The 72,089-nt window shown below is 34.1% G+C and overlaps 1 protein-coding gene across 1 annotated transcript; it reads left to right on the forward strand.

The window, feature by feature from the left end:
• Positions 1 to 4,039: 4,039 nt before the first annotated feature.
• Positions 4,040 to 36,642, forward strand: LOC131146079 (T-complex protein 1 subunit gamma). Its single transcript, XM_058095372.1, has 13 exons — positions 4,040 to 4,321; positions 6,643 to 6,704; positions 21,024 to 21,099; positions 25,863 to 25,930; positions 26,924 to 26,993; positions 27,719 to 27,787; positions 27,867 to 27,938; positions 32,816 to 32,889; positions 34,450 to 35,112; positions 35,197 to 35,322; positions 35,506 to 35,610; positions 35,996 to 36,070; positions 36,183 to 36,642. The coding sequence occupies exons 1-13, from the start codon at positions 4,297 to 4,299 to the stop codon at positions 36,372 to 36,374; spliced, it is 1,677 nt and encodes a 558-aa protein (XP_057951355.1). The 5' UTR covers positions 4,040 to 4,296; the 3' UTR covers positions 36,375 to 36,642.
• The last annotated feature ends 35,447 nt before the right edge of the window (positions 36,643 to 72,089 follow it).

Raw genomic sequence — 72,089 nt, forward strand, 5'->3', positions numbered from 1 at the left:
AACACCATCATACATTTTTATTTGGACACAACCAATTCCCATCACCTTAATTTTTGAGCTATTTCCTGTTGTCACATAAATATCCTCACATATATCATAAGAAAACCCTGACCTATGTGAGCATATATAATAAGTTGCACCACTATCAAGAATCCATTTTTCATGAATATTACAACCCTTATTGATAATGTACACTTCATCATCACTAATGTTAATGATCTTTTCTATTTGATTTGCTTCACCTTCATGTTTGTTCTCTGGATTCATTTTATTCCAGCATTCTTTCTTGGCATGCCCTTTTTACTATAATTCCAACAAACAAGTCTACTATTCCAATTTTTTGAATGACTCCTTGATGATGTCCTATGTTCACTCAACTGTCCTCTAGTAACAAGAGTTTTATTTCCATTGAATCCAAAACTTTCAATGGTTGGACACCTTCGAAGTTCATTGGCCAACAATGCAGTCATCAGATCATCCAATTTGAGATTTTCCTTGGAGTAACTAAAGTTTATGACAAGATCATCATATTATTCGACAATAAATGAAGCAAAGTCACCGCCTTATCTTTATCTTGCAACTTCACACCAATACTCTCCAATTGACCTAAAAATAATATAAGAAGCATTAAAGTGATATGAGACTTTTTGACACTTACACTCATCTTCAAGGAATAAAGCTTCGTTGAAGACATTTTTAGCTTGATACAAGCTTTCCAATTTTGCCGCAACAACATTATTCCTAGTTTTTATATTGAACAATATGTCATTTAATAAAAATGAACAAATTGTAGAAACCGCTCTCATGTTAGTTTCTTCCTAATCATTAGCTGATATCTTTTCTATCGTATCTTCCTTCTTGAGTAAGGCTTTGCCTAAATTGTACCAGCACATCATGGTCAACTTCTATAGCTCAAAGTTCTTTTTAATATCAAATTTCTCCACCTTGAACTAATTGCCCACAACTTTATCCATCATTTTCCTTCAATCAATTTTGTCAAACTCCTAACCAATGAAAACCGTAGCTTTGGTACCACTTTTTGGGGCCACAAGGACCACTCACACTGTATTTGGTAAAAATATAATCAAATTATAAGAAATAAAATAACACAAAAAATTTACATGGTTTGACCTAGGCTTACATCCATAGACAATCTAAAGTTTACTATCAAGAGATAAAAAAAATATAACAAGATATTATTACTCCTATCACTAGTATTGTGAAAACCTACCACCCTCTTTTCCTAACCTAAGAAAAGAAATTTGTGTGTAAAAGGAAGAACCCAAGGTGAAGTTATTTTTCAATTTATTCTCTCTTGAACTTACACTCCACAAGTTCTTACTCAACATGTCAATGAGACCTACTCCTTCAATCCTACATGTATATAATGTCCAAATACCTAATAAATAACTTTAAGCATGTTAGGACATTAAGTCATATGCATCATATAAGGAGTCTTGAATGAAGAAAATATTGAGTTGCAAAGTCAAATGCCTTACAAAGATGACTCCACTTATCAAGGGATCATTTGGAACCAGTTATATAAAAATGATTTTCAGAAAAAAAGCAAAATTTTATAAGCGCTAATAACAAGTACTGAATTGCAAAAGTATTGAAAGTTATAAGTAGTGTTTGGTTGTATTTAAAATAAGTGGTATTTAGATACTTACTCTTATTATAGGGTAGTAGTATGATTATTTTAAAATATATTTTAAATTTAAAATATTAATATTTTTTAATTTGCAATTTTATTAATAATAATTGTAATTATTTATAATTAAAATTTAAATATTACTATTAAAAATAATATAAAATTATTATTTTAATTAATAATAACCTTGTTATTAATGCATATTTATAAAACATTACTATCATATTAAATTATAATAAAAATAATATTATTAATTAAATTAAAATTTTAATTTATTTAATGTTAATTTAAATTAATAAATAGTTATTGTTCAATCCAGAATTGAATTATAATAACTTATATGTATTTTTAAATATATTTTAAATAAAAATGTTAATATTATTATAATTAAAATTTAAAATTATAATCATATTATTTTCATAATTTAAATTTTCTATTAACTAAAATAATATAATGTTATTTACTAATCAACAATAATCTTGTTATTATAACAAATGATTATCACATTAATTTATGTTAAAAATAGTATTAATAATTAATTTAAAATTTTTAGTTTATTTAATGTTAATTCAAATTTATAGATGGTTCTTTTTATTTATTCTAGAATTTAATTATATTTTATTAATAATTAATGAACAATAATGCACAATAAAATAATATATGATTAATTTCTAATTAATATTAAAATATTTTATGAAGTAAAAATTGTATAATATTATATATTTATAAACAATAATCTTTACTCATAATTTATATTTATAACATATGATTATCATATTAATTTATGTTAAAATAAGGATTTAAAATCTTAACTAAAAAACAATAAAAATTTGATTCCTCTCATCACAAATCTAATCAAATTGAAAAGGGACCATTTGATGACCGTCAAAAATTATGAAAACGAAAACCATAAATGAATACTAAAAACCAAAAACTAAAACTAAAGATCAGAAATTAGTAACTTGTTTGATCAATATTTGTTAAAAAAAAAATTAAAAATTTAATTAAGAATGCTCATTATCATCTTAAAATTAAATAATATTTTTAGAAAATGTGATTTAAATATTAAATGTGCAAAATAATACGAATTAAAAATATATTATAATAACAATAAAATTATTATAATTATTTTACTTAATTGTTATATTTTTAAAATTCACACAACAATTTTGTTGTGCATGACAATTGAAAAAATAGTAAAATATTTTATAATTCACTTTTGTTGTCTTTTTAAAATTATGGATATTTTTATTTTAAATTTATTTAAATTCATGTGATCATTTTCATTTTATTTTAATTGAAAATTATATATATAATGAATAATTTTATTAAAAAAAATTCTAGATATTAAACTTTCCTAATAACCAATTACCAAAACAATTGAAAGCCATAAAAATTGATTTTTCAATTTTTTTTTGTTGCACAAAAAATAGATAATAGAAACAGAAAATTTATAACATAAACAACGTGTTTTTATAATTCATTTTTTCAGTGTGCAAAAAATAAAAATAAAAAATAGAAACAATGATTTTAAATATGTCCTAACTGATATGCCATAAATATATCAATTTATAAAAGGAAGTCAAAACCCAGCAATCACTACCTAAGTGAAATCCTCTGGTAAGAACAATTAGTTCTAATCCAATAATGAAGGGAGAGATCCGTGCTGACGCCTTAAACGCTTAGAATGATCTACGCCGGCGCTTTAAACCTTTAGAGTGATCCACGCCCCCGCGTCATAATGACGGATCACCGTAAGGGTTAAATCTCGCCACTATAAAGAAGAGTAATGCAAACAAGTCAAGGTAACTAACTTTTAACTCAATTTTACTGTTGCATTCGATCTTTTGGAAGCATTTCCTTACTTAGGTATCAGAGTGACCTCCCGGGCCCTTAAAGCCTGCTTTATTTTCATCCTTTTCAAGTTATTGGAAATCGGAGAGTAACATCGCAGGTCATCAACATTTTATTCCGCGACACTAACTTACAAATGAAACACACAAATAGATATAACAATTAAATTTTATAAAAATTATGTTTTAAAAATGAGTTATGATTTGATTCCATATTATAAGTTATACTATTCCAAACGCATTAATTTCTTTTTCAAATGCATAGTCTCTTATTTACAAATGAATATTATTATTTTTTTACATTCCAAACATAATTCTATTTCTATTCAATTAAATTCAAAAATATTTATTGTGTCTTTTTAGTATTATTTTATAGTGAGCTTTTATGCGCAAAAAATTAACGTGAATCTAAGGAAGAATTTTTTATTACCACGAATTTAAAAATAAAATAATGCATAAATTCAAGGATTGAGCTGGGTCCGTGCAATGCATGTGCCCTCCATGTTAGTATTCAAGAACATTCCAAAATCCAAATGTTAGAAATTAACTTGAAAGTTGCAGAACTCTACCGAAGCGACTTCTCAGTTCTCACTAACAACCCGTGCCCTGCACGTGACCTTGGTGCTTGGTGCGGCGTGCTAGGGTTCGCAGAACATTTCGCGTTGGAAACCAATAGGGAAGTGGTGCGGCCTTCGGCATTTCCCTCCCGTAAAGCGCTTTGAAAAAACCTCCTTTACAAACCAAATCCTAGCAGTTTCGTTTATATAATTAGGGTTTATAACATCTCCAAACATGCACGCACCAGTACTCGTTCTCAGTAAGCATCCATCTCCCTCCCTTATTTCCTTTGTATTTTCGTACTTCTCGTATGCGTAACATTGTGTATCATTTTTATTTTTTATTTTTATGAAATCAAGATTTTACATTTTGATAATGACGAAAATTTCGAGGCTTCAAGAATATGGAAATTTCAGGGGAAATTTTTGTGTCCATGTTGCCGTAAAAAATGATGAAAATTATTGTAAAAAACTATTAATGGACATAACAGTGCGAGATTTATAACTAAAACATTGTGAATAAATACGTCAATGACATGAATGTGGTGTATTAATACAAATATCACACTGACATTTTCCATTAATATAAAGGAGATTCATTAATCAGTAAAATATTAGTTTAATGAAAATACCGCTAATGTAGACTTAAATGGTCGAATATAATGTTTCTATTTCATAATTTTCACTATTTTGAATCTTAATTTCAATTTAGGAGAAAATTTTCCCCAAAGGCTAACTTTTTTTTCCGAAAAACTCTGTTTTCAACAAATTTGGGATGATTTGTGGAAATTTCAGTCAATGATTGGCCGAAATATGCTTATGGCTATTTTATTTATTTCAATCCTTAATGGATTTGATGCGTATTGACTAAATGCAGTGCTTGGATTTTTACTTCTCTTTGGGTTTTGGGGACATGAAAAATTTTGATGTTAGTAGAATGGGTCTTAGGATAATTTGTTTTACAGTCCTGCATTGTCATGCCATGTACTGTTGTTGGCATCACAAGATTTGATGGTTCACATTATAGGAGCAAGATTATCATTTTTTTTTTGGTGCGGTTCAAGGTCAAATTAGTGTTTTGATTCATAGAGAAAGTGTTAAAAATGAAGCTTTTTGATTCACGGAGAAAGTGTTAAAAATGAAGCTATTTGGCTATGTATGCTGTGATTAGAGCTTGAGGCATTAGTTTAGGTGTAAGGGTCTCAAGTTTACCATCGCTAGCAGGTGCCTTGCTTGTGGTTCTGTTTGGGAGAACTTCATGACTCTTGCTAGACTATGTCGATATCATTGAAATTTTTGAAAAAGAAAGAAGTTAGAGAATATGAAGAGTGGAAAGGATTTGTTTTGTGGGTTGATAGTATTCTTGTAGAGGCTTGGAAGTTGAAGGTGGTTGTATGTCATAGGCTGAAAATTTAGAGGTTCCAATGGCTAAGAACGCTAATGAATGGAAAATAGCAAGAAATCACTGTGATCTATGTTTACCAAAGAACAAAGAAAATGCCTGCATATGATGTAGTGTTTGTTTGTTTTGTTTTGTCATGTTTTTTGAAGCTGGTGTACGCATCTTCTACTAAATTATCAAATGCATGAGTGATATTATGAGAACTTGGGTGAGTGGAATTGATTAAAGATTGGGACATTTAACAGGGAGTTTTATTCAATTCGAGAGTATTAAATATATTAACAGCCTAGTACATTAGAGGACATGTATTATATGAAGTTTCCACTTGTGTGAAATCCATTGGAGACGACACAAGTGAAATTCTGAAGAAAATAGGCTCAGACAGAGGTTGGGAATAAATTACACTCACTCCTATACCTGCAAATTAATGCATTGATAATGAATAAATGAATTTATTTAGGAAGAGCTTAGGTGCAATCAAGAAAATCTGAAACTTCTAGTTAGAACATAATATCAGGAGAATGGTTCCAACTTTACAGCATTGGCCATTCCTTTTCAACTGCTGGCTTGAGCACTTGGAACTCTTGCACCTCAGGCCTTTATTGAATCCTACGGATTCTGGATGAGGCACATATATTCAGTTGGTGTGATGTAGTAGCTTAGATTTGAGCATTGAGTTGTATTCATGGAATTGTAATTACACAGCTGCTTTAAATTTTTTTTTTTACTTATGATTAGAAGAAATATACGTGTGGGATTTGTTAAGGAAACTAGGAGTACTATTGGGAATGCTGAAGATTGGTGACGAGTGATATGTCATGTTATAGTGGTTTTCGTAGGAGATTTTTGAAGCCAATAATTGATGTTTGTTGGTTTGTGGTTATATGATGCTATTTCTTCGTGATTGTTTGCAAAAAGCAATCCTAATTGCAGTGGAATTTTACAAGCTTGAATGAATTTGAGGGTTGTTTAATACTTAATTGGCTGTACACATGTTTTGAGTTGGACTACCAAATATTAAATTTTTTATATCCTGTGAACTTGTCACACATAAAAGAATAAAATGCATAAGTAGGTTTAATTGTTCAATTGTTTGGATTTCTATGTGACAAGTTATTTTTTTCTTATATTGATTAATATATATGATTTTACTGATTTTAAGTGATTTGGAATTGGCAGAGGATTCCTTGACTCGTGAATCTGGTAATAAGGTGCACCATGCCAATATCCAAGCTTCAAAGGTGAGCTTTGACACATACGTATGTGCGTGCACATGTGTGGTACAGTACTTGTTTTTGGACTCCTGTCACAGGCTGATTAAGAAAAGTAGTATATGTGTGTGTGTGTGTGTGTGTATATGACAATATTTTATGGGCCCTTCAATGATCATAGTTAAAAAAGCAATTTTGCCAACATCATGCGTACACACGTGCACACATTTTTCTTTACAAGTGTAAAAGCAGCTTACTGTCATTCTTCTTGAGAACTTGCTTAAATGTTGTATGCATTCCTTGGTTATTCAAGAATCAAATTCGATTTGCTTTACAAAAAGAAGATATCATAGTATGTAACTCGCTTAAGGCAAGGTTAATTCTTATTATAAGTAGTATCTTGTTGGAGAGGAAGAGGAACATATCATATAACTTATCATAGAATAGTATCATCTATACTATTATAAAGTGGATTCCGCTATTTGGTGTCATCTTTCAAAAATGTCAAATTTATCCCTATAACTATCAATGATTATTCCTAAATACTTCTTTAACTACCCACAACTCTCCTAAAATACCCTTATAATTATGTCAAATTTATTCCTATAACTACTCATAATTATTTCGAAAGACCCCTATAACTATTTACAATTATCCCAAAATATCCTTATACTCTTTAATTTTTTATAATTATTTAAAAATTTTAAAAAATAGAAAGTCGTAGAGCCCGCACTATGGGTATAATATAAAGTAAATAAGATTTGAGTTTCTTGGCTAAAAGTTAATGGATGTTTGACTTAAGAAATGTATTTAGTCCAATGTTTCAAGATGAGGCATGCCTAAAATGCCCTAGGTGAGGTTTAAAATACCAAACTCTTTGAAGGCAAACACGCAATATAATAAAGCATGCACATTTGTGTAGAAGGTGTGCTGTTTGCACTTTCTGATGGAAGCTTATGCATTTTAAATCAAATTTGGTTTTAAATAGGCTAGTAATAAGGTGGCGTTCAGTGTGTGTTGTTGGATGTTAAGTATCGTGCAATGATTTGTGGTACCACACACTGTGCGCCGTGCATTCCCTAGGCGAGCCGTCAACAATTTTATATGCAACATGATTTCTTTTGTGACGAAGATGGTAATGATACCCATCACTCCTCCAATGAAGATGCCTTGTTATCGAGTTACATGGAGTAGCTCCTTTGGAAAATTTTGTCTTTGCCAAGTCGACTCATGTCTTTCAGTGAGAAAAGGAATATGAAGAAAATAATAAGTATGTTTTGCTCCTCCGGCGAAACTTTTTTGCCGTTGAGTTGAATTTTGCCTATGTTTCCTGAGCAAAAACTTTGCTTTGCTCTCGTGATTGAATAAGTAAACGGTTGGTGAAACTTCATCACCATCAAAGTTGCTTTGCGATTCTGATCCTCTGGCAAAACCTTACTTTTGCCGTAGAGTTGAACAAGTTATTTTTTGTCTCGAAGAATGGGGGAGATCGATTGTTTGTTCAGAAAGAAGCTGTTCTTGTTCGTGGACAATGGTCAGTTTCTCAAAATTTCAAAGAAGAATGGAAGCCAGACCTTTCATATTTTCTTAACAAGTGAGGAAATGAATTGGCTTTCTAAATAGTTTAATAATTTCCTATTTAAAAAAATAGAGGATCCTTGGATCAAGACCTTTTTGGAGCACCAAATCACTTCCTTAGTTTCGGTTGAGACCCAACAACTTCAGTAGGTTCTTATCCTTGGAAAGGATCCTAAACGGAGGTGTGATACAAGTGGTTTGCATACCGGAAGGGAGATATGTAGGGGGGATGGATAAGGTCCTTCAATATAATCAAGCTTTTTAAAGAAAACAAGTGAAAGGTAAGGTTCAACTCCAAGGAGGGGCTGATTATGTGCTCTTTGGAATTTGGACTATGGTTCAACAAAAGTTGAGCAAAGAAGGGTATACTGATAAGACTTTTCGTGAGAACAAGCCGTTTGAAAGAAGTTTGGGGGTTGGGGAGTTACAAATTAGAGAGAAGAGGGGACGTTTGGTGAAGACCAGTAGAGAAAGAGGAACTAGTGACGGTAATTAAGAAAGGAAATGCTCTGCACGAGGAAAGTTTGACTGCCCCTTTAATGGGGGTTCGAGGAGAGATTTCAGAGACAATATCCAAGATGTCCCCCACGGAATTGTAGGGAAAAGAGGTATCAGGGAACATTTTTGACTGCCCCTTTAATGGGGGTTTGAGGAGAGATTTCAGAGACAATATCCAAGATTTCCGCTACAAAATTGTAGGGAAAAGAGGTATCAGGGAACAACTAGAGCTTTTTGGGGTGAGGGGTGGGGGTGGAGTTTCCAATTGGGCCTAAAGGGAGAGAGCAAACAATTGGGCTGTAGGGAATAAACTTTGCTGGGCCTAATTTTGTGTGGTCTAAAACAGAGTTTTCTAAGCCTAATTATGGGTGAGTTACTTACAACCAAGTTTTGAAGACTGGGCTGGAGAATATAGGCTCAAAGGAGGCCCATCGGAATTGCAAATGGCTTGGGAACTATTAGAAAATAGGAGGAATTTGGACTTATTTCCAGTTCAGTGGGCAGGTGCCCTCCTCTTCTAGAGAGCCTTTATTTATTTATTTATTTTTAGGGATAGGAAGAAAGAGTACACGAGGACATCTATGGTGCAATTGGAGGAATTACATTCAGGTGAAGATGAAGTAGGGGAACAGTGAGGATGGGGGAAGTTCAGAGAAGCAATAAATGTTGACTCCAAAGAATGAAAGGCAGGGGCAGCAATGGAAGAACAGTGAACTCCTTAGATCTTGAATAGATTGGATTAGTCTGTTATTGCACAAGAATAGAGATGTATACTGGATTTTTTGGACAAGAGAAAGGTAAAGAAATTGAGGAATGTGAGAGCTAAGATGAAGCTAATTTTATATTTGCAAAAGATGGTGAAGAATTCTTGTTGTCATTTGAGTTCGAGGATGAAGATTTGTTAATTGAAAAGTTGAGGAGGGACTAAGAATGGAGGGGCAGGTTAGAAGGAAAGATCAGTATGGTGAAGGGCAGTATAGCAGCAAGTGCAAGTTCAAATATTTCTGTATCTATAGAAAATCATATTGGTCTTGGTACAAGTAATCAAAGTGCAGATGAAGCCAGGATTTCAAATGGAATTTTGCTTCCTATAACACATATAGAGTCCCAATCTTTCGAAAGATCTAATCCCATATTTTTTTTTGTGGCTAATTCCAAAGAGAAGACAAGTGATTTGGCAAAAAATTCCTAAGGACTAAATTGGGGAGTGATGCTATTTCTGAAGCTATTCCATTTAATTATGTATTTTCTTATATCAACTTTGAGTTATTGAATGGCAAGAAGGTATTAAAGTATGATGGAAACCTGCAAATTGTTGACCTTTTAGGGTATGAGAGAGAAAACCAGGAGGCCCAAGAACTTCTTGATGATTTGGGTCTTAGCTTGACAGCTTCTTTGGGAGATTTAGTTAGGTTTAAGAAAGAGGATTTAGGTGAGAGTGAAAAAGCCAACATAAATTGAGTAGGGAATTAGATAGATTAGCCTCTTTGGTGAAATATGAGAAAGAGGGTCGGTTTCTAGGAGTTGGCAGTGTTTCCAATGAAGCTTTTGTCTTGGAATATTAGAAGTCTTAGGGGGTTAGACAAAAAGAGTGGTTAAGGATTGGTGAATGATGTCAACCTTGATATTTTGTTTCTTCAAGAAGCAAAATAAGGTGATATTGATTCCTAGGTCTTTAGGATGATTTGGGATAATAGATTCACTAAGTGGGTTTTTTTTTTCCCATCTTCAATAGCATTGAGTGGTCAATTAGTGACATGGTATGAGGCTAGCTATGTGCAAAGATTGTATATTGCCCTACTTGAGCTTAGGGGTTTAGGAGATTGGTGGCTTACCTCTGTTTGTAGCTACTCAATACTCCTAGTGGGAAAATTTTATCAGAGCTGGCTAGTTTGTTTAGGCTTTGCAACTTGTGTTGGGTGGTGGGGGTGACTATAATGTGAGGACCTCTGGGGAGAAGTTTGGGGGTTCTAGGGTGACTAGTGTTGTGAGACTTTTCGACTCTTTCATTTGGGATTATGGTCTTAGGAATATTCCCTTGAACAATGGGTGCTTTACATGGGTGGCTTTTGAGACATACAAGCCTTGACTTGCTTTGATAGATATTTGTATACTGATGAGTTGGAGGATTTGTTTCCTGATATTGTTCAATTGGTTCTAGTTAGTCCCATTTCTAACCATTCCAATTCTTTTGGATTTCAACCCAATTCTATGGGGTTCGACTTCTTTCAGATTTGAAAACATGTGGCTTTTGTATCCTTCTTTTTGTGATTCTATAGGAGTTCTGTGGAAGGAGTACCACATTCAGGGATAGGAGGGTTTTAAGTTGATGAGAAAGCTAAAATTTATTAAAGAAAATCTGAAAGGTTGGAATAAAGAAGTGTTTGGGGATATTAGGTGGAAGAAAAATGATATTTTGCTAGAGATTTAGTGATTTGGATACACTGGAGGAGACTTGTTTATTAGGGGAGGAAGATAGAGTTAGAAAGGTTCACTTTAGCAACGAAATGGAGGTGCTTTTAATGAGGGAAGATAGGAGTGGGGGTCATAAGTCTTGAGGTAGTTGGGTTGGAGAGGGGGGATTGCACTCTAGGCTCTTTTATAGTGTCACTAGTGGGACAAGAAGGAAGTGCCTCATAAAGGAGTTGGAGGCTGATTCAGGTGAGGTGGTGAGAGACCATAAACAAATAGTGGAGCAGGCTACCAGTTCTTATAAAGGGTTGTATCGAGATGAGTGTGAGAACATGTTCTGGTGGAGGGGTTGGATTGGAAACCCATTGGGGAAGAAGTGGCTAGTGATTGGAGAGTGCATTTGGTGTGGGGGAAATTAGGAGGACAGTGTTCAATATGGATAGAGATAAAGACCAGGTCCAAATGGATTCACAACGGCTTTGTTTCATGACAACTAGGAAGTCATATGAGAGGATGCCTTGAATTTTTTTTGAGGAATTTCATAGGAATGGAGAGGTGTGCAAGAGCATGAATTCTACTTTCATTGCTCTGATTCCTAAAAAGGGATAGATTGAGAAGGGTGAAGAATTTTAGGCATGTTAGCTTGGTGACTATTATGTATAAGTTATTAACAAAGGTTCTATCTAAAAGGATTAGGGAGGTTCTGGTGGACAACAGTGTCTTTGGCCGAATTTGCTTTCGTTAAAGATAGGCAGATCTTAGATGCTGTTTTGGTAGCCAATGAGATGGTTGGCAATGTGAAGAGTAGAGATAAAAAACGGAATGGTCTTTAAGCTGGATTTTGGAAAAGCTTATGATATGGTAAATAGGGGTTTCTTGATGAAAAGGATTTTGGGAGTCTTTGATGTAAGCAAATAGGAAGGTGCCTCAATTTTGCCAATTTTTTGTGGTTTTTAATGGTCAGCCCAGAGATTGGTTTAGCATTTTGAGTGGGTTGAGACATGGGGATCCGTTGTCCCTTTTTTGTTCTCCTTCATTGTGGTTGTCTTCAGTAGGTTGGTGGCCCATGCTTGGGATTTGAGGGTTATTAGTGGTCTTTTTGTAGGTAGAGAGGATGTGGAGGCGTCTCATCTTCATGTTGCGGATAAACAACAACAACAACAAAACTAGGCCTTAATCCCACTAGGTGGGGTCGGCTATATGAATCATTTTCCGCCAATTTATGCGATCATGGACCATTTCTTCTGATAGATTTAAGGATATTAAATCCTTACTCACTATCTTCTTCCAAGTTATTTTAGGTCTACCCTACCCCTTCTATTGTCCCCCATAGTAACTAACTCACTCTTCCTCGCCGGAGCACTATGTGGCCTACTCTGCAAGTGTCCATACCATCTGAGTCGTCCCTCCCCTATCCCATCGATGATACCATTTTTTTTCCCCCTTGTGAATGATGATGCGAATTTTTGTTAGATTGTTATGTTCCTTAAAAAGATATTTTTTAAGAAAATTTTGGGCCTAAAAATCAATTTGTTTACAAGTGGTGTAGTTGGAATCAATTCGTGCTGTAGTGATTTAGCAATTTTTAGATTTTAGGAGGTTTTAGTTCCCTTTCTTGGCCATTACTATCTCTCTTTTCCTTTAGATTTTAGGAGGTATTTGGGTTCCTGTCATCCTGTGATTGAGAGAGTGGGCAATAGGAATGGAGAGGTGTGCAAGAGCATGAATTCTACTTTCATTGCTCTGATTCCTAAAAAAGGATAGATTGAGAAGGGTGAAGAATTTTAGGCATGTTAGCTTGGTGACTATTATGTATAAGTTATTAACAAAGGTTCTATCTAAAAGGATTAGGGAGGTTTTGGTGGACAACCGTGTCTTTGGACGAATTTGCTTTCGTTAAAGATAGGCGGATCTTAGATGCTGTTTTGGTTGCCAATGAGATGGTTGGCAATGTGAAGAGTAGAGATAAAAAACGGAATGGTCTTTAAGCTGGATTTTGGAAAAGCTTATGATATGGTAAATAGGGGTTTCTTGATGAAAAGGATTTTGGGAGTCTTTGATGTAAGCGAATAGGAAGGTGCCTCAATTTTGCCAATTTTTTGTGGTTGTTAATGGTCAGCCCAGGGATTGGTTTAGCATTTTGAGTGGGTTGAGACATGGGGATCCGTTGTCCCTTTTTTGTTCTCCTTCATTGTGGTTGTCTTCGGTAGGTTGGTGGCCCATGCTTGGGATTTGAGGGTTATTAGTGGTATTTTTGTAGGTAGAGAGGATGTGGAGGCGTCTCATCTTCATGTTGCGGATAAACAACAACAACAACAAAACTAGGCCTTAGTCCCACTAGGTGGGGTCGGCTATATGAATCATTTTCCGCCAATTTATGCGATCATGGACCATTTTTTCTGATAGATTTAGGGATGTTAAATCCTTACTCACTATCCCCTCCTAAGTTATTTTAGGTCTACCCCTACCCCTTCTATTGTCCCCCATAGTAACTAACTCAGTCTTCCTCACCAGAGCACTATGTGGCGTACGTTGCAAGTGTCCATACCATCTGAGTCATCCCTCCCCTATCCCATAGATGATACCATTTTTTTTCCCACTTGTGAATGATGATGCAAATTTTTGTTAGATTTTTATGTTCCTTAAAAAGATATTTTTTTGAGAAAATTTTGGGCCTAAAAATCAATTTGTTTACGAGTGGTGTAGTTGGAATCAATTCGTGCTGTGGTGATTTAGCAATTTTTAGATTTTAGGAGGTTTTGGTTCTCTTTCTTGGCCATTACCATCTCTCTTTTCCTTTAGATTTTAGGAGGTATTTTGGATCTCGTCATACTGTGATTGAGGGAGTGAGCAATAGGAATGGAGAGGTGTGCAAGAGCATGAATTCTACTTTCATTGCTCTGATTCCTAAAAAAGGATAGATTGAGAAGGGTGAAGAATTTTAGGCATGTTAGCTTGGTGACTATTATGTATAAGTTATTAACAAAGGTTCTATCCTAAAGGATTAGGGAGGTTTTGGTGGACAACCGTGTCTTTGGCCAAATTTGCTTTCGTTAAAGATAGGTAGATCTTAGATGCTGTTTTGGTAGCCATTGAGATGGTCTGCAATGTGAAGAGTAGAGATAAAAAACGGAATGGTCTTTAAGATGGATTTTGGAAAAGCTTATGATATGGTAAATAGGGGTTTCTTGATGAAAAGGATTTTGGGAGTCTTTGACGTAAGCGAATAGGAAGATGCCTCAATTTTGCCAATTTTTTGTGGTTGTTAATGGTCAGCCCAGGGATTGGTTTAGCATTTTGAGTGGGTTGAGACATGGGGATCCGTTGTCCCTTTTTTGTTCTCCTTCATTGTGGTTGTCTTCGGTAGGTTGGTTGCCCATGCTTGGGATTTGAGGGTTATTAGTGGTCTTTTTGTAGGTAGAGAGGATGTGGAGGCGTCTCATCTTCATGTTGTGGATAAACAACAACAACAACAACAAAACTAGGCCTTAGTCCCACTAGATGGGGTCGGCTATACGAATCATTTTCCGTCAATTTATGCGATCATGGACCATTTTTTCTGATAGATTTAGGGATGTTAAATACTTACTCACTATCCCCTCCCAAGTTATTTTGGGTCTACCCCTACCGCTACTATTGTTCCACATAATAACTAACTTACTCTTCCTCACCGGAGCACTATGTTGCCTACGTTGCAAGTGTCCATACCATTTGAGTCGTCCCTCCCTTATCCCATTGATGATACCATTTTTTTTTCCCTCTTGTGATTGATGATGCGAATTTTTGTTAGATTTTTATGTTCCTTAGAATTTTTTTGACAAAATTTTGGGCCTAAAAATTAATTTGTTTACGAGTTGTGTAGTTGGAATCAATTGGTGCTGTAGTGATTTAGCAATTTTTAGATTTTAGGAGGTTTTAGTTCCCTTTCTTGGCCATTACCATCTCTCTTTTCCTTTAGATTTTAGTAGGTATTTGGGTTCCTATCATCCTGTGATTGAGAGAGTGGGCAATAGGAATGGAGAGGTGTGCAAGAGCATGAATTCTACTTTCATTGCTCTGATTCCTAAAAAAGGATAGATTGAGAAGGGTGAAGAATTTTAGGCATGTTAGCTTGGTGACTATTATGTATATGTTATTAACAAAGGTTCTATCTAAAAGGATTAGGGAGGTTCTGGTGGACAACAGTGTCTTTGGCCGAATTTGCTTTCATTAAAGATAGGCAGATCTTAGATGCTGTTTTGGTAGCCAATGAGATGGTTGGCAATGTGAATAGTAGAGATAGAAAACGGAATGGTCTTTAAGCTGGATTTTGGAAAAGCTTATGATATGGTAAATAAGGGTTTCTTGATGAAAAGGATTTTGGGAGTCTTTGACGTAAGCGAATAGGAAGATGCCTCAATTTTGCCAATTTTTTGTGGTTGTTAATGGTCAGCCTAGGGATTGGTTTAGCATTTTGAGTGGGTTGAGACATGGGGATCCGTTGTCCCTTTTTTGTTCTCCTTCATTGTGGTTGGCTTCAGTAGTTTGGTGGCCCATGCTTGGAATTTGAGGGTTATTAGTGGTCTTTTTGTAGGTAGAGAGGATGTGGAGGCGTCTCATCTTCATGTTGCGGATAAACAACAACAACAACAAAACTAGGCCTTAGTCCCACTAGGTGGGGTCGGCTATATGAATCATTTTCTGCCAATTTATGCGATTATGGGCCATTTCTTCTGATAGATTTAGGGATATTAGATCCTTACTCACTATCACCTCCCAAGTTATTTTAGGTCTACCCTGCCGCTTCTATTGTCCCCCATAGTAACTAACTCAGTCTTCCTCACCGGAGCACTATGTGACCTACGTTGCAAGTGTCCATACCATTTGAGTCGTCCCTCCCCTATCCCATTGATGATACCATTTTTGTCCCCCTTGTGAATGATGATGCGAATTTTTGTTAGATTTTTATGTTCCTTAAAAAGATATTTTTTGAGAAAATTTTGGGCCTAAAAGTCAATTTGTTTACGAGTGGTGTAGTTGGAATCAATTCGTGCTGTGGTGATTTAGCAATTTTTAGATTTTAGGAGGTAGTTCCCTTGGCCATTACCATCTCTCTTTTCCTTTAGATTTTAGGAGGTATTTTGGATCCTGTCATCCTATGATTGAGAGAGTGAGCAATAGGAATGGAGAGTTGTGCAAGAGCATGAATTCTACTTTCGTTGCTCTGATTCCTAAAAAAGGATAGATTGAGAAGGGTGAAGAATTTTAGGCATGTTAGCGTGGTGACTATTATGTATAAGTTATTAACAAAGGTTCTATCTAAAAGGATTAGGGAGGTTCTGGTGGACAACCGTGTCTTTGGACGAATTTGCTTTCGTTAAAGATAGGCGGATCTTAGATGCTGTTTTGGTAGCCAATGAGATGGTTGGCAATGTGAATAGTAGAGATAGAAAACGGAATGGTCTTTAAACTGGATTTTGGAAAAGCTTATGATATGGTAAATAGGGGTTTCTTGATGAAAAGGATTTTGGGAGTCTTTGACGTAAGCGAATAGGAAGATCCCTCAATTTTGCCAATTTTTTGTGGTTGTTAATGGTCAGCCCAGGGATTGGTTTAGCATTTTGAGTGGGTTGAGACATGGGGATCCGTTGTCCCTTTTTTGTTCTCCTTCATTGTGGTTGTCTTCAATAGGTTGGTGGCCCATGCTTGGGATTTGATGGTTATTAGTGGTATTTTTGTAGGTAGAGAGGATGTGGAGGCGTCTCATCTTCATGTTGCGGATAAACAACAACAACAACAAAACTAGGCCTTAGTCCCACTAGGTGGGGTCGGCTATATGAATCATTTTTCGCCAATTTATGCGATCATGGACCATTTCTTCTGATAGATTTAGGGATATTAAATCCTTACTCACTATCACCTCCCAAGTTATTTTAGGTCTACCCCTACCGCTGCTATTGTTCCCCATAATAACTAACTCACTCTTCCTCGCCGGAGCACTATGTGGCCTACTTTGCAAGTGTCCATACCATCTGAGTCGTCCCTCCCCTATCCCATCGATGATACCATTTTTTTTCCCCCTTGTGAATGATGGTGCGAATTTTTGTTAGATTGTTATGTTCCTTAAAAAGATATTTTTTGAGAAAATTTTGGGCCTAAAAATCAATTTGTTTACAAGTGGTGTAGTTGGAATCAATTCGTGCTGTAGTGATTTAGCAATTTTTAGATTTTAGGAGGTTTTAGTTCCCTTTCTTGGCCATTACCATCTCTCTTTTCCTTTAGATTTTAGGAAGTATTTGGGTTCCTGTCATCCTGTGATTGAGAGATTGGGCAGTAGGAATGGAGAGGTGTGCAAGAGCATGAATTCTACTTTCATTGCTCTGATTCCTAAAAAAGGATAGATTGAGAAGGGTGAAGAATTTTAGGCATGTTAGCGTGGTGACTATTATGTATAAGTTATTAACAAAGGTTCTATCTAAAAGGATTAGGGAGGTTTTGGTGGACAACCGTGTCTTTGGACGAATTTGCTTTCGTTAAAGATAGGCGGATCTTAGATGCTGTTTTGGTTGCCAATGAGATGGTTGGCAATGTGAAGAGTAGAGATAAAAACGGAATGGTCTTTAAGCTGGATTTTGGAAAAGCTTATGATATGGTAAGTAGGGGTTTCTTGATGAAAAGGATTTTGGGAGTCTTTGATGTAAGCAAATAGGAAGGTGCCTCAATTTTGCCAATTTTTTGTGGTTGTTAATGGTCAGCCCAGGGATTGGTTTAGCATTTTGAGTGGGTTGAGACATGGGGATCCGTTGTCCCTTTTTTGTTCTCCTTCATTGTGGTTGTCTTCAGTAGGTTGGTGGCCCATGCTTGGGATTTGAGGGTTATTAGTGGTCTTTTTGTAGGTAGAGAGGATGTGGAGGTGTCTCATCTTCATGTTGTGGATAAACAACGACAACAACAAAACTAGGCCTTAGTCCCACTAGGTGGGGTTGGCTATATGAATCATTTTCCGTCAATTTATGCGATCATGGACCATTTTTTCTGATAGATTTAGGGATATTAAATCCTTACTCACTATCCCCTCCCAAGTTATTTTAGGTCTACCCCTACCTCTTCTGTTGACCCCCATAGTAACTAACTCACTCTTCCTCACTGGAGCACTATGTGGCGTACGTTGCAAGTGTCCATACCATCTGAGTCGTCCCTCCCTTATCCCATTGATGATACCATTTTTTTTCCCTCTTGTGAATGATGATGCGAATTTTTGTTAGATTTTTATGTTGCTTAAAAAGAGTTTTTTTGAGAAAATTTTGGGCCTAAAAATCAATTTGTTTACGAGTGGTGTAGTTGGAATCAATTCGTGCTGTAGTGATTTAGCAATTTTTAGATTTTAGGAGGTTTTAGTTCCCTTTCTTGGCCATTATCATCTCTCTTTTCCTTTAGATTTTAGGAGGTATTTTGGATCCTGTCATCCTGTGATTGAGAGAGTGAGGAATAGATTAGTGCTTCCTTTGCTAGTATTCCCATTTAATTTCACTTTTCTAATTTATCTTCTAGGGTGGCTAGGAAGTTGTAAAAAATGAATGAGACTTTTTGTGGTCTAGTACTGGGGAGAATAAGAGGGATTGCCGTGTTAGTTGAGAAGCTGTTAGGTGGCATAATTCTGGAGGGGGTTTGGGACTTGGTAATGTGGTTTTTAAAAACATATCTGTAACTGGGAAATTGTTATGGAGGTTTTCTTTAGAACCTAATTATTTATTGCATAAAGTAGAAAAGAGTAAATATGGTTTGCACAAGAATGGGTGGGACTCCAAAGGAAGTGCCAATGCTACTCATGCAAGTCCTTGGAAGTTTGTTTCACAGTCAGCTTGTTTTTTCTTCCCATTCACTCGTTTCAAAGCCAGAATTGGGGATAAAATTTGTTCCTAAGAGGATTTTTGGGTTTGTGAGTCTTCGTTGGAGCATTTGGTGCTATGTTTGGTTTTACTGCCCTCAATTCATGAGACACCAATTATTATTATTATTATTATTTGATAGCAAAAGAAGAGATTATATTCCAATTTCAGCATTTTATTTAAATGAGAGGGTGCTCTCTTTCTTTTGATTTCCAAATTTTTAGGAGTCTTAACGAAAGAGAGTTTGATGAGCTAACTTATTTGTTGAGTGTGTTGGATTCTTTCTTGCCAAATTTGAGGAGACAAAGCTTTGGATTGGGAACACTTTGAAGTTTTTCTTTTTAAAATCTTTTTTCTTTAATCTTACTAATTCTTCAAATCCTAGCCCTTTCTGTTTAAACAAAGTTGTTTGGAAAGAAAAAGTTCCATTTAAGTTCGGTCTTTCATTTGGACTCATACTCAATGAGATCAATATGAATGATGTTTGACAGATCAGAAGGCCTGACAGCACTTAGTCCAGATATTTGTTTGCTCCGTAGTGGTTCAAATGAGAATCCTAGGCATTTATTTTTTCATTGTAAGGTGGCAAGACATGTGGAACAATCAGTTTTCTTTTTTGGGAGAGGATTGGGTGGCTCTGGAATTTTTTTTGACTTTTTGAAGGTAAAGTTTTGAGGCTTTTGGGAAGAATAAAACAGGAAGGAATTTTTGGGTCTGCGCATATTTTTACAGTGCTGTGGGTGCAATGGACTGAAAGGAATGCTAGAATTTTCAGAGACAAGAAGGTCCCTTCTCCTTTACTTTGGGAGAGAGTTATTTCTTATGCTTCTTTACGGCACATTCTTTTGGGTTTTTTGAGGGTCTATAACTGTCTGATGTCCAAAGAGATTGGAAGGTAGCTTTAATTTAATTGTGTTTTTTTGTCCGTTAGTTCTCTGTTCTACCGAGAGGATTTATTATCTTCCGTTCATTGTAAATATTCTTTTCATTAATAGATTCATGCTGAGGGCGGGCCTTAGATTGATCCTTTGTGACCAGCTGGTCGTGGGTTCGAGTCCAAGGAAACAGCCTCTTTGCATAAAAGCAGGGGGTGAAGCTGTGTACACTGTGATGTCCCTCTCCCTACCCTCACAAAGCAGGGAACCTTGTGGCCTGTGACACCCTTCTTCCTAATAGATTCGTTTTGTTACTATAAAAGAAAAACTACGCTAGTAAAATTTAATCATCCTATGTAAGAAAGGAATAAAGAATGCTTTAATCTAACGCTGCGTTTGGGAGCATGGATTTCGGGCCTTGGATTTGGATTTGGGAGGATTTGGACAAAATTCAATACAATTTTGTATTTTAAATTTTTGCCAAATTTCACAAAAATCCAAATCCGAGGTGTTTCCCAAACACAGGGTAAGTGAATTTCCAAGACTTTTAAACTTAAAACATTTCCAAAACTGTAATGTTTGTCTTGGATCATGAACACAAATTGAATTTTATAATGTTATAATGGTCTCCTAGCATGTTTACTTCAATGGTCTTATGTTTGTATGCTTAGAATGATAAAAAAAAAAAGTAGTTTACTAATCATATTTGAATTTTTTTCAACATTTTCGGGATTTCTTCATATTTCAATTTATATGTAATTTAATTTATTTATTTATTCTGTACCAAATATGAAACTCCCCAGAGGCTTCTGTCTTAACGCCTTGAGGCTTATGCGTTGTCTCATGGAGGTTGAAACACCTCACATCATGCATTTGCCTTTTATAACATTGATTTAATACATCAATGACCAATTTTTTGTATTCATGGTTATCAGTCTTGTTCTACTTATAAATTTTATTCTGGCATCAGATTATTGAATTTTGTTCTAATCTTTCAAAATTTTAGAATGAATGGTTTTAGCAGACGCACGAGTGAGGACTGAATGTGGTTCTGTTAGCTTGAGATTACTTGCTAAGCTTCATTCCAGTGTTGACAACCTTTAATAATTTGTTTGCAGGCCGTAGCTGACATAATTCGCACCACATTGGGTCCACGATCTATGTTGAAGATGCTACTTGATGTTGGGGGAGGAGGTACACATTTTGCTATTATATGATTAAGTGAACTATGCTGTATTGTTGAGGAAACATGGTTTTGAAGCAGTCATGTGAAAAGGAATATATATAACATTTTTATGGATCCAAATATTTTCTAATTAAACATCTGAAAATGTATGTTTCTGGTGTACAAATGTACAAGGAACGAAATGGCATCATGAATGAGAATTGTGTTCAATCCCTGCAAAGGCCTACAAAATATATATCAGAATTCTGTGTAAGATAGTAGTCTCTTCACTGCCTTTTCTAAAGTAGATTTCGCATAGATTTTTAAACCCTACAAAAGGTGATTCAATGTCTTTAAATGTTGAAATGTGGAAAAGAAAACTGAATATTCCACTAACTTATGAAAAAGATTACATCCCCGTTAAATAGATGATAATTCTCATCTAATTACTAGGGATATTTACAACCTACTGAAAATAGGATATCTTATTTAAAATGGAAAGCAGTAAAATAGGAAAGACTATCTACAGAATTGGGTAACATGCTACCCAAATCCCCTAGGATTGTGGAACCAAAAATAGCTAACAAATGAACTGATTTGTTAATTGTAAATTTCCTAAAGATCAGTCTCTAATAAAGGCTGACAAATATCTAATAATTCTACACTCCCCCTCAAGTTGGGCTGTAAATACTGATTAGGCCCAGCTTGGAACTCAGATCATCAAAATTCATTCTTGGTAGAGCCGTGGTAAGGATATCGGCTGGTTGGAGACATGTAGGCCCCATAAAACATCTTGATTATTCCTTCCTCTATTTTTTCTTTTATGAAATGTTGATCAATCTCCACGTGTTTTGCTCTATCATGATGCACTGGGATCTTTGCAATGCTGATGGCCGACTGTTTGTCACAGAGCATCTTCATGAGTTCTTCACCTGAAATCTTTAATTCCTTTAGAAGCCTTCTTTGCCATATTCCTTCACAGATGCCACCATGTGCTATTGCCCTGAATTCAGCTTCTGCACTGCTTCTTGACACAACTGATTGCTTCTTACTTCACCATGTAACTAGGTTTCCCCATATGTATGTGCCGTACCCAGAAGTTGACCTTTGATCATGTAATGATCTTGCCCAATCTGCATCACTGAATATTTCAATATCACTTCTTTGATTCTTCTGAAAAAATAATCTTTTACTTGGTGTTAGCTGCAAATATCGTAGAATTCTTCAAACTGCCTCCATATGTTCCTTCATTGGGATTGTTCATGAATTGACTCACCATATTGATAGAGAAGCCAATATTAGGTCAGGTGTGAGACAAATATATAAGTTTTCTAACTAGTCTTTGATATCTGCCTTTATCCACTGGTGCACTGTCTTCCTTGTCTCCTAGTTTGGTTGTTGAATCCATAGGAGTATCTGCTGGCTTGCATCCGAGCATCCCTGTCTCTTTCAAAAGATCTAGAACATATTTCCTTTGAGGGACAAAGATTCCCTTCCTTGACCGTGCCACGTCCATGCCTAGGAAGTATTTTGGAGATTCCCAAGGTCCTTGATTTCGAATTTTTTAGCTAGAAGACTTTTGAGACTACTTATTTCCTCCTCATAATCTTCCGTTAGAATGATGTCGTCCACATATACAATGAGGATAGAAATTTTTCCTTCAAGAGAGTATTTAACAAATAGTGTATGATCTAATTGACATTGAGAATAGCCATACCTCTTGACTACCTTTGTGAATCTCTCGAACCAGTTAACACTTCCATCTTCATTGTATTTCATAGTGAATATCCATTTGCAACCTACTGGACATTTTTTAATTGGTAATTTTGTGATCTCTCATGTTCCATTCTTTTCTAGTGCACTAATTTTTTCCCAAACATCAGACTTCCATTTAGGTGTATCGAGAGCCTGTTGTATGTTATTAGAAACCTTGATTTTGTCAAGGTTGGCTACAAAATGTCTAAAATTAGATGACAGCCTCTGATATGACACAAAAGTGTATATTGGGTGTTTTGTGCGCGATCTCACACCTTTTCTCATAGCAATAGGACAATCACTATCATCATTAGTTAACTCATTATGGGAAGTCTCGGGATTAGAGTTACCTGGTGGATTTTCACTTGATCTAGGGCTCGGATCAGACTATTGGATTTGCTTAAGGGATGCTTGTTGTTCTATACTTCTAACTCCTTTTGGTTCCTTATCCTCCATGAATAGGTAATCAACTCATCATTTTTTGTTGGTTGAATAGTGTCCAAATGCTGATGCCTTGCGGGAGATTCTAAGAAGGGATGTGAAGGAGAAATGGAGTCCGTAGTTGGAATAGATTCTGAAATTTGTGGTAGGTGAGAACGGCCAAAATCAGAAGAAGGGTGAGATAACTCTTCAATATCCCAAAGCTGGAATTCCTGTGTAATTTCTGAATTTCAGACTTAGGGTAATATGATTGTTGCTAAAAAAAGTAACATTCATGGAGTGATAATATCTTTTAGTAGTTGGTGAATTGCATTTATAACCCTTTTGGTTTGGAGAGTACCTGAGAAAAATGCAGTAAGGGCTCTATAGGATCAAGTTTGCCCCGGTGTTGACTATGAACATGATCAAAAGTTGAGCACCGGAATACTTTGGAGGGAATAGTGGAGATGAGTCGAATATTGGGGAAGGGTTGAAGTAGAGTTTGACAGGGAGTTTGGAATTTGAGAACGTGAGAGGGCATCCTGTTTATGAGGTAGGCTGTAGTGAGAATGGCTTCACCCCAAAAATATTTTGGTACATGTGTAGAGAACATGAGGGAGCGGGCAACATCTAGTAGGTGCCGATTTTTTCTTTCGAAAGTTCTATTTTGTTGAGGAGTGTCAACACAGGAACTTTGGTGTATTAATATACCTTGAATCAAGAGATAATCATCAAGAATGAATTTGAAATATTCTTTGGCATTATCAGTTTTCACAATTTGTATTTTTGCTTGGAATTGTGTTTGGATCATGGTGTTAAATTTTTTGAAAATCTGACCTGCCTTTGACTTTTCTTTCATGAGGAATATCTGGATAAGTCTAGTGTGATCATCTATAAAAGATATAAACCAGCGAGATTCAGTAATATTCTTGATCCTAGATGCTCCCCACACATCAATATGAATCATTGAAAAGGGTTGGGATGCTTTGTAGGGTCGGTTGGGATAAAAGTTGCGAACATGTCTTGAAAATTGACACATCTCACACTGAATCATTTGGATTTTTATTTTTGAATAATGAAGGAAAGAGTTTTCTTGAGATACAAGAAATTTGGATGTCCTAACCTATAGTGCCACAACATAATTGCACTATCATTATTAGAACAAATGACAGAAGAATAACTTTGACATCTAGACACTAAACAATCGGATTTGTCAGTTGTTTCTTGAGGAGGATCATTGACCTCGAGAAGATAGTGCCTTGAACACATCTTAGCACTGCCAATTGTCTTCCCCGAATCCAAGACCTGAAATTCACACATATTTGGGAAAAATTTAGTAACACAATTGAGATCCCAAGTGAGTTTAATTATAGACAGTAAATTGCAATCGAAATTTAGCACTAATAGAACTGAGTTGAGTGTTAGGTTCTCTGAAATTTTAACAGAACCTGTACTAGCCACCTTTGAGAGTGAACCATCTGCTATCCTGACTGTTAAATTTTCATAATAGGGACTATAAGTAGGAACAAATTTTTCTATCTCCGGTCATATGGTCTGATGCTCCTGAGTCTATAATCCATGGACTTAGCTTCTCCTTTTTAACATTAAGAGCACTTAAAAAATTACCTTTGTGTTCCAAAGAACCGGTACCAATCACTGTAGTTGGGGCTGCTGAAGATTGGCTGAACATTTTCTGCAATAATTCTAGTTGCTCCTTGCTTGGTTGGGATGCAACTCCTGAGAGATAATCATCCTTTCCCTTTCTGCGTATAAACATCATCGCAGAATGGGACCATTGGAGGTAGTTATCCCCATTAAGTTTGTGTCCTATAATGGGCATGAGGCTCCTATATGAACTGCTGCGGGTTCAGAGGATGCTCTGATACCATGTTGAAATGTGGAAAAGAAAACTGAATATTCCACTAACTTATGAAAAAGATTACATCCCCTTTAAATAGATGATACTTCTCATCTAATTACTAGGGATATTTACAACCTACTGAAAATAGAATATCCTGGTTAAAATGGAAAGCAGTAAAATAGGAAAGGCTATCTACAGAATCGGGTAACATGCTACCCAAATCCCCTAGGATCGTGGAACCAAAAATAGCTATCAAATTAACTGATTTGTTAGCTGTAAATCTCCTAAAGATCTAATAAAGGCTGACAGATATCTAATAATTCTACATTTAATATGTGATCATCAAGCAAAGAAAGGACTGGAAATCAATTTCTTTAAAAAATTAAAAAAATTTCTCATCCTGTTCCATGCCATAGTGTGCCAATAATGAACCTTTAAAGCGGAAAACTGCAGTACTCAAGATATTTTGCCTGGTTAAACAGTGCCCACAAGACTCAGTTGGAGCAATGTATTAACACTGCTACTCAAAAAAGGTTTTCTTGCAAAAAGCACCATTGGCAAGGCTGTATTATTTATTTATTTATTAAAACTGGAGTTGAAAGATAGACTGCTTCTGATTTGCAAATACATGATGTCCTGATTCTGATAGTTTACACAAAACATCCACAAATAGCAGTTTTTGCTTTGTTTATTTACTCTTTCTCAAAATTATTGTGTGTTATTGTATCCATGATCAATTTTATCTTGTGTCAACAGGAATTGTGATCACTAATGATGGAAATGCTATTCTGCGTGACTTAGATCTTGCTCATCCAGCTGCTAAGGTGCGTAAGCGTATTCCTCACTGCAACTTTGATCTGGCCGTGTGTGTTTGTGTTGTTGATTTTTCTTCAAACTCTCTTTCTTCCCCTTTACGGGGGCGTTTGATACGCGTCATCTTTCTACGTTCCTGGGAATGGGTTGCTGACTTCTCATACTCACATTTATTTCAGTGCCAGAATTTGATGCAGTGGGAATTTTAACATTCATGGGAAAGAAAGATTCCCACAACATTTGCATCCCATTCCCTCTGTCCATGAGTTTGATAGGAATCCCATCCCCATGGGAATACTAGTTCTGGAACCTAATTGTCCGCACTCTTTTGGTTGGTTGGAGGTTGATGCCCCTGCAAAATAGTGTTATTACACGATATTATTATATTAACAATTATAAATTATTAATAAAAAATAAAGTAATATTATTATGTTATAATAATATATTGTAATGATTATCAATTATTTCGGTTGATGGATCATTAAATGTTGAACTTTTTTTTTTTTTTTTAATTCTTGATTATTAAAAGTTTTAGGGTATGGGTTTAATTATGTATTTAATTAAGTGCATATTCTTTGTATTTTTTTTTGTTGAAAATATAATTATTCTTCATATATTTTTTATACTCATGTCAAGGGTATATAATGATCATCTTCTTGAAATGGGCTTTTTGTGTACATTCTTGGGAATCTTCGCAGAGTGAACCAAACAAAAAATATCCCCATTAGGTAGGCCGTAGGCATCCATTCCCAAGAATGATATCTGTGGGAATATCATTTCACGGGAATATTTTTGATGCTGAACCAAATGCCCTCGCAAGGTCTTTTACTATTTGTGCTGCTTTATTACTTTTAAAGATGAAAATTTCCCATTGGTTTCTGTGTTGATCTCTTACTAAAATTTTAAACCTTTTGGTTCTTTGACTTCTCCTACTGAACATTTGTTGATTTTTTTTTTCCATGACAATCCATGTTCATAAGTTGTGTTTTTTTATGAGATGGCAGTCGATGATTGAACTAAGCCGGACACAAGATGAAGAAGTAGGTGATGGAACAACCTCAGTCATTGTTCTTGGTAATCACCATACTCCCTTTACATGAGAATGGGCTACAGATTTCTTGCTTTGTGTACTGGATTTACAGTTTGCTTAAAACTGATTTTTTTGATGCCTCGGCTAGAATAAAATAAAGTTGAAAGAAAAATTTTATAAGATGGCTATCTGACCAACTGTTCCATATGTATCAAAACTCAGCAATTTGGAAACATATGTGACTAGTAATTGTTATTTGAAAATGCAGTACAATTCTAAGAGTTAATTAAGAAATGAACACATGTATTGAGCTAGAAGTTGTGCTTATAGAAGATAAGAGAAGGGTTTCTAAAATAGTATGGGCACCTGTAATATATACTATATGGTGCTTTAGGGAGGAAGAGCGATATGATTGAGGTTAAGAGGCAGTAGGATAGGGAAGTTGTACCTAGAAGAACCTGAATTGATATGTTAAAAAAGAATTTGACAACCTTTCAACTTTTGAAGGATGTACCTTTGATTGAGCTTCACTTTTGCTGACCCACAGTGAGAAAAATGGCTTTGTTGTTGTTGCTGCTGCTGCTGTTTGTCCAGGATAACAACAATCATGTGTTTCCTTATAGCCATGACTCATGAGCAAACCATATGGATAGGAGTTTCCATAAATTTTTGTTATTATTTTTGTTTTGCTGTCCCCTGCTATCTGCTTCGTATTATATAAGCAGAGTCCTTGAATTTGTACTGATTGTCAAGTCAAAATCTTTTCAAGCTGGCGAGATGCTTCATGTAGCAGAAGCTTTCATTGACAAGAGTTATCATCCTACAGTCATTTGCCGAGGTAATGCCTTAATCGCTGTTTAATTAGTGATTGGACAATTTTGTTTTTTGACAAATACTAAGCTGTTGTTCTTTTGCAGCCTACAATAAAGCTCTTGAGGATGCTGTTGCTGTGCTTGACAAGATTGCGATGCATATTGATGTGAATGATCGTAAGTTATACAAATATGAATTGTTGTGATTTGATGTTTTATTGTTTCCTCGGGATTTATTTTTTACTTCTCTTGTGCCATTTGGTGCTTTGAGGTGTCATTTTTTTAACGAGTCAAATAATCAATTGGTCCTCAGAGTAAGTAGAATCTTTGATGTCTTATTTGTACCAATTAAATTGCTCAAGTAATTTTAATATCAAACACAGTTATTAGGCGTGCTAACACATCACCACCATATAGGTGTGTGGTTGACCAACAAGCCCACAATTCCACCATCCCCATCGGTGGTGGAACCATGCCAACAAATGGGGTGGGAATTCAATAGTCGTACATCGATATGGGTGTTATTTGGGTGTCGCTAGCACATCCCCTAATTTCTCTCATTGGGTCCTAATTGATGTTTTTACATGCTTAAAAACTGGCTGGTGTAGTTGATTACCTCACAGCACAGGTATTTAATATCATTATGGATTTTTCTTGTGAGAATAGACTTGCTCGGTGGAAAGCTGATCTCACTACAAATAGTGCCCTACATTTTTGCTAAGTCAGCTAACGTGCTCAGATTTTTATCAGTTAAATGATTAATTAAATGTAGGCCCTTATACTTCGTTTATCTTATTAAATCATAAAGGGAAAAATTAATAAAAAATTAAGCATCAACGAGCAAATTAATTTTACTCACCTTGAGGACCGATGGATCATTTTGCGCTTTTTTTAAGCTATGAATACCAATCTATTTCTTGTAATTCACTTAAATATCAGGTATTATCAAATTATGGGATACTAAGAAGTCTAATTCCTTTACTTATTCCCAGTTTGATTATAAAACAAATGAGTTGTGTGAACCACCCGGGCGTAGTGAAACGTGGGCAAGGGTGGGCTAGGTCCTCGCCTCGAAGCGACGCGCCGTGTCAGTGCCCGGGTACGGTGTCAAATATGCGAGGGTTCCTGCATCATTTTGGACGTGGGCAGGTAAAGACTAGGATTAGATTAGCAACTTGGAGTATAGGGACACTTACGGGTAAAAGCATGAAAATTGTGGATACAATGATTAGAAGAAGAATTAATGTAATTTGCCTTTAAGAAACTAAGTGGGCGGGGGAGAAAGCTAAAGAAATCGATAAATCAGGATTTAAACTTTGATACACTGGAAAGGAAAAACATAAGAATGAAGTATGCATTATTATAGACAAAAATTAAAAGATAGCGTTGTGGATGTAGCTAGAGTAAGAGATAGAATTATAAAAATAAAGATGATATTAGGAGAAGAGATAATAAATATCATTAGCGCTTGTGCTCCTCAAGTTGGCTTAGTAGAAAATCTTAAGAGACAATTTTGGGAAGATATGGATAGTATTATACAAGGCATACTAGGGATTGAGAAAATATTTATAGGAGGAGATTTGAATGGACACGTTGGAAGAGATAATAAAAATTATGAGAGGATATATAGAGGTTATGGATATGGAGACAAAAATGAGTCTAAGGAGATGATCTTAGACTTTGATATGTCATATGATTTTAGTATAATGAATACTTGTTTTAAGAAAAGAGAAGAACACTTAATAACCTTTAAAAGAGGACAAAATAGAAATCAAATAGATTTTTTTTTTTTTAACTAGGAGGGTAGATCGTTTATCATGCAAGGATTGTAAAGTTATTCCAAGTGATAGCCTAACCACACAGCATAGAGTCTTAGTGTTAGATACATGTATTAAAAAATGGAAGAAAAATGATAAAATAAATCAGTGTAGGAGAACTAGATGGTGGAACCTAAAAGGAGAAAATATAATAAAATTTTAAAATAAAATGATTAAAGATGGGGATTGGACCTTAGAGGATGGGATAGATACAAATACTTTTTGGAATAGATTAGCTAGCTCTATTAAAAAGATAGTAAAAGAGATTTTAGGTGAATCAAGGGGAAGATTCTCGAATAGCAAAGAGAGTTGGGATAAAGATGTACAAAAAATCATAAAGATAAAAAGAATTTGGTATAAAACGTGGCAAAAATGTAGAAACAGAGATAACTTTGAAAAATATAAGGAGGTAAGAAAAGATGCAAAAAGGGCCGTTAGTGAAGCTAAATATAGATCATTTAATAGTTTGTATGATAGATTAGGTACAAAAGAAGGGGAAAGAGATATATTTAAACTTGCTAAAGTTAGAGAAAGGAAGAGTAAGGACTTAGGAAATGTAAAATGTATAAAAAGTGAGGATGATATTGTCTTGGTTAAGGATGAAGATATTAAATAAAGATGGCGAAGTTATTTTAATAAGTTGTTTAAAGAAAACCAAATAGAAGGCTTAAACTTAGAATTGTCAAATGAGGAAAAAACTAAAAATATAAGATTTATTCGTAAAATTAGAGTTAACGAAGTTAAGTTTGCACCAAAAAAATGAAAAATGGGAATGCTATGGGACCAGATAACATCCTAATTGAAGTTTGGAAATGCTTGGGTGATAACGGAATTATATGGTTAACTAATTTATTTAATACAATTGTAAAAACTAAGAAAATGCCAGATAAATGGAGGAAAAATACTTTAATACCTATTTTCAAAAATAAAGGAGATATTCAAAATTGTAATAACTATCGTGGAATTAAACTTATGAGTCATATGATGAAACTATGGGAAAGGGTAGTTGAACAAAGATTAAAGTTAGAAACATAGATCTTAGAAAATCAATTTGGTTTTATGCCTGAGAGATCTACCACAGAAGTTATTTATCTTTTAAGAAGATTAATGGAAAAGTTTAGGGAAAAGAAGTGGGACTTGCATATGATATTTATTGACCTTGAGAACACATATGATAGGATACTTAGGAAAGTAGGGGTGAGCAAACGGTCGGTTCGGCTAAATTCGGGTAATTAACCGAATTAACCGAAAATTTTGGTTAAATAATACCATTAATCGAACCGACCAAATTGACGAAGGAAACCGAACTGACTCTGACCGAATTGCCCATTCGGGTAATTCGGTTAACCGATTTTAACCGAAATTATTTAAAATTAATTGCTAAAAACAGAAAACAATTATAATTTTTTTTAATGGAAGAATATCTATTTTTTTTTATATTTTTAATAAATAAATTCAAAGATAAAGAAAGTTGAATTTATTTTTAATAAATAAATTCAAAGATAAAGAAGAAGAAGAAGGTTTGCATGACGAGCTGGTGTGAAGAAGAAGAAGAAGGTTTGCACGACGAGCTGGTGTGGTGGCCGCCGAGCTGAGACAGAAAAGAGAGGCTGAGACGTTGAGGGCCGAGAGGCTGGACTCTGGAGAGCCGAGCTGCCGAAGACTCGAAGAGGGGATTCGCTAACTCCGAGAGGTGGTCCGATGACTTTGATGGAGAGTTGCGGGCGGCGGGCCTGCGGCGCAGATCAGCAGAGCACAGAGAAAAAGAAACATTAGCTCTAACTCTAATCCCCAATCCCCAATTCCCAAATCCCTTTTCTCCCACTCAGTGTCTTAGTGAAGTGAGGCCCCTCCGTGGCTCCACCTTTTTTACCCCCAGGCCCCAAGCCCGAGTCCCCCGACTGCCCACATAAATTATATTTAAAATGTAATTAAGTAGTAATTCGGTTAATCGGTTAACCGATATATTTGTTACCGTTAACCGAACCAAAAACGATTAACCGGACTTTTGTAGAATTTTAACCGAGCCGACCGAATAGAGTTTTTTACCAGAACCAAACCGGCCAATTTTGGCCGGTTATTTCAGTTAATTCGATTTTCACTGAATTATGCTCACCTCTATAGGAAAGTTCTTAGGTGAGTTTTAGAAAAAAAAAGGTGTATGTTGTAGGTATATCGATGTCATTAAGGATATGTACGATGGAGTAATGACTAGTGTAAGGACTATAGATGGAGAAATTAGAGAATTTCCAATTGCCATAGGTGTACATCAAGGATCTGCTTTGAGTCCTTATCCTTTTGCTTTAGTGATGGACTAATTGACTAAGAGCATTCAAAAGGAGGTTCCATGGTGTATGTTGTTTGTAGATGATATTGTATTAATTGAAGAAATTAGGGACGGAGTAGAGGTTGAGTTAGAATTATGGAGAGAAGCTTTGGAATCTAGAGGCTTTAGGATAAATAGAAATAAATATAATATATGAAATGTAATTTTAGTAATGATAGGAGGAATATTGGAGACAAAGTTAAACTTGATGATGAAGAAATAAATAGCACTTGTAGATTTCGATACCTTGGATCTATTATGCAAGTTGAAGGAGAAATTGAAGATGATGTAATGCATAGAGTTAAAGCAGGTTGGTTAAAATGGAGAAGTGTTTCAAGTGTGCTATGTGATCGTAGAATACCATTAAAATTGAAAGGGAAGTTTTATAGGACAGTTGTAAGACCAGTTATGCTATATGGATCGGAATGTTGGGAGACGAAGAAACATAATATCCAAAAAGTAAAAGTTGCTGAGATGAGAATGCTTAGATGGATGAGTGATATAACATTGAAAGATAAATTAAGGAATGAACATATTCATGGTAAGTTAGGTGTAACTCCTATAGAAGATAAGATAAGGGAGGGACGACTTAGGTGGTATGGACACTTGCAACGTAGGACTTACAGTGCATCTGTGAGGAAGAGTGTTTAGTTACTGTGGGGGGCAGTAGAAGGGGTAGGGGTAGACTTAAAATAACTTGGGAGGAGATAGTGAGTAAGGATTTAATATCCTCGAATATATCAAAAGAAATGGTCCATGATTGCATAAATTGGCGGAAAATGATTCATATAGCCGGTCCCACTTAGTGGGACTAAGGCTTGGTGGTGTTGTTTTTGTTTATTGTCTTTGTTTTTATTCTCCCTCTTATTTGTTGTATTTTAATAAAAAAAATTTGTAACTTCCTATTGCAGGTGCCACAATGCTGGGTCTGGTGAAGAGTTGCATAGGCACAAAATTTACTAGTCAATTTGGGGATTTAATTGCTGTGAGTATTTTTTTAATGTTTGTTAGTTGGATGTCTACGATCTCTAGTTGCACAGTGGGATGTGTGGTTGAGATTAGTCAGTAATTCTTGATTTCCTTGATATACTTCCTTGACTGGTGTTATTTTTGTTATTTGTTGTTCTCACTGTAGTGTTCTGCATCCCCTTGATTCCCTTTTTTCTCTAATAATAATATTTCCTTCTCTTTGCTGATAAAAAAAGTCCATTTTTAGAATTGATGGTGTGCAAATCTGTTCAAATTTTAATGGGTTGGGGATGCTCCTCCCCCCCCCCCCCTCCCCAGCATTCCCTGTCTTTTTCGTTTCTCCAATCTTTATAATTCTTGTATTTTTAATTATTTCTTACAGAAGGGAGTTTGAATTATTGGACCTTCCATTTCACCAGAAATTAGAATGAGAGGGAGGCTAGTTATCATACTTTCTTATTGAATGTGTTTGATTCTAGTTATCATACTTTCTTATTGAATGTGTTCGATTCTTTTTTTGTTGTTTTTGTGGGGGTGATAACAGATGTTGTGATTGGGGTCTTCTGGAAAATTTTCTTGCAAGTCTTTCTTTACTTACTATTTGCCTCGTTTTCCTAGTGCTCTCCCTCCACTTTTGTATTCTTTTATTTGAACAACTATGATTCCTTCCACAAGCAAGGTTCTGCTTGAGTGTCATCCTTAAGAAGGGTCAATATTAATAATTTGCTTCAAAGGACAAGAAAATTTTGGGAGTCCTGGTGTTCCAATTCAACATGCCAAGTGGTCTTATTCCACTCAAATGCTGACACGTGTACCTTGCCCCCATATCTTTGATCAGCCATGAAAAGAAAGTGGAGGAGATGTCAATTAATATGTGGCCCAAAGTACAAGTCTCACTGTTTGTGTGGAAGCGTTTGAGCTGAACCAGACCACCACTTGGCATGTTGAGTTGGTAGTCCAGGACTAAAAATTTTCCCTCAAAGGACAGGCTAAAAAGTTCCTTCTTCTGATGTGCATTGCACTGTCATGAGAGTGGGGAGGCTCGTTTCTACTTCTCATTTCTTCTTGCATCTTTCCTTCTCTTTGGGTATCTGAAAATAAATAGGGGTTTTTTTTTTCTGCGCATTGGGTCTATCCAAATGCATTGGAGTGTTTGTGTCCATAACTTCAAGGGTTTGGGGGAAATGGAGGGAATGCTCGTTGGAAGTGCACTATTATTGTAGATGGTCTTCCTGACATTGCTGTGGTGTTCTGTGAATGGACTTTTCGGAGTATTTTCTTTTAGTGACATGCAGAGGGATGGAGAGCTTCACTTCACTAGCTTTGTGGTGGTTTCAGTTTTGTTGTTTTTGTTTTTATGTAACTTGGAGGATTTCTTGTCCTTTCTGTATCTCTTCTCCCTTTTTTTTTGAATTTCTTTCCTATAAAAAAATCTGTTGAAATTTTTGACTTAATGGATTTTGTAATGCATATATTAAATTTCCTTTATCATGCCACTTTTCGTTTATTTTGATATTTTATATCTTTTGGTTGTATGCAATCTCAGTTTTGAGTTCATTCTTTGGTAAACTTTCAGGATTTAGCACTTGATGCTACAGCAACAGTTGGTGTGGACCTTGGTCAAGGATTGCGAGAAGTGGACATTAAGTACAACATAAGGGTTGAGAAAGTCCCTGGTGGCCAGTTGGAAGATTCCAAGGTTCTTAAAGGTGTTATGATTAACAAAGATGTTGTTTCCCCAGGCAAAATGAGAAGGAAGATCATTAACCCTCGCATTATTCTTCTTGATTGCCCCCTTGAATATAAGAAAGGAGAGAATCAAACAAATGCGGAGTTGGTTAGAGAGGAAGATTGGGGAGTCCTCCTGAAAATGGAAGAGGAATACATTGAAAATCTTTGTGTGCAGATACTAAAATTCAAACCTGATTTGGTCATAACTGAGAAAGGACTAAGTGATTTGGCATGCCATTACTTTAGTAAAGCTGGAGTCAGTGCAATCAGGCGATTGAGGAAAGGTGACAACAACAGGATAGCAAAAGCCTGTGGGGCAGTTGTTGTAAACAGACCAGATGAACTTCAAGAATCAGATGTAGGAACTAGGGCAGGCCTTTTTGAGGTCAAGAAGATTGGAGATGAGTTCTTTGCCTTTGTTGTTGAGTGTTCGGAGCCCAAAGCTTGTACTGTTCTTTTAAGGGGTGCCAGCAAGGATCTTTTAAATGAAGTGGAAAGAAATTTGCAGGTAACCTGTTGATTAGTACTCCAAATATTCTTTTAAAATCTGAAACTTGGGTTCTGATTATGTTTTCGTTGAATGAAAAAACAGGATGCGATGTCTGTAGCAAGAAACATCATTAAGAATCCAAAAATTGTTCCTGGTGGTGGTGCAACGGAGTTGACTGTATCTGCTACTCTGAAGCAGAAGAGTTCATCTGTTGAAGGCATTGAAAAGGTTATTTATTCTCGTTCTTCACATGCATCTTCTTTGATATATATTTAACCATTTGAAGTTTTTAGAAAAATATTTGATTACACATAAACAGAGATCATAAACTAGTGTAGGCAATGGATTATGGTTTCCTGAAGTTATGCAGCATTATCTTAACATGTAATTTTTATTTTATTTGCAAAACAGTGGCCTTATGAAGCTGCTGCTGTTGCATTTGAGGCTATACCACGAACTCTGGCGCAGAATTGTGGAGTTAATGTGATTAGGACCATGACAGCTCTGCAGGGAAAGGCAAGAGCTTTATCACTTGTTTCTGTTTTTTATTTTTTTAATAATTATTTTCTCCACCTTTTAGCATATAGACCGAATGATGGAAAACTCCTACTGTCTATTGTTATGACGAAGAGATATTCAGGACTGAGACTCTGTGACCAGTTTGATGTCCTTTGTGGGATTTACTTGAGACATTCTAAGTATTACTCCCAATATATAAACCGTGAACCCCTGGAGGTGGCAATGGGCTAGTCACTCAACATTGGTGTTCCATTAATTGGAAACTGCCCTTAACTTCTCAGTTCTGATAAAATATAAATTCAGGAAAATTGTTTTTTGATTAAAAATGACTACGAGTCAACTTGAACGATAGTTTAACTTCTTGATTTTCTTTAAAATGTAGCATGCAAATGGTGAGAATGCATGGATTGGAATAGATGGAATTACTGGTGAAATTGCTGACATGAAAGAGAGGAAGGTTGGTTCAAGCTGTTTGTCTATATTCCTCTTAACTACTTCAGCTCGATTATATTTGTGAGACTGTATTGGCATGTAATACCCTTTAAATGCGGCATTTTTTTCACTTGCAGATTTGGGATGCATATAATGTGAAGGTACAAACATTTAAGACGGCCATCGAGGCTGCTTGCATGCTTCTTAGGATTGATGATATTGTAAGTGGAATCAAGAAGAAAGAAGCTCCTGGAGCTGGCCAAGCACCATCGAAGCCTCAAATTGAGCAAGAAGGAGATGCTGATAATGAGCAAATGCTCCCCGAGTGAAGATACCGAAATGATCAAAGTACATCAAGCTTTTGAATATTTGAATCAGGTGACGGAGGCAGTTGTGTCCACATCTATTTTTTTCTTAAAAAAAAAAAAAAATGTTCTAGAGGGTTGCCAAGCATCAGTTTGGAATTTTGCTCTTTTTATTTCCGCATTATTCTGTTTCTGTGTTTGGGCTCAAGCTGTTGTATGTTTAGTTGGAGCCTTCCGTTAATTTTAATGTTTGAAGATCGCTTTTTTAATCTTACTAGTGATGTTCATAATCTGGCCGGGGGTTTTGATTCTTTCGGGTAAACAGTCCATTTTGTTATCTTCTCTTTTTTGCTGAAGGGGCAGGAAGGATTGATGTGGACCAATTTGGATTAGATTTTGGGCAAATTAGTGATGATTAAAAAATATTTGTGAATTTTTCATGAAATTATATGTATGCATGTGTGTGCGCAAGTAGAGTAGAACAAGAGTATCACTCTTGGGTCTTAACTTTTGGTACCTTCGAATTTACAAATAAAATAAAATTATTGAAAATAATTGATTTTTTTTTTTTTTTTGTTGTAAAATTAGATCAATGAATTATATATTATATATTTTATAATGACTCAAAATTTAAGAGATGTGTCCCAAGGCTACAAACAAGGAGAGTTCTACCATACTCAAATTTGTTTATTAAATCAAGCTTGAGTTTGAGTTGATTTTAAATAGATTTGACTCTGTGGTCACCAGTGGGTTGATTTTAGATTCTCACCTTGAGAGGAGCGCTTTTGTTAGACTAGAAGTGTGAAGGGAATCCTAATTCCTGACATTGACCTTTATCACTAAATTCAATTTATAGAATTTGGCCTAAACTAGTCAATGCCTACACAACCCTTACTTTTAAGCCAACTATGGTGTATCAAGTCTGATTCGGCCTTATTAAACAAGCCTAATCCAACCTATGCAATGGTTTTGACTAAGCATGCGTCCAAGCTGCGAACTCATTCATGCTCAGGTTCTACTCGTTTATGAACCGAGCCCCTAGTGAGTTATGAAAAAAAATTGATTGGGCTTTTTAGTTTCCAAAAAAAAAAATAAAATAAAATTAAAAATGTAAAAGTCATTTCATATTTGATATGTAGGAATGCAATGGAATTGAGGGAGATAGAATTGAATTTTTTCACTTGATTTTATCATAATTTTCACTCAATTTTTTTTGACATTTCTTCCCTGCCATATTTCATTGTACAAACAAAACATGACATCAGTGCACAAGGTAACACGTTATTAGGATTAAGGTAAAAAAGGTCATACACCTTTATATAAGATGGAATATAGTTTAAAATTTAGAAATCGAGGGAATAATTATTTCTCACATATTTCTAATTATTTCATTCAAAATGTAATAAAAAATTAATAAACATTTTCATGATAAAATTTAAGAATAATTATTTCTTGTATATTCTTTATTATAAATTTGTAAAAATATTCACATTATTATTTACTTTATAATAATAATAATATAATTTCTTGTATAACTAATTGTAACTTATTTATTAAAATTAATTTATTTTTGAAAATAGGCAATCAACCAACCAAACATAACCTTAATGCTTAGGCGGTGACACCCTTAGCATTAAGAAAACACAATAATCTAATATTTGGAAATAAGTTTGAAGTAGAATGGGGAATTTCTTTCCCCTTTTTAAGATATGGGTGTTGTTGCAATGTTTGGGAGAAGGGTTCGGAATGGTGAGGAATAATGATAATAAAAGTTCGATGGAGTCATCACTAACCTGTTATTTACCTATGTGCGGTTAGTTCACCTAATTACTACTAGTTGATTGGTCTCTAAACTAATACTAGGCCAATGAATCAATAGTGTTGGTATGCATTTACCAGAGTTAAGGTTGGAAGTTTAGTTATGCGAAAGGAATGTATTAGCACCCCTACACATCCGTTCTACGAACGGTATCTAATTAATTATGAATTATCCCTAAATTAAATATAATGATATTTGATTAACTCATTTAGAATAAATAAATAAATAAATAAAATTTAAAGTAAAAATGAAAAATAAAGTGCGATTTAGGAATGTTTAATAAGATCTCCAAAGGAGTGGATCTTGTTAGATAAACCCTCTTTAAATCTAATATAGGTGAGTTTTGAAATACCTCTTTAACATTTGTTTAATCATTGAGACGGACATACAAAAAAATAGAACATATACAGATAATAATAAAAAATCATTAAATTTGAGCAAAAAGAGTCTTTAAAATATTCCCAAATTTTTTCCAAACTTTTCTGGAATTTTTAAAAACTTTTCTTCTTTTTTTGGTATTTTTTTTGTTATCTAAGTAAAATAACTCAAATATTTTATTTATTTATTTTTATGATTTTAAAAATATTTATTTTTCTGATTTTTTTAATGATTTTTAGTGATTTGTTACTATTTTTTTAAAAATTAAATTATTTAAAAAAAAAATTAAAGTGAACCAGCGGTTCCAAACTCAGATTAGTTGAATCGGATTTGACTTGGTTGGCGTGGGCCATGTGTCTGCTAGCTGTGGAGACACATGACTATTTTTTTTTTTTTTGGTTTTCAGTTAACTATAGCAAGCTGACGTCACCTTGCACGTGGTGATTTTTTATTTTTATTTTGAAATTTCTACAGCATGACGCCACCTGTCATGTGGTGATTGATTTCACCCGCCACGTGACGATTTCTGATTGGTTGTAGAAATTTAACACGAATTGCTGACGTGACAGCAATCTGCCCGCTCGGAGAAAACACAGATTGGACGACCAGGATTGTGTCACGACGCTTTCCGAAGGCGTGGTCTTGGTTGGGTTAAAGGAAACAACCTTTGTCTTCTAGTTCCTCTAATCTTTAAGTTTTTTTTTTTCTTATACTTTTCTATTTTATTATATTAATAAACTCTACTCGTTTCTATTACATAAGCCCCGTGCCAAATGGGCGTCTACAGAGGCGTGAAGAACTTAAAGAGTGGAGAATGGGACAAAGTTTGTTGAAGCATGCAGAGAGGGTCGAAGACCTCATGGTCTGCAGCAGAAAATGTTGTTGGCTAAGTCTTCGTGTCCAATTGATAATATTTCTAGACAAGGAACCATGTGGACCGTACCTTTTCTGGCATTGGATTGGCCAGTGATAGGTACAATTTTTGATATTTTTAATTTTTATTTTATGGTCGGTGATGGAACATGGAAGAGCTGTTGACTGTCAGAAAGTCACGCTGGATGGGCTAGCTCTACCAAAGCAGAGCTGCTTTGAAATTTCCTAGCATTAAAAATATTGAATTGCCTTTGTAGAGGTACATTTGTACATTACCTAAAAAAACTATTCAATTACATTGCTAAATTTAGTATAGCCCACTTATTGTAATGAATCATTAGGGTATGTGCATGTGCATGTGCGCATATGTGAACTCATATTAAAAAGTGAGAACATGTTATATTGTTATTCTAATCTTAAATAAAAGTTTGTGGTAAGTGTTCAATTATCTATAAAATTATTGATTTTAAGGACGAATTATATATATAAGACACACTACTTGTTTAGGTTATTCTTTTAGAATATTGATTTTAAAAGAATAAATTAAGATAGGAGTCTAGTTATTATTGTTTTTTTAAAGAAAATATGCATGCAAAAAATTATATTTTTCCTAAGATCAAATAGAATAAATGTATATTTTATTTCTTTGTCGGTTACTAGTGAGTATCGTAGAAGGCACGAGATCATGAGTGGAGAGTAAAAAATTAAATGTTCAAATTTACGATGATTTTATGTAACGAATTTATGCATAAATCCATTCAGTTAATATTCTTAGATTTTTCCAAAATTTTGTAGATCTTTTTCTGAAAAATTTTTAACAATTTTTTTTTTTCAAATTTTTCTGAGATTTTTAAAGAGTTTTCTTCATTTTTTATGTTTTTATTTTTCTATTTTTTTTTGTTATCAAAGTCAAAATAACTCAAATAATTTATTTATTTATTTAATGATTTTTAAAATATTTTTTCCTGATTTTTTGCTATTTTTTTTAAAAAAATTTAAATCAATTAAAAATAATTTTTTTTAAAAAAAAATTCAATTGAATTGGTGGTTCAAAAATAAGACCGATTCAATCGGCCTGAACCGAGTCAGACTCGGTTGGGGTGGGCCTCGTGTCTCTGCCAGCAGCAAGGTAACTTTAGCATGATGTTACCTTCCACGTCATGATTTTTTTTATTTTTTTTTGAATTTAAGTCTGTTATTTTGAATCTTTGCAGCTAATTTTCCCACTATTTTTGCAATTCAAGCTTCTTGATCTTCAATCTTTCCTCACATTCTCAACTTCAAGCACTCAAACTCTCAGCAATTTTTAAGCAATTTTTCTCTATGTTCGCTTATATCTCTTACCCTCGGAAGCTCACTATTTATAGGTTTAGGGATCAATTCAATCAATTATAATTGATCTTGCACTTAATTTGATTAATTAAAGTTGAATTGATTAATTTGTCTAATATAGAGGCGTGAAGAATTTATAGTGGAGAATGGACAAAGTTCGTTGGAGCATGCATTAGACCGTCAAAGACCTCATGGTCTCTAAAATTTACGTGCTTTCTAGACATGGAACAATGTGGACCCCACCTTTTCTTCCATTTGATTGGACAATGGTGGGTCCAATATCTGATTTTTATTTATTTATTCATATTTTTAATTTTTACTTTATGGCCGGTGATGGAACATAGAAGAGCTGTTGCTACCAAAGCCAGAGTTGCGTTGAAATTTCCCATTATTAAAAATATTGATTTTCCCTTAAAAATTTGAATGTATTATACCTAAGACTGACTTAATCATTATTTATACGAAAAAAACTATACGGCTATTCAATTACTTTGCTAAAATTAGTATAGCCCGCAGGGACGCATCAATCATTATCAAATGAACCTTTAATTATTTATAAAATTATTAATTTTAAAGATGACTTTTATAAGAAACGCAGTTGTTCTTTTAGAATATCTATTTTAAAAGAATAAATTTAGACACGAATGTAATTATTTTTTTTAAAGAAAACATGCATGCAAAAAATTATATTTTCCAAAGATAAGTACGTTTTATTTTATTGCCGATTACTAATGTGTATCGTAGAAGACATGAGATCACGGGTAAAGAGTAAATGATTAAATGTACAAATTTATGATAATTTTTGAACAAAATATACAACTAATATATGCATCAATAAATATTCACTTAAAAAAAAAAAAAAACACTCAATAAAAGAATAGAGTTACAATGAACCAAGCTGTTCACAAAACGCTTCGAGAGCCAACTTGAAAAGAGTCCTTTCCCATATATATTGATTATGCCAGGCAAGAGACAAAGAAATGCTATAACTTGTAATTTAAAAATTTAAAATTATTAAGATCTTCAAATCATAAATCAAAATAGATAATATTATTCTAGCATCTCCTCATATTGTAGCAATTTTACAAATCATTTACAATCATTTTTTAGAATAACTAAACGGGTAATTATTATCTTTTTCTCACCTAATTTGTGGTGCAAGAAATAAATGACTTCAGATAGATTAGTTATACCATCAATTCAAAATTATTTAGGAAACGATGCTAAGGATTTGCAGGGCGTCCCTTAGAGCGACACGTTGCATTTGAATCACCTGAGTGTAGCAAAAAAGTGAGCGAGGGTGGGCTAGGTCCTTACCCCGAAGTGACGAGCCAGATACGGTGTCAAATATGCGAGGGTTCCTGTATCATTTTGGATATGGGCAAGTAAAGACGTTAGTTCAGAAAACTAGGATTAGATTAACAACTTGAAATATAAGGACACTTATGGGTAAAATCATGGAAATTGTTGATACAATATGATTAGAAGAAGAATTAATATAATTTGCCTTCAAGAAACTAAGTGGGTGGGGGAGAAAGTTAGAGAAATTGATAAATCAGGATTTAAATTTTGGTAAACTGGAAAAGAAAACCATAAGAATGAAGTAGACATTATTATAGACAAAAACTTAAAATATAGCGTTGTGGATATAACTGGAGTAGGGGATAGAATTATAAAAATCAAGATGGTATTAGGACAAGAGATAATAAATATCATTCTAGAATATGCATAAATTAAGGGGGAGCTTTAAATTTCACCAAATAGGAGAACACTAACGGTTTGTCATCATCAAAAAAGGGGAGAATGTTAGCCTTAGAGGTTATGTGAGCTTAATTGCATTGTTTTGATGATAACAACCCATTAGTGGTTCTAGGTAAGCTTATCTTTGCATATCAAGCCATGATTAGCATAAATATAAATATAAAGATTAAGTAAATTAGTCATAGGTTAGACATTATCAAAAAGGAGGAGAATGTTAGCCTTAGTGGTTACACCATCATTGTTTAATGTGTTTTGATGATATTAACCTATATGTTGTTCATAATGTTTTCCTATCTTTGCAGATCATGTTTAGTACAGATACTCGTACATGAATTATTGGATCAAAAGCAAAGATCGGACAAAGTAGACGTCAAGAAGGAAAAATAAAATGGAAACGTACTCGGAATGACCCAAACATAACCAAAGAAAGCTTAATTGTATAATTATTTGTAATAAGGGTTGTGTGAGGTAATATGTTTTGTAACTCTTGTGAGTGTATTTCTTGCATGATTTCTGAGTAAGAGTTGAGCAAAGCACATGCATACTAGGACACATGAGTTTATAGGATTGCACTAAATACATAAACACAAACTCACCTTTCATGACTTTCAAAGTTAAACTTAAAGAGTTTGTTAAATGAATCATAAACTCAAATATGTTTTCTAAAGAGACAAGTTTTCAGACATCATGATATTTTGAACATCTTCATACTTAGTCTTGGTTTTTATCAAAACGAGTATTGTGTCCTAAAGGTTTAAATAAAGTCAAGTATATTTATAAAAGGATATACTAAGCATATAAGATATCAAAATGAGTTTTCAAACGTGTTTTATTAATTAAGATATCTTATATTCAAAAGGAAACTTATTTGGCAAGTTCTAATCTTCATTAGACTTAATATATTTCATATGCTTTTGTCCAAGAATGTTTTGAGTCATTAAAACGTTTTGTGATAAGGAAAAACAAAGCAATCGTCACTACCGTAGTACAGCCTTGAGTCCTAACTAACACCTTTCGGTATTATGAGCATAACTTTTACTAAAAAATTCCAAATGGGATGATTTTAGTGTCCCTGGAAAGTTAAGACAAAATGCCACAACTTTTATGTTGATGACCTTTTCTAATTCAGGGACCGCGTCGATAAACACAAGGGATTCGTCGATGATTTGCAGTATATGATTAGTCAACGAGTGTAGGGGCCTAGTCGATGAGTCCAATGGGCAGAATGATGCTAACGGGCAAAAAACAACTAGTTTGCCAAATAAAATATCTTTTCTTCCCCCAACAACTAGTTAATGGCTCCTAAGACTCTTGGGCTATAAATACAAGCTATTAGACTTGTATTAACATGGTTTTGAAGGCTTTTGATCATTCTTAGTGAAAAATATCTTTTTACACCAAAACCTAAGCACCTAATACTTTGCATTGTTGTTTTTCATTCACAAGTGCTCATTCTCTCTTGCTCTTTAATTATGTTTGATTCATTACTTGAGAGATAGTGTGAGGTATGCTTTGTATATAATATTTGCTCATTTGAGGAGCATCATATTATATTTCCATCATCTTCTTGTAAGGTTCTTTGTGGACCATTTGGTGAAGGTTCTTTGTGAACCGAAGAGGCTCTTGGTGAGCGGGTAGGGATTTGTTCTCGAGTTGTAAGGCTTCTCTGCCGGTGAAGGAGATCGTGTAGTGGAATCCTTGAGTTGGTCTCAAGACGTGGATCTAGGCTTGGTACTGAACCACGTAAAAATACCAGTGTTAATTTTTTCTCCCTATACTCTTTATTATTTGTCTTGTGTATGATTTAAATTTCATATATTGTGATATAATTGCTTGCATCTTGTCAAGTGTTTTATTTTGTAAAGAAAGTTTGTAATTCCGCAAAAGAGTCCATTCACCCCCCTCTAGACTATATGCTCCCGGCTGGGATGTCTAACATACTTGATTAACCGTGCTTTGTGGCGCCTCGAACCCGCTTTATGGGACCTAGGTGCCACGTCATTCATTTTCCTGTACCTGTTATTCGATTAATAATTACACAGTCGAAAACATAACTACAGTCCTCTATCAATAATATCTACTTCTATCTACATTCTATAATAATCCATTCAACCATTTGCATCCATATTTATACATATCTCCAACAACATAACCAACAACTTCCAATATTCACAACCCAGAAGACTTAAAATATAAAACATAAATCATAAAATATTTACATCCTAAAAATATCATCAAAATTATACCTTTTCCCTTTTTTATAACCCAAAAATGCTGTAATAACCTCAAGCTCTCTAAGCTTGATCTCATGGAAGTCCTAAAAAAGATAAATTTGTATTCGGGTGAGACACATCTCAGTAAGGGAAGTAACAATATATTAAATCAACGTGTGACCAACATGAAATTATAATCAACATAATATTCAATATTTGCAGATCTTTAATATAATTTTTGAAATCATTTTTCTGAACCTAATCAATCACATGCAAGATATTTATCCACGAGAAAAACCTAAGGATAGAGGTGATTACCCGCCCATACAAATAGCACCCCCTCTGCTCTAATACTTTATGCAACCCAAAGGTCACAATTGAAGCATACCAGGGCACTCACCTTACTCTGTAAGCTCTCAGGTGAATAAGTAATCTTGTACTCACAAAGTTCATCCAAAGGTTTACCAACGAAGGCTCTCGAGAATAGGGAAATCTACCCGCCCATACAAATAATTTCCCTCTACCCTAGTACGTTATGCAGCTTACTGTTACACCTGATACTAACTAGGGCACTCGCCTTTCTCAGCAAGCCCTCAGTCTAAGAGTTTGCCCCTCCGAAACGTAACATGTTCTACAAGCATAAATAATGATACTACCACAATACATTATTATTCTGTAATTCTCATTTGTTCATGTTCTCAGCTTTGACATTTCATAAAATTTCACTTTACATGGCCCTTTACCATTTCACATCATTCACATTTCACATTTCATTTCCATTTTATTTTCATTCTCATTTCATTTCATAATATACCTAGCATCTTTTAGCTGTTTTTATCTAGTCCACAGAGAAATGCACTAGTTTGCTACCTAGCATCTTTCAACTATTTTTGTCTAGCATCTTTCAGTTGTTTTTGTTTCCATGGTTGCATTAACACTCACATGTAGCATATTTCATATATCATTTTCATACTCAGTTTATTTCCTGTATATCCTGCATCTCATACATATAACATAATTCCACATAGAATTCTATTTTACTCATGTCACACTATTTAGCAGTAAAATTCATATATATATATATATATATATATATATATATATATATATATTTCTTGTTAAATAAACTAACCTATATTTAGCATTTATATACTGAAAATATACACTTCCTTTTTACATTGTTATTCTAAAAATATCATTCACTTACATTAGTTCAATTTCACATATACGTATCTAAATAAACAACCCTAAGCTTGGAAAACATAATTTAAATAGTTGGCATTTTAAATCCATACAAAAGCATATACACGCATATTCATAATATATTTCATTTTCCAATTAATTCATAAAAATTTGATTTAATATATATTCCTCCTTACCTGATTTCTTGAACTACGTCAACAGGGACCTCGAAAAGATACCTGCGGCGCTTACCCGAACTATGAATAAAAAATCCTAATTTCATTAAATCAATCCTAAATAAAATATTATTTTAACATTTCCTAAGCCCATAAATTCCAAATAAATAATTATTTTCTCAAATATAACCAATTTACTTCTCCAAATCCCACTCTCGCTTTGGAGTGGTGCCTAGGAAACCCAAATTGAAAATTTATTTCGGCCAAAAATGACGACGATCGAGACTAGGATCCCGTGGTAGTGGCCGATCGTCGATTTTGCTGAAGATTTAAGGATAAATTGAGTAAAAAGTGAGAGTTTACCTTTCCCCACGAGTGGTGCCTACACCGCTCCCACAATAAATCCGCTCTAGTAGAAATTTCGATGGCAGAGATAGGAACCCAGCGGTATCTTCGATTTTATGATTGGCCTAATATTGACCGAAAAAATGAGGAGAGAGAGAAGGAGAGTGAGGAGAAAGAAAGTAGAGAGAGAGAGAGAAAATGGCGTGAGAGAAATTGAGAGGTAGTACTGAAATCCAATTCAATTCTGGATTGCAAAATCTTTCTCGAGAGGCTTTGATGGATTTGTATATATATATATATATTTATTCCAATTTTTTTCTTTTCCATACTATTCCTTTTATTTATTTATTTGTTATTTTATTTATTACTTTTCCTAATTATTTTAATCATTTTAATTTTTTGAGTCTTTAGATGCAACGTAAGCCATATAGTGCATCTGTAAGGAAGAGTGACTTAGTTACCGTGGGGGCAGTAGAAGCGGTAGGGGTAGACCTAAAATAACTTGGGAAAAGATAGTGATTAATGATTTAATATCCTTGAATATATTAAAAGAAATATTACATGATCGCATAAATTGACGAAAAGGGATTCATATAGTCGACCTCACTGAGTGGGACTAGGGTTTAGTTTTGTTGTTGTTGTTGTTGTATGCTAAGGATTTGTTTAGTTGGGGAAAATAATTTTTTTTCTTTTTTCTTTTTCAGTTTTTTTTTTTTAAAAATTAATCTTATTTTTTTAGTTTTTCAAGATTTATATTAAAAAGGTAGAAGATAGTTTAGATGTGCAAAATATTTTATTTTTATTTTTTATTTTAGATTTCAAAATAATTACAAAAAAAGGCCTTTTTTTTTTTTTTTAATTTTCAAAAATTATATAAAGGGTAATATTTGGAACCATTGATTTTGGAGCTTGAATTTAGATTATGTGAATTTAAAAGAAATTCTATATACAATCAATATAAATTAAAGTGTAAGATCCAAATACTATGCTCACATATACAAAGTAAAACTTAGAAATTAGAAAAATCAAAAAGAATATTTTCTAACTTTTCTATATAAATTTTAAAAATTGGAAAATAAGGTGATATTTTTATTGTTATCTAAAAAATCAAAAAATAGAAAATAAAACTATTTTATCACAAAAAAATAGTGTCAAAACTGTTTATTATTATTCATTTATTTCATATGAATGTTGTAAACAAAAAAAAAATTAGCTAATTTTTTAAAAGCTAAAATGGAAAATAAAAATTGTTCCCTCCAGCTAAGCATGCCCTAATCTTTTCCCAAGATTTATAAAAAAGAGGTGAACTCTTTTAAAAGAATTCCAAAAAATATTAGAAGTCGAGGAAGTTCTTCAGATTTTTGGGGGAGGTTCGCATCTTTTTGCCAAATCCCAAAGGAGGTCTATAGAATCTTTAAATTGTTATATAAGTTAGCATATTTTTTTGATCAAATCCTAGAATAGTCCGTGGCTTTTATCCTTTAATTTAATTTTAATTAATTATTTAAAATATGACGTAATTAAACAATCTAACTTAATATTTTTGTGTATCTATTAAATTTGTCTTTGTCAACACCCAACCAGAAAGAGGAAGGACATTGGCCTTCTACCTTAGGCACAAGCAACTCCCATGTCAAATTCGGATTGGTCACCTCTCTTATTTAGTTTCTATGGCTTTTTCCCCCTCCTATCATATCAAGCTGGGGATCTCGTTTTCTAATTAAATGGTGATAATGACTTGTCATTTTGTTGTATTGACTTTTGTTTTTTAATTTTTGAGGTTGGGCTACTACATGATGACTTGGGTTTTCTTGAATTCCTGTATTTACATGGATGTTTGGTTAGTGTATATAAATATCCCTTTCAACTCTATTCATCGAATGCGTCCTGAAGTCCAATAGTTCGTCACAACCTCATCTTACTTCTAATTAGAGATTGATAATTGGAGTCCTAGTATTTTGAATTAAGAATAATAGGGTTGCTAAGCATGGATCGTAGTTAGATTGTCGTTTCTAAACATTTGTAAATAGTCATTACTTTAAGAAAAAGACAAAAAAAAAATAATAATTTATTATTTTATTTTTTAGAGTGTTAATGAGCTTGCGTAATTTAATAAAATGTATTCATGTTCACTCATTTAACTATACAATCGAGTTTGAACACATGATTTTATAAGTTAACCAAAATTGAAGAAGTTTAAGCTCAATTTGATTGAACTTACGAATGAGGCCTTGCATATGTGTGGATGGTCCATTTAATTTGAACCTTGTTTAGTTTGGATTTTTTTACTCATTTAATGTGTTTTATCCTAAAAGTAAGTTTTTTTTTTTTAATGCTTTTTTCGAACCCATTTTTTAAAATTGGAACAAAATTGGGTCTTTTTATACTTCTTTTGATTTCCTTAAAATAAGTTTTGGGTTACTCTTTGGTTTTGAAAAAATTAATTTTGATTTTATCTAGCTTCTGGCGCATCTAGCTCGGAAGCGACGAGTGTAGACCAAAGGCCAACTCAGAATGAAGCATCCTCCTTGGGCTCGTGCTTTATATATATATATATATATATATATATATATATATATATATATATATATAATTTTAGTCTCATTCTTAAAAATTTTAAAATAGATAAATTTTTAAAATTTGTCTATCATATTGGTGATGCACTCAGGGACGATCTCACTCTCTTTAATATTTTGTGCTCAATCCCCCATCTCCCATCTCACTAGATAGCAAAATCATATTCTTTTGCCGTTAGGGGGCGCATTTTCAAATTTCACATCACCCATTCATTTTAAATAAAAGTGCACTTGAAAATAAAAATAAAAATACAAAAAAAGAAAAGATATAAAATACAAAAAAGAGTCATGTACAAAAGGGAAAAAGTCCATGTGCCCCCATCTTCATTCCACTACCTACACAAGCGCACAAAAACAAAGTCATTAGTATAATTTCTTGAAGAATGCATACAAGTCTAGCCAAACACCCTTTACCCCTCCAAAATTCAAGCCTGATTCCCAAAATTAAGCCCTAATTGAATCTTAACTTCTAATTGAAGCACAATTACGTTTTAATTTTTACAAATAAAGCCTAATTGGACTTTAATTTTAAAGTTAAGACTCAATGGAACCATAATTATACCTAATATCATTGTTAGAATATCAAATCTCATTTAAATACACCCTAATTCTAAGACACCTTAATCACTACTAATCTTATTTTTGCTTTTCACCATGTGCTCTTTGCTAGGATAGGATAAATTTCTAACGCCTTTTCTCCACATGCCCTAAATGGTGGCCATCCTTTGTTGGCCAAAATTCTCTTTTTGTTTTATTTATTGGGAATTGTTCCAATTTCCCCAAAACTTTAATGCCTTTACTTCACATTGTTGAGAATTTCACTAGTGAGTTTGTCCCACATTGAAAAAATTGAATGGATGATGGGTGCTTATATACATGGTTGGACGCAAGACTCAATAGACTTAAACTTTTGGATCAAGTTGGTGTTCACCCATGTATATCAAGCCCCTATATGGACTCCTCTGATGCTAACAAGTGGTATCAGAGCCAATAGTTCGTAACTCTGGGTGAACAATATCGTAAAAGTCGAGACGGTAAACAAATTCTCCTGACATGCTAACAGTTGAGGACCAAGTGTGTGACCAAAGCCCATAAGGATCATCTAGGCTTGGAAGATGGATCTGAATATGGTCAAGAAGTGGGAAGTGAGATTGGTTTGGAGGCACGTGGAATGTAATTCGAGGCTCGTAAGGCATGGTGGTAAGGCCCACTTGAGCAACTATTAGAGAATTGGACTTACTGCCACAAGGGAGGCAGTTTCTGTTCAAGGGGGAGCAGTAGCAACTCACAAGTGAGAGGGAGATTGTTGAAAATTTCACTAGTGAGTTTGCCCCACATTGAAAAAATTGAACGCATGATTGGTGCTTATATATATGGTTGGACCCAAGACTAAATATGCTTAAACTTTTGGGTCAAGTTGGTGTTCACCCATGTGTATCAAACCCCTTTATGAATTCCTCCGATGCTAACACACATGCCCTAAATGGTGGTCATCGCTTATTGAACAAAATTTTCTTTTGTTTTATTCATTGGGACACTTGTTCTAATTTCCTCAAAACCTTAATGCCCGACTAGTAAGTTTCTCCCAACACACCACCTCTCTTCCTCACTTTTTCATCTTATAAATATTCTCTTTTAAGGGCTAGTGCAAGCACACAGGTACACATTTCTCAAAGTGTTCTCCCACTATTCTCTTCCCTGTTCTCCTCTTTATCTTTACTTACGGCACTCTTCTTTCACTCTCCCAAAATAGTAAGAGAAAAGAATGATAAATTGAAAGAAAGTGAGAGAAAAAGAGAAGAAGAGGAAAGTGTAAGAAAGATTGTGTGAGGGAAAGAGAATTTCTTCATACTTGAAGTTCTCACTCTTCCACCTTTTTTAATACCATTTTCTATGGATAAGAATTTTTTTTTTTTTACATGTAAGAAAGTGAGAGAAATATTGAGTGATGGAAGGAGAATTTCTAAATACTTGAAGTTCTCACTACTCTTTTTAATCTCATTTTTCATGTTAAGAAACCAATTCTCCAATAAACAAGGGAGGAAATAAGCAAAAAGAATTGAAGGTATTATATTTTCATCCTATTCTTTTTTTTTTCTTATTTCTTCCTTTATCTTGGTGGTTCCCTTCCTATACTCTTCTCTTTGTATTTTTATCTTAAATATTATCATTCTTTTGATGTGAAAATACCCATGAAATAAAAAAATTCAAGACATGAAGTGAAGTGATTAAAACCATCTTTATGAAACAAATTGGTTTGTTACATAAAAATGATATTTTGATCATATCACCTTATAGTCATGTATTGGGTTCATATGTTTGAATTTTGGAGCTCAAGATGAGTTTTTAAAAAGAATTGTAGCTTTATTTTTAAAGTTACGTGAAATTAGGAATAGCTTCCCAAGAGGAGGGGGGGGGGTGAATTGGCTTTTAAAAATTTCTTTTAATTCCTCTGTAGAATTCTTAAACTTATTTGTTTAATTTGTTAAGCACTCAAGAACTTAGTTTCTTTATTTAATTCTTAACCATACAAACATTTAATCATTCAATCAAACCACTCAACTATAATTAGAAAGCAAACAACCAAGCCAATACACGGGACTTATGTAATATGAAAACTCAAAATGATTGTTTATTGATATTAGGCAAATTTGAACCAAGCTCTGTAGTGAATGAAAATTTATGCTTGGTGATGTATAGTCCTGTATAGATGAATCCAATCACTCTTTCCAAATATTTAGAACTCAAATAAACTCTTGGTAAATTTATCTTTGGGATGTTAACAAAGTAATGTACTCCCATATGGTTTCCGCAAGATATGGTGTAACCAACGTACTCTTTTTCGGTTTCCGCAACCCAAATCAAAATTGGATTTTAAGTTTACCTGATTTCCAAATATACGTAGTATGTATAATTTAGATATTTAAAACATTCACGCAGTTGTATATGAACTGAAAATAAAGAATAGGGAAAGAGAGAGTGAGACGGAGATTTTTACAAGGTTCAGCTTATACCCAGCCTATGTCCTCGCCTTTGCCTTTGGTAAACCACCAAAGGATTCACTAAACTTGTTCCTTTAACGGGTGGAACAAACCTTTACAACACTCCTTGGTTAAGGCTAGGGCCCGCCTTCTCTAAACGATATCCCCTCGTTCGGTCACTTCTTACATAGGCTAGAGCCTGCCTCTCTAAGCAATATCCCCTTGCTTAGCCAACGATCCAAACAACCCTTGGAATCGTCAATCTACAAGATAAAAATCAAATAGATGTGTACAAAAACTTGCTCACACAAAGAGCTGATTAGTACAACAATTTAGAAACTAATATACTTCAAAGTAAATAACAATATGGAAATTAACTTGAAGCTCAATGAAGTATATCACCAATTAATTCTTTCAATGATTGAAAGATTTAGAATTTGTAGCACAATTCCGGTGGAAGAAGATTACCGAAATCTTTGTTGAATTCGTGCAAATTGAGAGCAAGAGAAATCCTTGAGAATTTGAAAGCAATTGAGAGAGATTTTGAATTTTTGCTGAATTTGAATTCTTGGTGTATTGATTTAATGATCTTTGAGACTTATTTATAGCCCTTAAAAGGTATGTAACTTGGTCCCCAAGTGGCTTGAAATATTCCCCAAGTTTTCATAAGTTTTGAGCCCCAAGCAAACCATTTAAAAAATGTTCTCGTTGAGAGTTTTTAAGCCAACGTTCGAGTGGCAGTCACCTGCCATGACTTGGCAGGCGCTTGTCATAGCACAAACTCACAACACTGAACACTGGTAGTCGCCTGCTAGAACCAAGGTAGTCGCCTGGCATGTCCACTTAGACGCTTGGCATGTTCAGGCAGTCGCCTGTCTTGCTACTGTCTCTTTGAAAAATCATTTACTTAATTTGGCAGTCGCCTGCCACAATAGGACAGTCGTCTGGCCCTTCTGTTTTTAAAAAATTTTCTTTTTCAAAACCCTTTCTTTTCATTGATTATAAAAATATTCTTTAGAGTTTTCAAAAAATATATTTCTGGATTTCTTGAGAGTTTCAAATCAATTTATACTTGAAATTAACTTGAAGTACTTACATTTAGAACATCCTTAAAAAAAAAAAAAAAATCCTTTGATCTTCAATCTTGTTCTTCCATCATCTTTTAGTTTTTGATATTTTCTTTCAACTTTTACCAAGTTTTCTTTAATCCTCATGCTCTTCACGATCTCTTTTTAATCCATAAGATTTATCATGCTCTTCAAGATTTCTTTTTAATCCATAAGCTTTATCATCCTCTTGAGCTTTGTCACTTCCTTTAATCTTTCCTGAAAAACTTTCACTTTGAATCACATTAAACATATCATGATTTGTTATCATCAAAATAAGAATTGTAAGTCTTATTAGGCCAACAATCTCCCCCTTTTTGATGATGACAAATCGAGAGCAAAAATAATAAGAATTTATACTCATGGCTCCCCCTATTAACAAGCATGATACATTTTCATAGGTATATATATATATATGATATGATCTATGCAAGATAATCCATAAATGATTCATCCATATATATTCATAGTTTTACAAACCACATACAAGATATGATCCATACAAGTACAAATTTTTCAAACCATGGCATAGCATCACACATTTTTGCACTCCCTTCTCTTAACCATCTCCCCCTTTGGACATCAATCAAAAAGGAGAAGAAATAATACAAAAATAGAGAAGTGTTGCAATACATAGTACTACTTATAGAGCATAAAAAAAAAAAATACTATTCGATAAAACTTTAATACATAAAAGTGATAAATAGCTCATAGATGAAAACACATCAATCAGAGGCTTCCATAGATCCACTTTCATTGTCTCCTTCTTCTTGTTCACTAGATTCATCATCACTTGATGTAGAAAAGCTGATATTCATTGGAGATTTGCCTTTAGAGGAGCTGGCCAACTGTTGTTCAATCTTGTCAACTCGCTTATCAATACTTGAACAATGAGTTTCTATAGTGGAAACCTTCTCCTGTAGAGTACTAAGTCCAGATTTCATTCCATCACTGAAGGTCATATAATGATTAAAAAATGGAACGAACCAAGAAGGAGTTTCTGGGTCAAGTTGAACTGAAGATGCTGGTATGGAAGACTGAGGTGGTGGTGCAGATGATACATGACGATGTCCCTTATGAAACCACCCTTGAGGAGAGTTCTTATATCCCATACGTTTAAGAATAGTATCAAAAAAAATATCGTAATGGGTTTTGCTAGTGAAGTTAAATGATGGTGTAAGAACATTGAAATGAGCAAATACCATATTTAACATCCTAGCATATGGTAGAACAATACGAGGAGCATCAACTTTCATAATGATCCACTGGATAATTAGGCTCGGAAGATCCATCTTTTTCCCTTTAAGAATCCACCACATTACAAAACAATCTAGGAAGGAAATATGATCATGAGAACCAGAACGTGGTAGGATATTGTTTGTAATGAGTTTCTGCAGGATTAGAGCTTTTAGATTGAGTTGTTTGTAAAGAGGTGGATGCCCAAAATTAACAGGAGTATCAGTCATGAATAGAGGCAAAAATTCTTGAGGAGTGAAACCCTGGGACATAATCCATTGTTTTTCAACAATGTGAACCTCAAAATCTCTTAGCTTGACTCAAAGAATTTTTCCCAAAGATATGGGAGTAAGATTAATATTTTGCCCAAGAAGATTTGTTTTGATCCCGTTATCAAATCTTTCCATATTTGCATAGAAAATCCGAACAACATTGGGATAGTATCCTTTAGCTTGATATGTAATAAACCGATCCCATTCAATCGCCTTAAAAAGTTCCATAATTTTAGGAAAATATGTATTGAAGAACGTAACATCAAGAACTTTACCTAAAATAGGTTTGGCTGAAGTGATCTGGTTTCGATAAAGTTGCTTAGCACGTGGAGTTACTAACCACTTCTCCACCTCATCATTATTGATCCTTGTTGAAGACGAAGATCCCTTGATACCAACTGATTTTGCTCATGCCATGTTTGTATGGAAGAGAAAAACAGAGAAACCCTAGGTTAGGTTCGTGATTTGATGAGGAGGAAAGGTTAGAGGCTTGGTTTCAAGCTGATTTTGACGAAGTGTTTGTATGGAAAAGGATAGAGAAGAAGAATTTTAGAGAAAAAACAGAAAGAGCAGGCACCTGGTGGAAGTTAAAATGACGCCGCGAGGCAGTCGCCTGCTAGAATGTGGCAGGTGCCTGTCTATGTAGAATCTGAAAAGTCAGTAGCCTGGCAGTCACCTGGCACCTTGGTGGTAGTCGCCTGCCAAGCAGAACAAAGCTTAGTTGACTTCACAACTATGTAACATACCCAATTCTCTTCTTATAAATATGAATCGTTCTTCAGATAGAGGTTTTGTGAATATATATGCTAATTGGTCATTTGTATTCACAAATTCTAGCATTATATCTTCATTTTGCACATGATCTCTCAAGAAATGATCTCTTATGTCAATATGTTTTGTTTTTCAGTGAGATACCAGATTTTTTGAAATATGAATGGCACTTGTGTTGTCACATTTTATGGGAATAGTTTGATATTGTATTTTGAAATCTTTTAGTTGCTGTTTAATATACAATGTTTGGGCACAACAACTTCTTGTTGCTATGTATTCTGCTTCTGTTGTGGATAATGTTACAAAGTTTTGTTTCTTTGAAGACCATGAAACTAAAGAGTGTCCTAGAAAATGACACGTTCCACTTGTGCTTTTTCTATCTATTTTACATCCAGCAAAGTCTACATCTGAATAGCTAATCATTTCAAATTTAGTTTCCTTTGGATACCATAAACCTAGTTCAAGTGTGCCTAATAAATATCTAAGGATTCTTTTAACCGCTGTTTGGTGTGATTCCTTAGGAGCTGATTGAAACCTAGCACACATACATACGCTGAACATAATATCCGGTCTATTTGCTGTTAAATAAAGTAAGCTTCCTATCATTCCTCAGTAATGCTGTAGCCTTAGGTTCCCATATTGAGGAAAGGCCTCTCAAAGAATTTTTCTTATCATCTCATGAGTAATGTAAGTTTTTCCTAAGGCATTTAAAGAATTTATTATATGAGTGAACCTAGTATACATGCTGGATATGGATTCATCCGGGTTCATTCTAAATGCTTCATATTCACTTGTAAGCATATCAACCCTATTATCCCTAACATCGGTTGTTCCTTCATATGTTACTTCTAGCTTATCCCATATCTCCTTAGCTAATTTGGAAGCCATTACTCTATTAAATTCATTGACGTCTAAAGCACAATATAGAGCATTCATGGCACTAGAATTTACTTGCAGCATCTTATAGTCTGAATCTGTCATATCAATTTTCTCCTTAGGGACTTGTTTTCCATCAACTATCTTAGTGGGAATTTGGTCACCTTCCATGACAACCTCCCATGCTTTCCAATTCATAGTTTGGAGATATATTTGTATCCTTTTTTTCCAGAAAGTATAATTCAAACCACAATAGATGGGTGGCCTAATTGAAGATTGTCCCTCTCCAAAGGGAGCTACGCCTAAGTTAGCCATTTAGATATTTTTACAGCTTCTAGTTAAGAGTTGCTATAACCCCGCTCTGATACCAATTGAAATTAGGAATAGCTTCCCAAGAGGAGGGGGATGGGTGAATTGGCTTTTAAAAATTTCTTTTAATTCTTTTGTAGAATTCTTAAACTTATTTGTTTAATTTGTTAAGCACTCAAGAACTTAGTTTCTTTATTTAATTCTTAACCATACAAACATTCAATCATTCAATCAAACCATTCAACTATAATTAGAAAGCAAACAACCAAGCCAATACACAGCACTTATGTAATATAAAAACTCAAAATGATTGTTTGTTGATATTAGCCAAATTTGAACCAAGCCCTGTAGTGAATGAAAATTTATGCTTGCTGATGTAAAGCCCTGTATAGATGAATCCAATCACTCTTTCCAAATATTTAGAACTCAAATAAACTCTTGGTAAATTTATCTTTGGGATGTTAACCAAGTAATGTACTCCCGTATGGTTTCCGCAAGATATGGTGTAACCAACATACTCCTTTTCGATTTCCGCAACCCAAATCAAAATTGGACTTTAAGTTTACTTGATTTCCAAATATACGTAGTATGTATAATTTATATATTTAAAACATTCGCGTAGTTGTATATGAACTAAAAATAAAGAATAGGGAAAGAGAGAGTGAGACGGAGATTTTTACGAGGTTTGGCTTATACCTAGCCTACGTCCTCGCCTTTGGAAAACCACCAAAGAATTCACTAAACTTGTTCCTTTAAAGGGTGGAACAAACCTTTACAACACTCCTTGTTTAAGGCTAGGGCCTGCCTTCTCCAAACGATATCCCTTCGTTCGGTCACTCCTTACATAGGCTAGAGCCCGCCTCTCTAAGCAATGTCCCCTTGCTTAGCCAACAATCCAAACAACCCTTGGAATCGTCAATCTATAAGATAAAAATCAAATAGATGTGTACAAAAATTTGCTCACACAAAGAGTTGATTAGTACAACAATTTAGAAACTAATATAGTTCAAAGTAAATAACAATATGGAAATTAACTTGAAGCTCAATGAAGTATATCACAAATTAGTTCTTTCAATGATGGAAAGATTTAGAATTTGCAACACAATTTCGGTGGAAGAAGATTAGCAAAATCTTAGTTGAATTCGTGCAAGTTGAGAGCAAGAGAGAGCCTTGAGAATTTGAGAGCAATTGAGAGAGATTTTGAATTTTTGCTGAATTTGAATTATTGGTGTATTGATTTAATGATTTTTGAGGCTTATTTATAGACTTTAAAAGGTATGTAACTTGGTTCCCAAGTGGCTTGAAATATTCCCCAAGTTTCCAAAAGTTTTGAGCCCCAAGAAAACCATTTAAAAAATGTTCTCATTGAAAGTTTTTAAGCCAACGTTCGAGTGGCAGTTGCTTGCCACAGCTTGGCAGTCGCCTGTCATAGCACAAACTCACAACACAACCAAGGCAGTCATCTGGCATGTCCACTTAGGCGCCTGGCATGTTCAGGCAGTCGCCTGTCTTGCTACTGTCTCTTTCAAAAATCATTTACTTAATTTGGCAGCAGGCTTGGCAGTCGCCTGCCACAATAGGACAGTCGCCTGGCCCTTTTGTTTTTTAAAAAAATTCTTTTTCAAAACCCTTTCTTTTTATTGATTATAAAAGTATTCTTTAGAGTTTTCAAAAAATATATTTCTGGATTTCTTGAGAGCTTCAAATCAATTTATACTTGAAATTAACTTGAAGTACTTACATTTAGAACATCCTTAAAAAAAAAAAAAAAATCCTTTGATCTTCAATCTTGTTCTTCCATCATCTTTGAGTTTTCGATCTTTTCATTGAGCTTTTACCAAGTTATCCTTAATCCTCATGCTCTTCAAGATCTTTTTTTAATCCATAAGCTTTATTATGCTATTTAAGATTTCTTTTTAATCCATAAGCTTTATCATCCTCTTGAGCTTTGTCACTTCCTTTAATCTTTGCCTTTTTCCTAAAAAATTTTACTTTGAACCACATTAAACATATCATGATTTGTTATCATCAAAATAAAAATTGTAAGCCTTATTAGGCCAACATTACTTTTTGAGCTTGTTGGCCTTACAAGGCTTAACATCTTGTTTTGATGCTAACAAACAAGTAGAACTTAACATGCTTTGGTTAAGTGGTTTATTTTCAGGACTCAATGATGAATGCAAGGTTAAAGAATTCATGAAAGCTTGTACTTCAAAGAAGGATGATTATATCAAAGCTTGAGGCATGGATTAAAACTTGAAGATCATGAGAGCATTGATATTAAAGAAAAAGCTTCAAGAATGAAAGCTCAAGTGATCAACATGGAAAGCTCAAAGAAAGATGAAGCAAGCATAAAGACCTTAAGGAATTCAAAAATTGAAAATTTAAAAGAGTCTATAGGAAATGTCATGTAAGTACTTCAAAGAATTTCAATATGGATGCATGAAACTCTTAGGTTAATTTTTTGGACCTAAATACCTCTTAACATACTTGGAAAATATTTTTATAAGGTAAAAAATTGTTTAAAAAAAGGTTAGAATCATTTTTGGAATGAAAAACATCAAAAAGAAAAGGAATCTTTAATGGCCATTTTTTTAAAAAGCTTTTAGTTTCAAACTGTTAGAATTGGTGTATTCCCAAGAGGGGGAGGGGGGTGAATTGGAATTTTAAACTTTTCTCCTAGGTTAAACTAGATGTCAGCTGAGTATTACAATCTAGGGTCTTTCTATGCAGATCCAAATACGCCGATAAATATAATATATGGAAATTTAAATCAAGCGCATCATTCGCATAATAACATACACGTGCGGTAAGTATAAAGTGCAAAAATATAAACAAACACACGACATGTTATCGGGGTTCGACCAACTGTGCCTACGTCCCCGCCTCTAGCTCGCAAGCCCAATGATTCCACTAATAGCTCACTTAAGGGTGGAGCGGCACGGATTAGAACCAGGTCAATTAGCACAGGGCTGACCTCAAGCTTAACCAGATCAATTAGCGGGGCTGACCTTAACCTACACGCTTTAACAGGATGACACATCTAGCTTTCCTAATCGGGTTTAAGCCAATCTGGGACTATTCTAGGGCTAGTCTCCCTCTTCAGGCCCGTGCCTGAAAATACAAAAGATGTGTATTACAATCAAATGGTACAGTGATTGTACTTTCGTGTAAAGCAGATATGTACCTAAATACGCGCAATTACATACACCACAAATGATATAATAAGTAAGCTCAGTGTGGTCCAATATTTCAACTCTCAGATATATATATATTTACTATCAATGTAAAAAATGCGTGAGAGTATCAATCAGGCAATCTTTGTATCACAAGATGTTCAGCCAATAAGTTCACACAAAGATGTCAAGTTTCAAATATATCAATCAGCAGGATGTCTCAAGCATGTAAGTATCAAATGATGTAAATGCTCGATTTGCAAAAGATGTGTAATCTTTGTATTCAGAAAATAATATATGAGTGAGTGAATATTGCAACAAAGATCACTATCACACAAACAAATATTTCTTCAAATATTTTTCAAGATAAAAGCACAATAGATATTTGAAAGTGATTATGAAAAGATTTGCAACCAAAATACTTATACGATCTTCTCAAGATATTGCAATGAATATACAACCTTAGAAGATGAAATAAAAGTCTTCTTAGGAGAGACTTATTAACGAAGTCCCCTAAGAGTACTTGGGTTTAGCTCTCAAGAAAATCAAGTCAATCAATCAAGGCAAGGAGAGCAAACCTAGGGAAACAAAACACTCAATCCACTTACAAATGATGTAGGCACTAATAGAAGGTAAGCATGAGTGAATGAGGCTAAAAAATGAGTAGTATATGTTTTTGGATTATCAGAGAATTCTCCTCAATCAAGGCAGCTCATTGTTATCTAATTTTCACAAATGATCACATATATATAGACATGGGAAGAAATAAGACCGTTAGGGACCTATTGGGTATTATTAGGAAAGTTTAATGACATTTCAAATATTTTAACCCTGTTTAAAAAATATTTAACCGCGGTAAAAATCAGGGTAACCCGAGAGGTCTGGTCGACCAGAATAGTTTCGGTCGACTAGAGATCATATGGTTTGGTCGACTAGGGCATTTTTGAACTGAGTGGTTGGTCGACCAAAAGTGGGCGATTTCCCATTTCTCCAAGATTCGGTCGACCGAGCCAGTTTGAACTGGCTAGTTCGGTCGACCGGACCGTTGAGATTTCTCCTGAGGACCCTCGGTCGACCAGGTAGTTGGAGTGCATTTTTGTCTCAGTCAACCAGATAGTCAAACATTTGACCCCAGGGGGTTTCAGTTGACAAAGAGTTTTGAACTATAATGGTTCAGTCAACCGGGACCTCAGTCAACTGTTGACCCAGGTCAGTTTCGGTCGACTATGGCAAAATGAACTTCCTTGGTCGGTCCACCGAAAGTGCACAATGTGTTCATTTTGGTCCTGTTTCAATACATATTCACCCTATTCAAGTGCCTAGTACATGCAAGTGCAAAGGTGAGTGTCCTAAGGTCACTTATGGTCTAATTTAAAGACACTGAAAAAGTTCGGCGTCAGTCGACCGAAGGGAAAACCCTTAGGTCATTCTAAGGTAATTTTTCATTTACAGTTTGTTTGAGCTTACGTATTATCATGCATGTGATGTGTGTGAGTTTATTATAAACCAAAGACCTATTTACTATTACAGACCAATTTCCCTACTGAATATATATATTACAACTGAAAAACATGAATTGGTCTTCAAGCTTTAAGCTTTGTGCCCATCTTGATCTCAACAATCTTAGTTCTTGCACAAAACATTAAACATCCATTAGTTGCAATGAGTATTTGTCATAATCAAAACTGGGCGTGACCTATAAGGTCAACATTTTCCTCCTTTTTGATGATGACAAATACGATTGGCAAAACATATAGGGTTAAGCCTAAGAAGGCTCCCCCTCACAATATGCATCCAACGTATGTTTAAATAAACCCATTATTTTTGCCCCTTTTCCATCTCCCCCTTTTGGCAACAGCAAAAAGGGCCATATGAGTCAATAACCAAGGCAATGAGTAAGTATTACAGTTATACATGAAGAATTTTGGAAAGAGTTTTAAAAATTTCGGCAGAGTGCTGTTTGTAAATCGGACTTTCCAAAATAAATCCTGTATAATATGTAACCTGTTTGAGTTTATATTTCCTAGCAATTTATCCACAACTACTCAAACAGTCCAGTATGGTCCAACAATCAAATATAAATTTCAATATCATCATGAAGTGGACAAAGGAAGTGGCCATCACAAGTTATAATCAATACACATTAAGTCCAATATGATCATGCTATAGATATAAGAAATGTGCACACAAGCAATAATCAATATGCTCAAAGTCTCAGACAAGAAGACATATCAACAGTAGTATTAGTTGCTAAGACTTATAAACTTTTTACTAGAGAGCTCCCCCTAAATGTATGCAAACTATGAAACATCTAAGAAGCCTATTTACTATGCATTAGACTTGTTAGCTACTTATATTGACATTAATTATGAGACTTCATTAGGTTTTTAATACAGTATAAGTAGTGGAACAAATCAGACTCACAAAGTAAAACCAATTAATAGTATGAGCCCAATGAGCTTGGTGAGTTATAATTCTCTTAACAGGGATGGGGCTTAAACTCCCCGATATAGTCTCTGGCATACATAAGTGCGTTTATGCACAAGAATGAATTTCATTTAAGCACATCCATCATATGTTAATTCTTCTTAGTATTACTTAGCATGCAAGAGATTTTAGGCATTAAGTTCTTATTGATTTATTCTAAGATTGGCACTTAAATTCCCATGTATATTTGCATGCACGCTTACTTGAATTAAGCTCAAGGATGATGTTCTCTTAAGTGCATTTCTTATATACTCATCCTATCAAATAAATTCAGCATGCAACAAATATTAATCATTCAGCGCATATGCATGACATATTGCATTTCATTTTAAAAGCATGATAGTCAATTAAGACTATACTCAAAGTTATGCAATTTTGAAATACATGTATGTACATAATAATAATGATGCAAGAGGAAAAAGAGTTTGTTTTGAAATTTGATCTTGCCAAAAGTTAATGTAGATAAATATATATACGTATATAAATATATATCCCCCTTTGATATTTGCAAAAGGTACTGGGGGGGTGCTTGCTAAAAACAAATTTAAAGATCATGCAAGTAAGCAACAAATTTTCTGGTATGTCCATTAAGCACATACTAAAGTATAACCAGAAAACCACAGCCATAATGATCCTAAAAATTCAACATTCACATGCAAGATCATATGGCAAATCAAGTAATTGTGGCAACAACAACATATTTCAAATTTATGATTAAAACATTTCATTTAAACACATGCCACACTTGATTCAATAGTAGACCTAATCTAAACATATTTTGTGAGCAAAACAAAATAGACATTTATGTTTAGATGCTCCCCCCATCAATTTGAGTTTGTGCTTAGATTCTTTAATTACTTATACTAACCAAAAATTAATTTCGTTATGCTTAGTAGTATAAGCCATCAATCCAAATCTTTATACTGGTATTTGTTAATTGCATATGATCACCTGATTAGTGTAGTTGTCCCTATAGATCATAGATGCATCAAGGAATATATATTAAGGCATGCAATAGTATTCATGACCCAAGAACATTCCATATCAACACGTAAGCCTTTAAACACAGGATATAATGTTTTGGGTATTCTCAAGAGCCTCGATATTCAGTAAACGAAAGTGATGCGTATAAGTCATTTATGTTCTTCTTATAAGGATGGATCTGAGCCTTCCTAAATGGTTGATGATTATGCTAGGATGAAGCTTGATTTTCATTTAATTTTCACTCATCCTTTCAAACATATTTCATCATTTATAATTTTATAATCATCCATGTACAAGGTTTTGGTTTGGGAAAATTTCACTTGAAATTTCGGCAGTATGCCGTCTATAAATTGGACATTTTCCCAGAAAACCTGTACCTGATAGGTTCAAATACGCAATATATAATTCAGTTCAAGGCACACGAGAACCTATATCTGCTACCAGCATGCAATACACAACATACTACATCAGCCATGCAGTTGGCATTCCATACAAGCATGCAAGTAAATAAGTTTCTACAACAGCCTTGTATTATCAAACAATATATTCAATAATAGTTCACAATACTAGATAATCATAAATAACTGTCCATCAAGATATAATATGAACAATAAATAACAGTGGATAGTTATGAGTTTAGTGTTGTAACTCATTAAGGCATATAAGCTATGATCATAAGAGCATTTAATATAAATAGTCATAAAAGAGAAATGCTCCCCCTGAGTTATGTACTTATTCATTTTATGTCTTTTCTTAATTTCTCATTACTTAGCCAAGTGTTTTAGATTTTTCATGATTATATCTTGGCGGTGAATGCTTTAGCCTTATCGGACCAGAAAGTCACAATGAATGTTTGTTGAGACGATAAGCCAATGTCTACATATTTTCTTATGAATCTCAGTGTGTGTGAGAGGCACAACTTGGAATGACTTTCAATTTAAACTGCATGTGCAAAGGTTTATTTGAATTTTGTGCACTCATCTAGATTGAGGCCTACTGCAACCAACATAGCCATTCAACTCATCTCTAAGGATATGAAGCTCGAAAGGATATGACTTAACGTTTTGAGAGCTATGCATGTGAAGTAGATTAAATACTCTTAAGGATTACAATTTATGTTAAGTTCGAAGAGTAATCAATATAAGTGGACATGACTTAGGATATTTTCATGGAAGTGGATATGTCCAATTGCTTAGGTAAAGAGCATTTATGAGTATTTGAATTTTCTTGAACAATACTCTTCATAGAATGAAAAGTGTCCTATAAATATTATCACAATTTAGAACAAGAATACTAACCAAATAAATAATGAATCTATACCTGATATGGTCGTGGTTTGGTAAATATTTCCTATGGAGCGATTAAACCAAAATTAAAGGTTTTGCAATTTAAACTCATAGGGACCAAATCCCTAATGGATACCTCTAATTTGGTTATAGCTATGAGAAGCACTTAATATATATATTAGCCATTTATGATCAATAGTGCTTTAAGCCTTGATTTTGATTTAAGCTTTTTATATTCAAAAGTGAGTTTAGGGTATAGTGATATATGATATAATTAGAACCCTAACACTTAATTTTGTGTATTGGACAACATTTGCTTAACTTTGTGATTTTCATGTTAGCATGGGTTAAGCATTTAGAAATATTTATCTAACAGAGATGTCTAGTCCACTTGGAAGTGAAGTTTATTCAATTTCTTAGTATGGAAAAAGTGTATAGTGAATACATATACTAAGAATTTTCATTTTAAGCGCAGACCACTTCCTAACCTACAGTCATCACAATCTCCTAAACCTAAGCCTAGGATCTAAGGAAACATTTAATAAAGTAATATTAAGTTAAATCCAATTTTCCTTAGGACATACGAGGTTTGCTTTCATAATAACCCACATCATTTCTTTGTCCATACTTCTAGCATTTCTAAGTCGGATACACCCTTTCATTTTACAAGATAAGCGAAATTTATATGCATGTGACAAATTATGCTTACTTGTTTTATTTTTATTTGACAACGTATGACAGTGGGACTTATAATATGAACCCTTTTTGAAAAATTTATTTCTTTTAGCTCTTAAGGGTGGGTTCATTATGATTATTCTTTTTATATTCTACTTTGGGTGCAACTATAGAATAATCATCTATTTCCTTTTCTAAGCAGATAATTTTCAATATCTTCTTAATCTTTCTCTTCTCGAGGATAGCATGATAATCTTTTAATTCTTTTAATTGTATAGTTATCCCCTCATTCTCAATTTTCAAAGATGATTTCTGCTTAGATATCTTAACTAGAAATTTATTCATTTTCAATAAAGTCTTTTCTATTTTTTCAAATGACAGCATGCTTTTATTATTCAATTCAACACATGATTTAGAAAAAGAATTGAAACAATAATTTCCACATGAATCAATGCATGCAACGTTAACAACAAAATCATAACTTTCAACAGATGATTCGATGCATAATATATTCTTGTATTCTACATGAGAATCATCAGGTGCATCAATAGCAGAATTTGCACAATGTTCAATAGATGATTCAGCACAAGCTATATCACAAAATTCTTCACAAGAATCATCACATGCATCAACAACAGAACTAGCATTATTTTCAATAAATGATTCTACGTAAGAGTCATTATAGCATTCAATATATGAATCATCACATTCATCATTAACGAAATTATTATGATATTCAACAAATGATCCAGCTTTTGATACATCACATGATTCATCACAAAAGTCATCAACCAAACTAGAGTGAGAATCATATACCTTTTCGTTGATTTCTAGCTCATGATTTACCTCCTCCTGATCATTTGAGCTTGGAGCATTTGTAGAAGTTACGATCTCCTTCTCCTAGGATTCTCCATATTTCTTTTCTAGTTCATCCCAAATTTCCCGTGCACTATGACATGCCCCACACTCAACAAAAATACCAGAATCTAACGCAAGGTATAACATGTCCATGGCATTAGAATTAATCACATTAAAATCATTTTCATTTATTTGTGCACATCTTCCTTTAGCAGTCACAAACCAGATCCTCCAGTCCATAGATTTCAAAAATATGGTCATTCTAACTTTCCACGTTGTGTAGTCGACACCACAAAATAATGGAGGACTGGAAGGTGACTGACCCTCACCGAATGGGGATATACCAATTTGAGCTATTGCAATTTTTTGCAAAAACATTTAAGTCAAGTGCAACGAGGCTCTGATACCAATTGTTAGAATTGGTGTATTCCCAAGAGGTGGGGGGGGGGGTGAATTGGAATTTTAAACTTTTCTCCTAGGTTAAACTAGATGTCAGCTGAGTATTACAACCTAGGGTCTTTCTATGCAGATCCAAATATGCCGATAAATATAATATACGAAAATTTAAATCAAGCGCATCATTCGCATAATAACATACACGTGCGGTAAGTATAAAGTGTAGAAATATAAACAAACACACGATATGTTATTGGGGTTCGACCAACTATGCCTATGTCCCCGCCTCTAGCTTGCAAGCCCGAGGATTCCACTAATAGCCCACTTAAGGGTGGAGCGGCACCGATTACAACTAGGTCAATTAGCACGGGGCTGACCTCAACCTTAACCAGGTCAATTAGCAGGGCTGACCTCAACTTACACGCCTTAACAGAATGACGCACCTAGCTTTCCTAACCGGGTCTAAACCAATCCGGGACTATTCCAGGGCTAGTTTCCCTCTTTAGGCCTGTGCCTGGAAATACAAAAGATGTGTATTACAATCAAATGGTACAGTGATTGTGCTTTCGTGTAAAGAAAATATTTACCCAAATACACGCAATTACATACACCACAAATGATATAATATGTAAGCTTAGTGTGGTCTAATATTTCAACTCTCAGATATATATATATATATATATATATATATATATATATATATATTTACTATTAGTGTAATAAGTGCATGAGAGTATCAATCAGACAATCTTTGTATCACAAGATGTTCAGCCAATAAATTCACATAAAGATGTCAAGTTTCAAATATATCAATTAGCAGGATGTCTCAAGCATTAAGTATCAAATGATGTAAATACTTGGTTTGCAAAAGATGTGTAATCTTTGTATTCAGCAAATAATATATGAGTGAGTGAATATTGCAACAAAGATTACTATCACAAACAAATATCTCTTCAAATATTTTTCAAGATAAAAGCACAATAGATATTTGAAAGTGATTATGAAAAGATTTGAAACCAAAATACTTATACGATCTTCTCAAGATATTGCAATGAATATACGACATCAGAAGATCAAATAAAAGTCTTCGTAGGAGAGACTTATTAACAAAGTCCCCTAAGAATACTTGGGTTTAGCTCTCAAGAAAATCAAGTTAATCAATCAAGACAAGGAGAGCAAACCTAGGGAAACAAAACACTCAATCCACTTACAAATGATGTAGGCACTAATAGAAGGTAAACATGAGGGAATGAGGCTAAAAAATGAGTAGTATATAGTTCCTGCACAAAACCTCAAACACCCATTAGTTGTAATGAGTATTTGTCAAAATGAAAATCGGGCGTGACCTATAAGGTCAACACAAACTTATATTTCTTGTACTCCAAACTTTCTATAACTTGAGGGACACTTCAAGACACTTGGGGAACATGAAATATACTTGATTACTCATCTATAAATAACCCCCCAAGGCTAAGGAATAAACTCACCAAGAAAATACAGCAAACAAGCTTTCATGCCCTCAAATCTTCCAATTATCTCCAAGCTCTCTTGTGCAATCAATTTCTGAGTTTCACTACTGAGATTTGCTGTGAATTTATCAAGAAAATTTTGAGCCTACTCTAAATTCTTTCAACCTAGAAAGAAGGCTTACGGTGATATCTTCTTGAGCTTCATATTTCCATATTGTGAATTTGTTTGAATTATATTAGTTTTTAAATTGTACAAATAAACTCTTTGTGAGAGCATTCTTTGTTCACATCTGTTTGATCTTTATCTTGTAGATTGACGATTCCAAGGACTATTTGGATTGTTGGCTAAGCAAGGGGATATTTCTTAGAGAGGCGGGCTCTAGTCTAATAGAGTGACCAGATGAGGGGATATCGTTTGGAGAGCGAGGGCTCTAGCCTTAACCAAAGAGTGTTGTAAATGTATTGTTCCACCCATCAAAGGAATAGGTTTAGTGAATCCTTTGGTGGTTTGCCAAAGGCGAGGACTTAGGCTGGGTATATGTTGAACCTCGTAAAAATCCCGATCTCACTCTCTCTTTCCCTTACTCTTCATTTTCAGTACATATAAAATTGTGTGGATGGTTTAATTGATAAACATACAAACTACATAATTTGGAAGTTAAATAAACTTAAGGTTCAGTTTTGATTTAGGATTGCGGAAACTGAAAGGGAGTATGTTGGTTAATCCTTACTTTGCAAAAATCATACGGGAGTACATTACTTGGTTAAACACCTAAAGATAAATTTACCAAGAGTTTATTTGAATTCTAAATATTTGGAAAGAGTGATTGGATTTTATATTGAATGTCATATTGAATAAGCAAATTCATTAATTCAGGGTTTGATTCAAATTCACTACAGGGCTGCAAACCAAACAAAAACTGAATGTAAAATTGTTTAAAGTTTGATATTGATTGGAGTGTGTTTATATTCCAAGAGTACTAAATCTTGAATGCTTTCATCAATCTAAATAGTGATGCAGTTATCTTAATCTTGACTTGGTTGTTTTGCTTTCCAATTGTGTTTGATTGGTTTGGATAGTGTGGTTGAAGATTGGATGTTTAATTAGTTGTGTTGTTGATTGTATAAAAGAAACCAAGTTATTGTGTGTTTGACAAATTAAACAAACAAGTCAAAGAATTGGTTAAACAATAAAAGAAGTTAAGTATTCTTAAAAGGAATTAAAAGAAAGTTTTTTCCCAATTCATCCCCTCTTGGGAAGCTATCCTAATTTCAATTGGTATCAGAGAAGGGTTATAACATATCTTAATTAGTAGCTATAAAAAGATCTAAATGGCTAACTTAGGCGTAACTCCCTTTGGAGAGGGACAATCTTTACCTAGGCCACCAATCTTTTGTGGTTTAAACTATATCTTCTGGAAAGAGAGAATGCAAATATATCTTCGAACTATAAATTGGAAAGCTTGGGAGGTTGTAATGGAAGGTGACCAAATTCCTACTAAGATAGTTGATGAAAAACAAGTCCCTAAGGATAAAATTGCTATGACAGACTTAGACTATAAGATGCTGCAGTAAATTCTAGTGCCATGAATGTTCTATATTATGCTTTAGATGCCAATTAATTTAATAGAATAGTGGCTTGCAAATCAGCTAAGGAGATATGGGACATATTAGAAGTAACATATTGAGGAACTATAGATGTTAGGGATAATAGGATCGATATGCTTACTAGTGAATATGAAGCCTTTAAGATGAACCCAGATGAATCCATAACTAATATGTTTACTAGGTTCACTCACATAATAAATTCCCTAAATGCACTAGGAAGAACCTACACTACTTATGGGATGATAAGGAAAATTCTTAGAGAGTTGCCAACTATATGGGAACCAAAAGCCATTGCCATAACGGAAGGAAGAAATCTGAAAACCACTTCCTTAGATGAACTTATAGGTTCTCTCCTTACATACAAAATGACAATAAATGAAAAGAACGGAAAAACCAAAGCCCAAAAATCAATAACCTTTAAAATCTTAAAAGAAAACTCAAGTAGTGAAATGGATGAAGATGAAGAAGCCTTCATATCTAGAAAGCTAGCAAGGATACTGAGAAGGAGAAACAAATTTAAAAGAAGAAACCAAGACACTGAATCAGATGAAGAAGGAGAAGAAATCAGCAAAAAGAACTATAAAAGTAAAACTCCTACATGCTATAATTGCAACAAAGTTGGATATTTAAAATCGGAATGTCTTCTACTCAAGAAAGAGTATAAGAAAAAAAAGAAAAAGGCCATGAAAGCCACTACTTGGGATAGTATGAGTAGTTCAGAAAATGAATCAAGTGACCAAGAGGTTGCTTATACATGTTTTATGGCTTAGGACAATGAGGAAAGCTCCCCATCTAAATATTTAAATAATTTTTGTAGTGATGAATCCGATGGTTAGTGTATACCATCTTATGATGAATTACAAAATGATTTATTCGAAGTTCATAAGATGCTAATCAAAGTAACTAAACAAAATACTTTATTAAAAAATAAGAATGAAGGATTGATGAAAGAGTTAGAAGCAATTAAAATTGATGAAAGAGAAAAGGATTCAAGACTTAAGAAAATTGAAAGTAAGAATGAAGTTATAACAAAGGAGTTAGAATCTAAAAATCTTGCTGAAAAGGAAAAAGACTTGAAAATCAAAGAATTAGAATGCAAGAATGAAAAAATGATAGAAGATCTTCAATCCCTATCTTCTACGATATATGAGAAACATATATATATATATATATATATATATATATATATATATTTTGAATTAGAGGATAAAATCAGAAAATTATCTCTAGAATTAGAGAAATCATAAAAGAAGGTTGATGATAGGAAAGATAAAGAGATAAATGATCTCAAGAATCAAATTGAAGAGAAAGAAAGGATCATTTATAACTTTACAAAAGGAAAAACAAACTTTGACAAAATGGTAGGCTCCCAAAGAATGTCTCTAAACAAAGAAGACATTGGATTTAATGGAATTGAAAATAAAAAGAAAGGTAATCTTTACAAGGGTTATTTCTCAAAAGCCTCCAAAGATAGTGCAAGCACATCCTTTAATGCTCACACTAACACCATATGCTATCAATGTAAAAAAAAAGGGCATATAAAGTTTGAATGTCCATTTAAGAGAAAGGATGTAAAAACTAAACAAGTATGGAGAATTAAGGAAACATCCCTTGTGAAACCAATCGGGTCCAAGAAAGTTTGGGTACCAAAATGAAAGACTAGTTCATAAATGAAATACTCCATGGATTAAGTCTTCTCCTTTAAAAATTGAAAAAGTAACTTAATTCATGATCAACAAATGAACTAGTTGAAATAGAAAAAAATTAAAGATGAGTTTAAGAGCTTATTATAACAAATTCAAAATGGCATTGTTGGCAAATATCATAGGATGATTTTTACAAGGCTTAACTTAAGAAAATATTAAGAAAATATCAAATTGAGCTTATCACATAAGTACCTTGATTAAGAAAAGGATATTTGAGAATGAAAGTCTATATACCACATGCTTATATGCCTATATGATATGCTATATGCTACATGTGTATAACTTTGCTTGTCTTGACTTGTATTGAAAATTCATGGCTCACTATGTTGCAAATTTGAGCATGAGATTTTTGAGCATAAGCATGAATTCTGATATGAAATTAATTCTTAACCATGCATGCTATTGATGAATCTAATGGATAAACTTACTGCTCTTTATATTGATATCTATGAGTTATGAAAGATATAATTGTTATATTGGTATCCATAAGCTGTGCATAATGTGATAATGACTTTGGTATCTATAAAGTCTTTGGTATCCATGAATATTTTTGGTATCACATTTTAAAAATTTTTTTAATTGGTATCACAATTTTAAAAAGGCTCACTTGGTATCACAATCTAAAAGTTAAATCTGTTATTGAGCATGACAAGTATGATTATATCTATGAGCATGATATAACATTGATAATATTGGCATGATATTGATATTTGATATATGATGTGAATAAATGTTTTGAAACATGGGATGATAAGCATAATGGGTAACAAAACTGAATATATTGAATTCAGGGGGAGTGTTATGACTTATTGCTCATATTATGATTGTTTCCCTATTAATCAAATTCTCAATTGGTATTAAAATTAATAAAAATTTTAAATTGATATC

This window comes from Malania oleifera, chromosome 13 (assembly GCF_029873635.1).
Source record: "Malania oleifera isolate guangnan ecotype guangnan chromosome 13, ASM2987363v1, whole genome shotgun sequence".
Lineage (NCBI taxonomy): Eukaryota > Viridiplantae > Streptophyta > Magnoliopsida > Santalales > Ximeniaceae > Malania > Malania oleifera.

Coding starts and splice junctions, on each gene's coding strand:
- LOC131146079 (XM_058095372.1), top strand. CDS start 4,297: ATGCACGCACCAGTACTCGTTCTCA. Junction 6,705..21,023: donor CCAATATCCAAGCTTCAAAG/GTGAGCTTTGAC, acceptor ATTTGTTTGCAG/GCCGTAGCTGACATAATTCG. Junction 25,931..26,923: donor TTGCTCATCCAGCTGCTAAG/GTGCGTAAGCGT, acceptor ATGAGATGGCAG/TCGATGATTGAACTAAGCCG.